Genomic DNA, 72,089 nt, shown 5'->3' on the forward strand with positions numbered 1-72,089 from the left:
TGGCCGTGGCCCTAAGCACTTTGTTTTCCAGTATTACCACCGGATACATAAATGCCACAGACACATAATTGGGTGAACCTTTTCAGATTGTGGCTCAGCTTTGCTAAAGCCCCCAATTAGAGGTGTCCAGGGTTCTTAAGCACACTCTTCTTTTTGCTTTGGACCTTGACTTTAACCGCTCAGTCTCAAGTTCTCACTTGACACCTACACGCCACAAGCACATGGTTAGGGACAACTTGGTTTAGCCGCTTAGACCAGGATTTTATTCCTTTAGGCCCTCCTATCCACTGATGCTCAAAGCCTTGGGATCCTTTTTATTTGCCCTTGCCTTTTGGTTTTAAGGGTTATTGGCTTTTTTTTTCTTGCCTCTTGGTTTTAAGAGCTTTTGGATTTTTCTGCTTGCTTTTTCTTTTTCTTTCTTTTTTTTCGCCTATTTTATTATATATTTTTTTTTCTGCAAGCTTTGTTCTTTGCTGCTTTTTCTTGCTTCAAGAATCATTTTTATGATTTTTTAGATTATCAATAACATGTCTCATGTTCATCATTCTTTCAAGAGCCAACATATTTAACAGTCTTAAACAACAAATTCAAAAGACATATGCACTGTTCAAGCATTCATTTAGAAGACATAAAGCATTGCCACCACATGTTACTAATTAGAATTTTTCTTATTAAAAACTCGAAATTTTATTGCCTCTTATTCAAAAGATCTACTATTTTATTCATGTTTGCTGATGATGAGAAAAATAGACTATAACTTAATTGGGGATAAAATCAAAATAGACACTAATTACTACTAATGATCATGTAATGAAGACACAAACATAGATAAGCACTTAACATAGAGAAAACGAAAAACAGAGAAAGTAAGAACAAGGAACGAGTCAACCTTAGTGATGATGGCATTTCCTTCTTGAGGAACCAATGATGTTCTTGAGCTCTTTTATGTCTCTTCCTTGCCTTTGTGGCTTGATTCCTAGTGATTTTTGGTATTTCTATCCTCAGTTGCTTCCAATAATTATGTGGAGGGAAGTGCATCCCCTGAGGTATCTCAGGGATCTCTTAATTTGCAGCCACATGTTCTACCACTGAGCTATAGATCCTTCACATAATTGTTTTACCACACCAAACTTAGAATGTTGCTCGCCCTCGAGCAAAAGAAGAAGGAATAGATGAAGAAGAAGATGTGGAAAAAAAAACTAGGATTATGAGGAGGGAAGGTGAGGATCCTGTGGGGTCCACAGATCTTGAAATGATCCTGTGAGGTCCACAGATCTTGAGGTGTCAAGGCATTTATATTCCTGCACCAATTTAGGCATGCAAAATGTCCTTGCACACAACTCTGGGCGTTCAGCGCCAGGTTGGTGCCCATTTTGGGCGTTCAACGCCCATTTACTAGCCATTTCTGGCGTTGAACGCCAGAACCATGCTTGTTCTGGGCGTTCAGCGCCAGGATGTTGCCCATTTTGGGCGTTCAGCGCCAGAACCATGCTCTGTTCTGGCGTTGAACGCCAGACAGGTGCTTCCTCCAGGGTGTGATTTTTCTTCTGCTGTTTTTGATTCCGTTTTCAATTTTTAATATTTATTTTGTGACTCCACATGATCATGAACCTAATAAAACATGAAAAACCATGAAAGTAAATAAAAGTTAGGTTGCCTCCCAACAAGCGCTTCTTTAATGTCCTTACCTGGACCTTGCTGAGCTTTTAATCTAGCTTCAACCTTGAGCACTCTTGCTCAATATTGCCTTCAAGATAGTGCTTGATTCTCTGTCCATTAACAATGAACTTCTTGTCAGAGTCAATATCTTGAAGCTCTACATAACCATATGGTGATACGCTTGTAATCACGTATGGTCCCCTCCACCGGGATTTCAATTTCCCGGGGAATAGCCTGAGTCTAGAGTTGAACAGCAGAATCTTCTGTCATGGTTCAAAGATTCTAGATGACAGCTTTCTGTCATGCCACTTTTTTTATTTCTCTTTATAAAGCTTGGCATTTTCGAAAGCTGTGAATCTGAACTCCTCTAGCTCATTTAGTTGGAGCAATCTTTTTTCTCCTGCTAATTTGGCATCAAAGTTTAGGAATCTGGTTGCCCAGTAGGCCTTATGTTCCAGTTCCACGGGCAGGTGACATGCCTTACCATACACGAGTTGGTACGGAGAGGTCCCTATAGGGGTCTTGAATGTTGTTCTGTAAGCCCACAGAGCATCATCCAAGCTCCGTGCCCAATCCTTTCTACGGGTATTTACTGTCCGTTCCAGGATTCTCTTTAATTCTCTGTTAGAGACTTCAGCTTGCCTATTAGTTTGTGGATGATATGGAGTAGCCACCTTGTGGCGAATCCCATACCGAACCATGGCAGAGTAAAGCTGTTTATTGCAGAAGTGAGTGCCCCCATCACTGATTAGTATTCTAGGGACACCGAACCTGCTGAAGATATGTTTCTGGAGGAACTTCAGCACCGTTTTAGTATCATTGGTGGGTGTGGCAATGGCCTCAACCCATTTTGATACATAATCAACTGCCACCAGAATATAAGTGTTTGAGTATGATGGTGGGAAAGGTCCCATGAAGTCAATTCCCCATACGTCAAACAACTCAATCTCCAAGATTCCTTGTTGAGGCATGGCGTAACCATGAGGTAGATTTCCAGCTCTTTGGCAACTGTCACAGTTACGTACAAACTCTCGGGAATCTTTATAGAGTGTGGGCCAATAGAAGCCACATTGGAGGACCTTGGTGGCTGTTCGCTCACCTCCGAAATGGCCTCCGTATTGTGATCCATGGCAATGCCATAGGATCCTCTGTGCTTCTTCTCTAGGCACACACCTACGGATTATTCCGTCTGCACATCTCTTAAAGAGATAGGGTTCATCCCACAAGTAGTACTTTGCATCAGTAATTAATTTCTTCTTTTGTATATTGTTGTACTCCTTGGGTATGAACCTTGCAGCTTTATAGTTTGCAATATCGGCAAACCATGGTGCTTCCTGGATGGCAAATAAATGCTCATCAGGAAACGTCTCAGAGATCTCAAGAAAGGGGAGGGACGTCCCTTCCACTAGCTCTATCCGGGACAGATGATCAGCCACTTGGTTCTCTGTCCCTTTTCTGTCTCTTATTTCTATATCAAACTCTTGCAGAAGCAATACCCATCTGATGAGCCTGGGTTTTGAATCCTGCTTTGTGAGTAGATATTTAAGAGCAGCATGGTCAGTATACACAATCACTTTTGATCCTACTAAGTATGATCTGAACTTGTCAATGGCGTAAACCACTGCAAGTAATTCTTTTTCTGTGGTTGTGTAATTTTTCTGGGCATCATTTAGAACGCGACTGGCATAATAAATGACATGCAGAAGCTTGTCATGCCTCTGTCCCAATACTGCACCAATGGCATGATCACTGGCATCACACATTAGCTCAAATGGTAACGTCCAGTTTGGTGCAAAAATGACTGGTGCTGTGACCAGCTTAGCTTTCAGCGTTTCAAACGCCTGCAGGCACTCTGTGTCAAACACAAATGGCGTGTCAGTAGCTAGCAGATTGCTTAGAGGTTTTGCGATTTTTGAAAAATCCTTTATAAACCTCCTATAGAATCCTGCATGCCCCAGAAAGCTTCTGATTGCTTTAACATTGGCAGGTGGTGGTAATTTTTCAATTACCTCTATTTTTGCTTAATCCACCTCTATTCCCTTGTTTGAGATTTTATGCCCAAGAACAATTCCTTCAGTCACCATGAAGTGACACTTTTCCCAGTTTAAAACTAGGTTGGTCTCTTGGCATCTTTTCAGAACAAGTTTCAGGTGATCAAGACAGGAGCTGAATGAGTCTCCATATACTGAGAAGTCATCCATGAAGACTTCCAGAAATTTTTCCACCATATCAGAGAAAATAGAGAGCATGCATCTCTGGAAGGTTGCAGGCGCATTACATAGCCCAAATGGCATCCTTCTATAAGCAAACACTCCAGATGGACATGTGAATGCTGTTTTCTCTTGATCCTGGGGATCTACTGCAATCTAGTTATAGCCTGAGTAGCCATCCAAAAAGCAGTAATAATCATGACCTGCTAGTCTTTCTAGCATCTGGTCTATGAATGGTAAAGGAAAATGATCCTTTCTAGTAGCTGTATTGAGCCTTCTATAGTCAATACACATGCGCCACCCTGTAACTGTTCTTGTAGGAACCAGTTCATTTTTTTCATTATGAATCACTGTCATGCCTCCCTTTTTTGGGACGACTTGGACAGGGCTCACCCAGGGGCTATCAGAAATAGGATAAATAATCCCAACCTCTAGTAGTTTGGTGACCTCTTTCTGCACTACTTCTTTCATGGCTGGATTTAGCCGCCTCTGTGGTTGAACCACTGGTTTGGCATTATCCTCCAATAAGATTTTGTGCATACATCTAGCTGGGCTTATGCCCTTAAGGTCACCTATGGACCACCCAAGAGCTGTCTTGTGTGTCCTTAGCACTTGAATAAGTGCCTCCTCTTCCTGTGAATTTAAAGCAGAGCTTATGATCACTGGAAAAGTGTCACCTTCTCCCAGAAACGCATATTTCAAGGATGGTGGTAATGGCTTGAGCTCGGGTTTAGGAGGTTTTTCCTCTTTCAGAAGAAATTTTAGAGGCTCTTTCATGTCCTCTGAATCCTCTAAATCAGGCTGAACATCTTTAAAGATGTTCTCCAACTCTGATTCAAGACTTTCAGCCATGTTGATCTCTTCTACCAAAGAGTCAATAAGATCAACTTTCATGCAGTCTTTTGATGTGTCTGGATGCTGCATGGCTTTGACAGCGTTCAACTTGAATTCATCATCATTGACTCTCAGGGTTATTTCCCCCTGTTGGACGTCAATGAGGGATCTTCCAGTTGCTAGGAAGGGTCTTCCTAGAATGAGAGTAGCACTCTTGTGCTCCTCCATTTCCAGCACAACAAAGTCAGTGGGAAAGGCGAATGGCCCAACTCTGACAATCATGTCTTCAATCACGCCTGATGGGTATTTAGTGGAACCATCAGCAAGTTGGAGACATATCCGGGTTGGTTTAACTTCTTCAGTTAAGCCAAGCTTTCTGATAGTGGATGCAGGTATTAGGTTGATGCTTGCCCCAAGATCGCATAAAGCTATCTTGGTGCAATTACCTTCTAATATGCATGGTATCAGAAAACTCCCAGGGTCTTTAAGCTTTTCAGGAAAGCTCTTCAGAATGACTGCACTGCATTCTTCAGTGAGGAGAACTCTTTCTGTTTCTCTCCAATCCTTTTTATGACTCAAGATCTCTTTCATGAACTTGGCATAAGAAGGTATTTGCTCAAGTGCTTCTGCAAATGGAATCCTTATTTCAAGAGTCCTGAGATAATCTGCAAAGCGAGCAAATTGCTTATCCTGCTCCTCTTTCTGGAGTTTTTTAGGATAAGGTATCTTGGCTTTATATTCTTCAACCTTAGTTGCTGCAGGTTTATTGCCTACAGAAGTGGTTGAAGAAGCCTTTTTACAGGGGTTGTTATCAGCATTTGTGTGTGTCTGATCCCTCACTGGCAATTGAGTGCCAGAGTTAGAAGCTGGAGTGAAACTGGACGCCAGCTCCTTGTCTGCTCCTGGCGTCTGAATGCCAGAACTGTGCCCATTTTGGGCGTTCAGCGCCAGATCTTGCCCATTTTGGGCGTTCAACGCCAGATCCTTGCCCATTTCTGGCGTTGAACGCCAGTCCTGAGCATGGTCTGGGCGTTCAGCGCTAGCCTTCCACCAATTTTCTGGCGTTTTAGTTCCAGAATTACTTTTCCCTGGGCTCTTACTGTCCTCAGGTGAATTTTGGGTGGTTTGCTCATTTCTTAGCTTTTTGCTGCCTTGAGGTGGAGTATTTAATGTTTTCCCACTTCTTAGTTGAACTGCTTGGCATTCTTCTGCTATTTGCCTTGACAACTGCTGCTTTGTTTGCTTAAACTGTTCGTCCATATGTATATTAGCCATCCTTGTCTCTTGTAACCTGTCTTTAAATTCGGCTAGCTGCTTTGTTAGAAAGTTCAATTGCTGATTGAATTCAGCAGCTTGTTTTACAGGACTGAGTTCAGCAGTTACTGTTTTAACCTCTTCATTCATGGAAGGGTTGCTGCTTAGGTACAGATGCTGATTCCTGGCAACTGTATCAATGAGCTCTTGAGCCTCTTCAATTGTCTTTCTCATGTGGATAGATCCACCAGCTGAGTAATCTAGAGACATCTGAGCTCCTTCTGCAAGCCCATAGTAGAAGATGTCTAACTGAACCCACTCTGAAAACATTTCAGAGGGGCATTTTCGTAGCATCTCTCTGTATCTCTCCCAGGAATCATAAAGAGATTCATTATCTCCTTGTTTAAAGCCTTGGATGTCCAGCCTTAGCTGTGTCATCCTTTTTGGAGGGAAATATTGATTCAGGAATTTTTCTGTCAGCTATTTCCATGTCCTTATGCTGGCCTTAGGTTGGTTATTCAACCACCTCTTAGCTTGATCTTTTACAGCAAATGGAAACAGTAATAGTCTGTAGACATCCTGATCTATTTCTTTATCATGTACTGTGTCAGCAATTTGTAAAAACTGTGCCAGAAACTCTGTAGGTTCTTCCTGTGGAAGACCGGAATACTGGCAACTTTGCTGCACCATGATAATGAGCTGAGGATTCAACTCAAAGCTACTGACTCCAATGGAGGGTATGCAGATACTACTCCCATATGAAGCAGTAGAGGGGTTAGAATATGACCCCAGAGTCCTCTTGGACTGTTCATTTCCGCTTAGGTCCATGATGGAGAAAGGGAGATGATGTAAAATAGGAAAATTATTTTTATTTATTTATTTATTTATTTATTTCGAAAACAAAATAAATCAAAACAAAATAAATAAAAATGAGTGAAAGATTTTCGAAAAAATTTGAGGAGAGAGAAAGTGGTTAGAAGATTTTGAAAAGGATATGATGATTTTTGAAAAAGGTTTTAAATTTTGAAATAAAAATCTGAATTTTAGAAATAGATTTCGAAAATTTGCTTTTAAAATAGAGAGAAAATATATTTTTGATTTTTAAGAGGAAAGAGAAAAACAATAAGATAGCACAAGATTTAAAATTTTTAGATCTAATGCTCCTTATTTTCGAAAATTTTGGAGGGAAAACACCAAGGAACACCAAACTAAAAAATTTTAAGATCAAGACACAAGGAAAACTTAAGAACACTTTGAAGACTCACAAGAACACAAGAACATGAAGGAAGAACACCAAACTTAAAATTTTTAGAAAACCAAAATAAATTTTCGAAAATTTTAAGAAAAATCAACAAGAAAACACCAAACTTAAAGTTTGGCACATGATTTAATAGAAAAATTATTTTTGAAAAAGTTTTAATAAGAAAATAAGGATTCTAAAATTTTAACACGACAATAATACGAGACTCTAAGCAAAAAGAGAAATTTTTCCTAATCTAAGCAACAAAATAAACCGTTAGTTGTCCAAACACGAACAATCCCCGGCAACGGCGCCAAAAACTTGGTGCACGAATTGTGAATCACACTTTTCACAACTCGTACCACTGACCAGCAAGTGCACTGGGTCGTCCAAGAAATACCTCACGTGAGTAAGGGTCGAATCCCACGGAGATTGTTGATTTGAAGCAATCTATGGTTATCTTGTAAATCTTAGTCAGGAAGTCAATTATGCTTATCAGTTGAATTGCAAATAAACAAGAGAGCATAAATTAAAGGTTACTTGTTATGCATTAATGGAGAATGTGTTGGAGTTTTGGAGATGCTTTGTCTTCTGAATCTCTGCTTTCCTCTGTCTTCTGATTCACGCACGCACGTCCCCCTATGGCAAGCTGTGTGTAGGTGGATCACCGTTGTCAATGGCTACCATCCATCCTTCCAGTGAAAAGATTCCCAATGCGCTGTCACCGCACGACTAATCATTTGCAGGTTCTCAATCATGCCGGAATAGGATCTGCTATCCTTTTGCGTCTGTCACTACGCCCAGCACTCATGAGTTTGAGGTTCGTCACAGTCACTCAATCATTGAATCCTACTCGGAATACCACAGACAAGGTTTAGACTTTCCGGATTCTCATGAATGCCGCCATCAGTTCTAGCTTATACCACGAAGATTCTGATTAAGAGATCTAAGAGATACTCATTCAATCGGATATAGAACGGAGGTGGTTATCAGGCACACGTTCATGGTTTGAGGAAGGTGATGAGTGTCACAGATCATCACCTTCATCACAATTAAGCGCGAATGAACATCTTAGATAGGAACAAGCGTGTTTGAATAGAAAACAGAAATACTTGCATTAATTCATCGAGACATAGCAGAGCTCCTTACCCCCAACAATGGAGTTTAGAGACTCATGCCGTCAAAGAGTACAAAGTTTAGATCTAAAATTTCATGAGATACAAAATAAGTCTCTAAAAGTTGTTTAAATACTAAACTAGTAGCCTAGGTTTACAGAAAATGAGTAAACTATAGCAGATGGTATAGAGATCCACTTCTGGGGCCCACTTGGTGTGTGCTGGGGCTGAGATTTAAGCAATTCACGTGCATAAGGCCATTTTGGGCGTTCAACGCCAGGTTTGGATCCATTTCTGGCGTTGAACTCCAACTTTTAATCCTTTTCTGGCGCTGGACGCCAGAATTGGGCAGAGAACTGGCGTTGAACGCCAGTTTACGTCATCTATCCTTGAGCAAAGTATGGACTATTATATATTGCTGGAAAGCCCTGGATGTCTACTTTCCAACGCAATTGGAAGCACACCATTTCGAGTTCTGTAGCTCCAGAAAATCCACTTTGAGTGCAGGGAGGTCAGAATCCAACAACATCAGCAGTCCTTTTTCAGCCTGAATCAGATTTTTGCTCAGCTCCCTTAATTTCAGCCAGAAAAATACCTGAAATTACAGAAAAACACACAACTCATAGTAAAGTCTAGAAATATGAATTTTTCCTAAAAACTAATGAAAATAAACTAAAAACTAACTAAAACATACTAAAAGCTATATGAAATTAACCCCAAAAAGCGTATAAAATATCCGCTCATCAGTTACTCTCTGGAAGGATGTTTGTTGTTTAACTTTTCTTTTAGACTGCAAAGTGATTTTTCGCAAATTTTTTATTCTTTAATGAACAGAGTATTCGGAAGTATTTTTAATCATACTCTTGAGTTCTGTGAGCTTTGCCTTGGGTTTGAGGTATTCTCTTCTGTAAACCTCATACTTCTTCGACTCAGTTTGAATTCGTTTCAAACTAATGCGCTGATTTTCTGCTTATTGGTCCTATTGAATTTCTATGATCCAAGGGTTATCTTTGGAGTTGTCAATCGATTTATTTCTAGCAAACTTCTTTGCTTGAGCATCCTTGTTTATCTGGAATTTGGGTCAACGTTTAAATTGTTTGTCACAAGTACAAATCCCAATAAAAATAAATCGAAGTATTCAAATCTCGGGTCGTCTCTCAAGGAATTGCAGGGAAGTGTGTTTATTATTGGTTATGATGTACTTCTTTTTGGGGTTTTGAAATAAGGAACAAGAAAATATAAATTGCAAGAAAAATAAACTAACAACTAAGAAAGGTCCTAGCAAGGATTGAGCATTGGAATTCCTATCCTCATTATCATCATCAATTGTGATGGTAAATGCAAATTGCTTTCACTTAGTTACCCTCTAACAAATGAAGGAAAGTCAAGCGAGCAAAATCGACTTAAGTTCACAAGTCCTAATCAAAGACTAGATTTAGTGAAGCTCAAGCCAACTAGCAGCTTTCAATCACCAATCAACAAAAGAATTTTGATAACTCAAGAGTCTCTAATTAATCAATCCAAGTCAAGAACATAACAATCTATTTTAAAATCCAATCAACCATTTTATCAAACACTTGGAAGGTACAAAATAAGAGCATAGAAAAGTAACGAGAAATAGTAAAATCTAAGATTAACAAATGCAAGGAATCAATAACCAACAATTAAAGAAAGAAGTAATAAACATGAAATACCTCAAATTGCATTAAAAAGAAAATTGAATCTAACAAGAAGAGTTCATAAACTGAATTGGGAAAATAAAGAAATCAACAAGAGAAGATAAACTAAGATACTAGAACAATAAAAGGTAGAAGAAAACTAAATTAAAACATGATAAAATTCTGAAGCTAAGAAAAAATAAGACTAAAAACCCTAAAACCTAGAGAGGGGAGAGAGCCTCTCTCTCTAGAATTCTACATCTAAACCTAAAGTGTGAATGAATGAAAAGTAAATTGAATGATTCTTCCAACTTCACTCTGCAGCCTCTTGTCCTCATTTTCGCACCTGAAATTTGGTCAAAAGCAGCCCAGAAATCACCCCCAACGTTTTCTCGTAACTGAGGCACGTGATGCTTGTCACGCGTACGCGTCAGCAACGCGTATGCGTCGCTGGATATTGAACTGGCCATGCGTAGGCGTCAGCCACGCATGCACATCGTTTATCTGCTGCACCAGTCATGCGTACGCGTCGTCCATGCGTGCGCGTCGGCTCCAGCTTCTCAAATCCCCAATTTCTTGTGTTCCTTCCACTTTGGCATGCTTCCTTTCCATCCTCTAAGCCATTCCTGCCCTATAAAACCTGAAAACACTTAACACACATATCACGGCATCAAATGGAAATAAGAGAAGATTACAAATTAGCAATTTTAAGGAATTGGGTTGGGCCTTGGGTCCAATATGGGCCCGGTTCACCCGGTTCGGCCTGTTCAGCCCAATCTTGGGCCAAATTCTTTAAAATTTGTGTCAAATTCATATTTTAATTAATTCTACCACATTAAACTATAAAATTTTATTTTCTAATTTTCCTTATTAATAACTAATTTATTCGCTAATTTTTTACTCATCTCTCAGGTTTTACAGCAACAATAATCTCAAGATATTCTTAATACAATGCATATTATTTTTACATCGAAATTACTTCTTCAACAATTAAGAGATGGTGGATGGTGCAATTTTTTTTTTTTTGCAAATTAAATGTTAAAGATTTTTGTGAAAAGCATGAAAGTGAAGTCTCTGATATGAGTGCACAATATGTTTTTGGAAGAGGTCGATCTCGTCAACCAAGTGTGATAGTTGAGCATCATTACCAAATAGATGTATTCTTGACAACAATTGACTCTCAAATACAAGAATTTAATAATAGATTTAATAAGCAAACAATAGAGCTTTTAGCTTTGAGTTGTGCTTTAGATCCTAAGGACAATTTCAAATAATTTAATATTAAAAAAAATTAGTAAGTTAACAGAGAAATTTTATTCCCTTGATTTTTCTTCTAATAAGCTAAATATTTTAAAATCTAAATTGCGACATTATCAACATGATATACTAAATCATTTGAAAGGCGTTGGTACACTTTTTGAATTGTGCAACAAGTTACAAGAAACGAAAAAATCAAGAACTTATCACATAATTAATAGATTAATACGTCTTATTTTGACTCTATCAGTGTTTACAGCAATAACAGAAAGAACTTTTTCAACAACAAAAATTATTAAGATAAGACTTCAAAATAAAATGGCTGATGAATTTCTTCCAGACAATTTGATCATTTACATAGAAAAAGAATTAACAACTATTTTTTATACAAATTAAATAATAAATGATTTTAAAAATAAAAAAATGTCAAAAAATCTTTTCATGATACAAAATTGTAAGTAGTAATTTTTATATATTATTATCTTACTTTATTTATGATATGTATTTTTATTTATTTATAAAATTATTTTATTATTTTACAGAAAAAATTGTGTAATAAATAAATATTATATATACATATAAACAAAAATAAAGTTAGTAGTATATTTTTTATTTAATTGAATATTATATATATTGTATGAATATTTGATTGAGATTATATATTTATTTTTTTTTTAAATTTTATCATTAAAAATATAATAATATAAAATATTTTTAATAAATTATTAAACACGATCCTCCCTGAATAATTAGTCTAGGTCCGCCGTGGCTTCAAACACATTACCCAAAATTATATCAAATGGCAAATACTACCAAACGAGAAATGACCAGCCACTATGCGTGAACTTCAAACATGGTTGGTAGCTGGTTGTTGTTTGATAAGAATGTTTGGTTGGAAAAGTACAATCTTACCTGTTACATGCTTATTTTATCTTTTAGTCCACGCTTTTAAGTTTTAACCAGCAACTCCTTTTCTTTTTTCTTTTTTGGTGAGGAGCAACTTCTTTGATTCAAAGTTACTATCTAATTACTGTTAAATAGCAAATATTCCAACCTATAATTTATATTTTCACGGTATTATTCGTGAAAAACAAAATTTATATGTAATTCTCTAAATTATAACAATATTTTTTTATTTTTTATACCAAACAATATCTAAAATACATTTACATTATTCATGTTATTGTAGTCTTCATTTATTTTATCCGTGAAGCACAAATATCTTATTAATTTAATTTTAAATTTAAAAACTATGTAGAATAACGTTTAGTAGTGTATATATGTTAACCTATTTAAATACTAATTTTGACAACAAATAGTTTCGCACTTAACAGCAGCACTTCTCTTATACAATGATATAATGTAATTTATAAATAATAATTATGTCTAAGTTAACACCTATTTGAAATTTTGGATATAAGAATAATGTTCACAAATCATAATGAAAGGTTTAATTTCTTAACCACCAACTTATAAAATTAAAGTCAATTAATTTGGTGTGAACTAAGATAATAGATATTATTATAAAAAGATATTAAAGAGGACTATCAAAATTTACTTTTTTAGTCATTATTTTTAGTTGTTAACTTAATTTTTATAATTTAATAATTTAATAATATATTTTAATTTATATTTTTAAATATTAATAACTAACTACTAATAAAACATAATAAATTCTGATAACTTCTAATTTTTTTTATTATTATAATGTATCTAAATCGGATAATATAATGCATGGTCTATTTCTTTTCCTCCACTATTTGTCGTGACTATACGTGTAGATTGACAATGATACTTTTAAATTGATCAAGTAGGAACAGATAGTAGAGAACTATAATTGTCATTATTTTTAAATATTTTTGTATGTCTAAAATAGTGTTACCTCAAAAAACAAATCCAGACTCCACGTCTCCAAGAATGACAAAAGCAATCAACAGTTAATCGACGTGCTAAAGAAATCCGTGGATGGTTTCAACTTTCATGTTTCAACAAAACTAATCTATTATTAATAGGTTACAAAAAACTGAAATATAATTGAGGTAACCGCGTTGTCAAAAGGGTATTTCTTTTTTTAGATCAAATTCATTTCAATCAAGGGAATTGGTAAAATAAAAAGGTAAAAGTCTAATTATCTTTGACTCAAAATAATCAAACATAAATGAGATAAAAAATAAATTTAATAATAATTCAGCTCCTATATATTTTATTACCTTACCAATTTACTCAAAAAAAAATTTACCGTTTGTCTTAACCTCAGAGTTTCACACATTACCATGTTAGAATATAACAGGCAAAATAACACATTATCATGAAGCATATCATTTAAGTAAAGTTCTACTAGCATCTTCCGGTGGGAAAAGCTGTCCAAATTAGGAGAGAAAAGGGGGGAAAAGAAAAAGAAAAAATAGAAATTAAGGAAGTATAGTCCTTTTCATTTACAATTTTTTTGCATCTATTTACCTCTTCCCTCTTAGTACACTAAGGTTACCTTTAAAATAGAGATAGAAATTGGGAAAAAAAATAAATTATGTCTTAATATTATATTTTATTTAAGATAAATATAAAAATTATAAAATAAATTTAAAATTTAAAAATTAAATGATAATAATTTTAAAAAAATATTAATTTTTTAAAAATATTTAAAAAATTAAAATTTTATAATTAAATTTTACTTTTAATCTTTAATTACTAACTTCAATATTAATATTCAGTTCCAATCCTCGGGTTTTTCCCCAATCTCAAAAAACAAACGCAGCCAAATATTCTACCCCACAATCAAGAGAGCATTGATTCTGTTTAAATGATCAAGTAGTTCTTCATAATCTGACTTTGATCATTATTGCACGTGGTTTTCTACCAACCGCTCCACATTTATAGATCCGATTGAAAAAATAAAATAAAATAAAAATAATGCTACATATAGCTGAACCAATGCTACATATAGTTATTTTAGATCAGTATTTAGGTATAATTTAGATAAATAATTTAATTAAATTCTTTTAAAAAATTAGTTTAAACAATAAATTGTTATATTAAAAATAATTTATAAATAAATTATTTTGTGTTTGAATTTTTAATTTTAAAAATGTTTATTTTAAAAAAAATATCATAAAAATTTTTTTATTATAATTTTTTTTAATTTTTCTATAAATTTTTAAATAATCTCTTAAAAAATCATAATTTAATTTTAAATTATACTAGATATTAATATTACTACTCTTTATAAGTAAAAAACTAAAAAATTACTTTTAAAACTTTTTAAACGAATTCTTAATCTATAACAATTTACATTTATAATTAAAAATTTATATATAAAAAATATATAATTTATATTTATTAAAATTTACACATATAAATTAATAAAATTTATTTATTAAAGATAATTTGATATTTATATTCATTAATATTAATTAAAATTATTAAAAATGACTGATCTTCAAGATTTTTTAATAGTTGTAATTATAAATGAACATCAATTCAATCGTAACGGGTTGAGATTTATGCCGAATCAGATGTTAAAATAGAGCATGCAAAATTTATATAGTTTTTTTTTTTTTTTTAGTGATTGCTTGATTAACAAAATTCTAAAAATTGAATCAATTATTGAATCATTTTAGTTATTAATTTATTAATTTATTAATCTAATTGATTCAAGGGTGACTCAATGAGAATAACTGTTTTATAATAAAATAATAAATAAAATATAAATAAACATACTATTTGATTAAAGTGTTGATTATTGAATAGTTCATTGATGTGTTATTGTTGAGATGGATACATCTAAGTGGTGCCCACATACACCTCATTGCAGTTTATGTGTGGCATAATAACAAAAGCTTATCTCTCTTTTCCATTTCGAAAATCTATTAGGTGTTAAACTCATGCCTAATCTGATAACTCCACTTTTGCTTTGATTTCTAAATTCTAATTACTATTTGGGAGGGGAGACGACCTTAGCTTATAGGAGGCCAGAAAGTCTTAAACTATTCCCCAATGAAGAGGGTATGATGATCTCAGTTATTATTTGTTATTATTACTTCAAGAAAATTATTGAAATAATTCCGTAAACAAAAAGAAATTATCAAACAAAATCAATCATTAAGCATTTAATTGGATACGACTATAATAATTGGCACAATTTGAGAATAGACAATTTTTACAAATAACATTTTAGACTAATTTAATTTTTACGCGTTATTTGTGTATTATTATATTAATAAAAATAATAAATTTTTAATTTATTATGTAATAATAATTTAAACACATAGATATGATAGAATAACGGTATAATATAAAGCTCTTTACACACATTAAAATTGAACCCTATTTATAATATAGCTAATAATCTTTGTTAATATTGGGGTTTAATATAGAGATTTTTTCCCATCTAAAAATTTTGAAGGTCAACACTTTTAATAATTTTTATTAATATTTAGTCAATATAATATTAATAAATATAAATATAAATTATATATTTTATTTGTATAAATTATAAAATACAAATTTTTATAAATATAAATATAAATTATTACGGGTTGAATATTAATTTAAAATAATAATATTATTGCTATTTCTACAAAAACAATAAAAATGTCTGCGCAACTGGGAACAAGCTGCTGAACGACGATGACTAAATCAAAATTGAAAATTCAATTCCATTTTTCTTTCATTCTTCCTTTCTGATTCTAAGTCTGAGATGGTAGGTCATCAAAGCCAGCCAGCCAAATATGCGTGTGGTAACAGCCATGTTGATAAGTGTAAACATGCTCCTTCCATTTTCTCTCTAGCTTCCTTCTTTTCATTTCATCGCATCCATTGCACACCACGTGATGAACCGAGCAATTAACAGGGGAAGAAGAAGGAGAAGCGCATCATCATCACCAAAAAACCAAACTACCAGTAGTAGTAACCGTGATAACCGTACCTAAAACCAAATCAGTTAGTTAGAGAGAACCCATAACCGAAAAAGAAAGAGAAAAAGATGCTGCGGAGCCCGAGGAAAATTTCCATGCCCTTTACGAAACTGGGTTGGAATCTTGATTGGCGTTTCCTTGTGTTAATAATGGCACTACCCCTTTCTTTATTTTTCATGTTCGTTTCTTTTCCCAACCCAACCACTTTAACAAACTTTTCCGCCTTTTACCCGGTCCGCCACTTTATGAGTATCAGGTTCCCTTTGGGAACCACCACCACCGCCATAATGGACGACGATTCTCCTCCTTCGCCTTCGAAGGAGGAGTTGTTGCGATCAAGAATGGCGGTGTGTTTGGTTGGAGGTGCTAGAAGGTTCGAACTCACAGGACCGTCCATAATAGAGATGATTCTGAAGGAGTACCCGAATTCCGATCTGTTCTTGCATAGTCCGTTGGATTCAGACACGTACAAGTTCTCGCTGTTGAATTCCGCGCCTAAAATCGCCGCCGTTAGAATCTTCCAGCCTCGGCCATTGCCCGAGAACGATTCCTACGTCCGAGTCCTCTCCTCCATGAACTCGCCTAACGGTGTCCAGGTTTCATGCCTATTCTTTTTCTCTCATTTTTTCTTTTCAATAATAATAATAATAATAATAATGATAATAATAATAATAATAATTCAGCAGCTTCGTAATTTTGGAGTATTAGTATTATATTTCTGAATTAATATACTACAATAATACGTACACTTCTTCCATGTATGCGTTTGATTATCCTTTCTTTTGATTTAGCACTTTTCTTTAGGGAGAGTTTTTTTTGGTTTTCCACCTCAGTGGATTTTCTTTTTTGCAGTGTCGATTGAATTCTTTTCTTTCCAGATACCCTTTCTCATCATCACCTAACCAAATAGAAAAATGCAAATTTCTTATTTTTATTATTAAAATTTGTTTTGTTTGAAAAATTAATTCATTCTTTTCTTCTTCCTATCATCTTCCAAAGTCTATTACTACGGATGCTAAAAAGCAGCTTTCGACTTCAATCGTCATTCTTGAGGGGGACAGAATATTTTTCAATAATAGAGAGAAGAGAAAAATATTACGGAAAGTGGTGGTAGGAAAGTTTGGAATCACTATTATTATTTTGATAAACCACTTTTAATAGGAATTTAATTTCTATCCATTGTTAGCCAATAATAGTCAATGCAAATCTCTTCTAAAGCTAATATCTAATTAAGTACATGAAAATTAAACTTTTTATTAGACCATCTCGAGTAGAGAACTCATCCCAATTTCTGTTTATAACCCACCTGTCATAAAAAGTAACTCCACATCAGCTTTTACGTCATAAACAATAAATATGAACTCAAAGCATCTTTCTCTTCTCCATTAGGAAGAACTAACTTTAGTCTTTATTGTGGTCCTACTTAATTAATTAATTAAAATACTTAAAATTAATATAATTAATTTTTTCAATAATATTATTTAAATTTATAAATTTAAAAATAATTCATTATTAAAAGATATTAATATTAAATAAATTCATATATAATAATAATAATACACAATATATAATTCGAGATTATACTAATTTATAGTTTTGTGTTTACAACTGCTAATTTTAATAATATCATTAGCATTTTAAATTTTAAAAATAAAAATAACCAACTCAACTAAACATTATTTTATAAGGTATAAAAATTAAATTTATTTTTTAATGTAAGTAAATTTAATTAATTATAATTTAATATAATAATATAAATAATATTCAATATTAATTATAATATAAATAATTAATATAAATTATTAATTAAATAAAAACTTAATTATTTAATCTAATTAATTATTTAATATAATTTTTATTATAATTATTACTAATTTAATTATTATTTAATTATTTAATTATTTTAGATTTTATATTATTATTTTTTTATAATAACTTGCCATTTAGCAAGTTATTATTGGTTAATTTGAGTCCCCGCTTAGAGGGACTCCTTTACCTTGATCCTTGTACGGGAATTCACTCCTTCTCTCCTCCAATGGTTAGAGTTCCTATATGTCAGAAAAAAATCAAAAGAAGAACTCATCATTGGAGGTGCTCTTAAACTCTCTATTTATCCAATTAAGTACGTGAAAGGCGGCTAACAATATTTTATAAATGGAATGGTATTTTTTTTTTTTTTTGTCTAAATTGGATGGCATATGGCAAACCGTCCCGGGTGTTAACAAATTTCTTTTTAGTTAGGAAAAAAATGCACTCCTTATTTAACATTACTTCACTTTTATTTTAATTTTGTTTTCCTTAATCGCTGTAGTCAATATTTGTATTAATATGACCATGATATAAAATTGGTAATATATCTATATATATAAACCTTTTCCCTTTGACTAATAAATACAAATTAATTCTTTCAAATGATCTCTTACCTAAATAATATACTATTTAAGTATTCATTTTTCTCTCTCATATTGGTTACAACTTTTTTAGATAGATATTTTCTTTAATTTCTCTTCCATTTTTGTTTTCTAATTCTGTCTAGATTAGATTATTCTTCACATTTTCTGTTGAATAATTTGTTCCAGCATTATTTTGTTGAGTTTGCCCGGCAGTGAAATTTGCCTCTCATTTAATTTACTTGGTCTCTTGAAGTTACAATAAGCCATAAAATGAACGTTCATCTATTCCAAAAAAAAAAAAGGGAAAAAAAATAAAAAGAACGTTCCTTGTAGTGCTTATTAGGTCATCACCAAACAACCATAGCTTGTTTCCACTTGCAATTCAACAATTCTACGTCTAAAGTCCCAACGAATTAAAAGATTTTTATTTCATAACGTCATCAATAATGGCTCCTAGTGTCTTAGCCTGCGTTAACCTCCTCCGTGATCGAATAGCAGATATTCTTTTTATTCTTTCTTATTTTGTGGGAAGCGGTCCATTTCAAACGTTGCAGTACTATTTTATTTTATTCGTTACACAAACATAACTCTAGCTGTTAGAAAAGCTTCATATTGCTTATTTTATTTTAAGTTATAACTATTAAAACATTCATCTTTTTTTATTATTTCAAACTGTCCAATAAGGCAATAAGAGCCTTCTATTTATTTCTAATGACCTGTATACCTGGACTTATTATTTAGGAGTTGAAACAAGCTATGAGCCTACGAGAGAGTGTGTGTGTGTAGGGACAGCAAGCTGAATTATTGGCAAGTGTACCATAGCTTTCTTATGCCGGAGTTGTATTATTATCTCGTCCTATGATGTTGATATAATTTTGAGAAAAATTATCTACATCTCATTCAGCAGCTTGGGGTTCCATATTGAGCTTCCCCTATATTTTCCTTCTCTTCCGAATATCACCGGTTCCTACTCTAATTTTATATAATATAATATCATAAGTTTAAAATAAATATCTAATCAGGAATATATTTTCTTTAATCATTATTAGGTGAATTTCTTAATGCTGGATCAGTAAATAAAGTTAGAATGCTAAACCATACTTCGCTTACTAAGAACAGAAACAGATCATGGCTTAAAATATGTTCTCTTGGGCTTTAATCTAGTATAGATGTTAGGATTAATCATATGACATGATTAAATTACTTTTGAAAAGGCCGTTTGTGGATCTAATGGTACTGGCATCTTTTCTTAGTTAATTAGTCGACACAAAAAATAAAATAATGTGAATTTTTGTTCCACTACTTGTCAATACTTTAGGGCTAACGTGCAAATAATTGGTGTTTTCAATATGTTTCGGCAGGGGCTTCTTCAATATTTCAACTTGGTGGAAGGATGCTTAAAGATGATAAAATCATATCAAGAGAAGAACAATTTCACCTACGATTGGGTAGTTCGAACAAGAGTTGATGGGTACTGGAACAAACCCCTTGGCCCTGAAAACTTTGTAAGAGGCAAGTACCTCGTTCCAGTTGGATCCTCGTACGGCGGCCTCAACGACCGTTTCGGCGCCGGCGATATTAAAACCTCAACCGTCGCATTGTCTAGGCTTTCCCTCATTCCAAAACTCGACTCTGCCGGATTCAACAACCTCAACTCAGAGTCGGCCTTCAAAGCCCAACTAACTACCCAAAAGGTGGCCCATCTCACCAAGCTTCTCCCCTTTTGCATTGTTTCGGACCGTAGGTACGATTTTCCTCCGGCCCGATACGGCGTGCCAGTGGCTGCGCTTTTCAGCCCAGGCCCGTTGAGTGGGGCAAAATGCAGGCCGTGTAGTCCCGTGTGCCAGGGGAAGTGCGTGGAGAGTGTGATGGAGTCACTGGACAAGCAGTGGAGTTGGACCCATTGGGCCCATGGGGCCCTTGAGCTGTGCGATGCCCATGATAGATGGGAGGCTGGTTGGGAAAAGATATTTGATCGTGTTGTTGGAAAGAAACTTGCTGGTGAACGAAAGAGAGTTCGATCTATGGATTTGGAAGAGTGCGTCGAAAGTTTCTTAAAATTTAAAAAACGAACTGCCATTTGGGATGCCCCTTCGGTTATACAGATTTGTAAATTGGGTTTGGATTAGAACTTAAAACAGCTATTTTTCCTTTTTTTTTTTCTACTTTCATAGTTATAGCTCCATTCACAATTTAGTAGAATTATTACTTTTATCAATTTTTTAGAATCGGATACACTATCAAGGAATAGACAATGTGGTATATAGTCACCAAAAAAAAGACAATGTGGTATATACAGTGAATTTCTATACTGTTATTGTAGATGCATGTTTTAATGATCCATTGTAAATAGATAAGCGGTCGTATGTTTTTTATTTGAATTTCGCAAGGGTATTTATACAATGTATATAATAAACTGTTTATTTAGTCCAATTGAAGTTAAAATAAAAAATAAATTCACTTTTTTATTCTACTATAGTAAAATTTTTCGGTTTCACTTTAATTTTAACCATCTAATCCTTGTATTAAATTTTATCTAATTCCTTCTTTGTGAACCACGGCACACCTCTCATCCTCTTCCTCGCGAGCTCCGATAATCATCCCACCACAGTGTTGCCAACTGACATTGCATCTCCCTCATCACCTTTCAGCTCCCGATCCATCCATTCTCAACCGAACATCCAGTCCCCATTGGAGTGTAGATTTTGCCGCAGTCAACCGGCTTCTCTTACATGCGCGTTTCAGCTTGTGGAACACGCCTCTCCTCCCTCACGCCGGCCTTTTCCCATCGCGGATCTCCATCTCATCCGTTGGTGTCGCAGTTCAAGCCCTGCCGTTGTCGTTTTGGTTACGTGTTCTGGTGAGTGGCTCGACCTTCTCTCTCGCGGCAGCAACCATCCTTGTGGTCCAGTTCTGCCTCCACCTCATTTTTGAGGTTAATGGCAAACTGCTCGACCCTGTTTACTACAATGGCACTATCTTCCACTGCGGATAAAATTGGATAATAAATATGCTTACATGATGAATTTTATTTTGCTTGTAAAAAAATTCTGCTTGTAACTCGATGTTTGTGTGTAGAATTTGTAGTTAGGTTTGATTAGGTTATTTTTCTAAATTACAACATTATGGTAAGGATTTGAATTTTTCGGGAACGTATTGTTCAAGTTAATGCTCTTAATGACTGCGTTGGTGTTTTCTTTAGCGCACAAAATTTTGTTCATGCCCGAATTAGTAAAGATAGTGATCCTGATTTTCAAATAATTGATTTGTGTTTATTTTGATTTTTCTTGGCTTGTTTGAATCATAATAACGGTAAGCATTCTATTACTTCTTCTTCCATTTTATTTTGTCAAGTATTAAGTACGATTGTACAAAGGTGCGTACTCATATTAGTATCATCGGATAAAAGGAAAAATAGGATAAAAAGAAGAGATAATTTATATCATACATGAAACTTCTTATAATTATCTATATGTACATGACTACATGTGTTACGCTGATATTGTTGGCTATTGCACTAGGCAGAAAAGGGAAATAAGGGAGGGAGATGTATTAATTGTAATACTGGTACTAGTATGATAATTATGATTTTACATGAGTAAGTTATTGGATATAAGATTGGCCAGTAATGTCTATATCTCGATCTCCAGTAGAAGGAGGATGGTGCTTGAATTTTATGACATTTTTATCAACGGGACCATCAGCACTTTGGCTCTCGCTTGCCGGTGCCTTTGTTTGTTGCTGATTATCTTTTTCTTCTTCTTCTTGTTGGTCCTTTTCTGTTCCGTACATTCCACCACCATAGGCACCATGTGTAACCGGCTCCATCCTTGAAATTTGGGGTCCATCTGCGAGTTTTTTCTTTGACTCCTGTTTTTCCATATTAATATTCAACGTTGCTATTCACCTGCCTTCTTCTTCTTCTTCTTGTATTCCGGCTCTTTTATGTTGTATTTGTATATTTATACGTCTTTGTCTCACCTTGTGAATCAAACGAGTGTCTCTTCTTGTTTCCGTGGCAAAATAGGTTCATGCCACGCAAAACGTTATGTTAATTATATTAGTTCTTCCATTATTGTATATATCCATTTCTATAGATATATTATGAGACTTCTAAATTTTATATGTGAATTAATATTTAACGCTGTTATATATTGACTTGTCTCTTTCTTTGAAATTTGGGTTCTTGTCACGATTTTTTTCTGACTCCTCTTTTTCTATTAAGATTCAATGCTGTTATTGAATTATCTCCTTATGCTGCTGCTTTATTTCACACAATCAGTTTTGCTATTGTTTCTTTTATGTTGTACACATATGCATTCATCTCACCTTGTGATTTAGACAGGTATCTCTTCTTATTTAGGTGGCAAAATATATTCATACCACGCAGCAACTCGTTTCTTTCCAATACTGTTATCCATATTCATTTCTATAATATTTAAATTGTACTACTAAATTTTATAGGTGAATTAAATTATTTTAAAATTTTAAAAAATAATTAAGTTAATTATCAACTTTTTTTTTTACATGTAACTGTATATCATGTTTAATTTATTTTTGGTAATGTTCACCGTAAACTTCAATAATTAAACAAGATAGGAGATTCGAAGAAAAATCAGTTCGGTCAAATTAAAATTTGAGAGATCTATATGATGGATTTGTATATATACTTTAATTTCATTATATTCTAAAGTATTTATACATTAAATTTCTTTCAACTTGTGTTATATATATAATAGATAATAAATTTTATTTTTATTTAAAAAAAATATTTTATTTTATGTTATTTTTTGAATAATTTTTTTAATAAATAAATTAAATATTTTATTTAATAATATATATAAGGCACGATTTTTAGGTTATATATATATGCAGTTTAGAAATCAAAACATATTAAGTTTATATGAAAAATATATGCATTATTATCTCATTTACATTCACAACGAAGTAAATATATATTTTTTAGATCAAATTAAAATTAGTATAATTTTTTATTATTTTTAAATCATATCAATTTAATTTTTAATTTAATATAATTTTATTTAAAAAAATTAATTTAAAATTATTTTTTAATTCAGTTCAATTTCAATTACTATGATTAGATTCATTCTAAATTTAAAATTAAAAGGAATTGCAGTTATTTTTTTAAACACTAAGTCTCGTGAATTGTAACCAAAGTTGCGATAATTGGACCGGTTATCGAACCGGTTGAGTAACTGATTCAATAGTTTAATGGTTCAATTGGGGTTGAATTGGTTTAATTAAATATAGAAAAATTATAAAAAATTCAATACATAATTTTAAAAATTTAAATTCAATAATTTCTAAACTAGCCAACGAGTAATAGCTCAAATGGCATAGTCTTCCCATACTCAATTAAGAGGTTGCGGGTTCGAGTCTCCTATCTTTGGTAAAAAAAATAATAATTCTAAACTAATAAAATTTAAAATTTAACAATTTTACAAAATAAATTATCTATAATTTATCATTAAAAGGTCATAAACAACTTCAAATATCAAATTTTATAACTAAAGAAGATCAAAACACACATAAATGACAAACACAATATATTTTGCAACCAAAAGAAACATTGAACAAACATTATGCTGTGATTGTTGATTATTTTGTGGCTGTTCCATCTAAATTCAAAATGACAGAAATCCAAAATCTAAAATCCAGACAAATATATCAATTCATACGACATTCAACATAATTAAATTCAGCAATTCATCCAGTTAATTCACCAAAACTCAATATAGCCGAATTCAACAGAGCAGAATTAAATTTATATAGCAAAATTCAAAATACCAAAATTCAAATAAAAATTCAACAGAGTAGAATTTTAATTTATATAGCAAAATTCTAAAATTGAACTTAGAAGAACTCAGAAGAACTCAATAGAATAAGAATTCAGAAGAACTCTGCATCTGAATTTGTGAACTCGAATCTGGCCTATATTCTTCATTGAATAAAGACTTAATTGAAAAAATAAAAACCCATGAACTCAAATCTGTCCAATTTATACAGTTTTGTCACCAACACCAAATACACAAAATTAATTGAAAAAAAAAAAAAACAGTGAAGCACTCACCGCGAGAGAGGCGGAGAACACAAAAGGTCTGAGCCAGACGATGACCAACGCTTCAGTGACGACGACAAGCAGACAATGACCACGACGACGCTAAGCTGACGACCAGACGACGCCAACGCTTCGGTGATGGTGCCACTTCGACCCTCGAGAGCTGCCTCGATCCGCGACGGTGAGCTTCACTCTGGCGTTTGGTGGAGGTGATGGTGGCATTTGTGTGGAAGAAGGTTGAAGAGAAATTTAGGGTTGGGGTGAATACTCCTCTTCGAAGAGGAAACCCAAGAAAGTGGCTCCAGCAACGTTCTTTTTACCTCAGCCCATTTTTTCCCTTCTTTTTTTTTACCCAGCGCCAAAACGACGCCGTTTTGTGGCTTGGGGGAAAACCGGGACTCGCTGAAACCCTGCCGGTTCAGTCGATTCACCGATTAACTGTCGGTTTGATCGGTTTTTTTCCGATTTTTTGTAGGGTGGTTTTATAGGTGAACCGGATTGGCTATCTGACCGGTTTCCAGTTAACCCAGTTGAACCAGCCGGTCCGGTCTAATTTTCAGAACCTTGATTGTAACCGTTACGAGGGTTATCCGAAACGTTGATTTGGGCTTGAACGTGAGGTCCAGATCCCTTTGTGTGGCTGTGTCTGAGTTGATATGCCGAGGTGCCACCTATTCAAGTTTCTCTTGAGGAGCACTACAAGAAATTACTGGAATAGCGAACGATTTGGCGACCAATTTGGCGACCGATTTAGCGACTAATTCTGGTGGTCGCTAAAACCTTGGTCGCTAATCAGAAAATAGCGACTAACTTCGGTCTCTAACCATTAGCGACCGATTTTAGCGACCGATTTTTGAGCAAGGCCACCAAGCCCTCACCAAAGAGTATCGGTCGCTAAATGGTGACCAAATTTTCCGTCGCTAAATCGGTCGCCAATAGCTGATTTGAAAATCTAAAATAGGTCACTAAATTGGTCGCTAACTCTTGAACTAAAAATCTAAATCGGTCACTAAATCGGTCGTTGTTCTTGATTTTAATTATAATTTTTTACTAATTTCACATTTACCACCATTAAAACTTAATTTTCAGATTTGTTTATGTGCATAATAACATAATAAAGTAAGTTTCTAATTAGGAGTAGGACCATCTTGAAATGCAGGGGTAACTCAATCTGTCACTCCAATAAAAATAATATATCAACAAAAAATTGAAAATACAAAAATTAATTTATCCAAACAAAATAGTACTAAATTGGTATCCCCATCAAGTTCGAAGCTTAAAACTCATGTTTGTGAAATGTACGATTAGAATACAAGTATAATACTATAATGTAACTTTGTTCATAATGCCGATGTCTTTGATTCGCTTAGGATGTAGGTATGATGTCCTTGTGAGCATGGCAATCTACTTGATCAAATTCATACTGAAATCCCAGAGTTTCTTAGCCAAATTAGCATCAGTTCCGTGGGAGATGATTTTGGACATATTGCTATCAGAGAAGTATTTGCCACTAACTCCCTACATAGCAGGCGAAATCTCATATTCAACATGATGAATGTTTCAACTATCTTGTATGCTAAATAACCATATATATGATGTCATGTGTCATACCTGCTGGACAATTTTAAGCACAAGTCTCCCAATTGCATTAACTATACCTGCATGAACCAAAAAATTGGATGGAAAATGAACCAACAACATACTTTATGAGTTTATGAAATAGTAGAATGTGGTAGTAGTTACCATTGGCCACACCCATATGACGAAAAAGGTTGGTGGCAATGGTTCCCGAATGAAGAGAATTCGCAGTAATATCAGCCCTATCTTCCTAATCATGATTCAGGAAGCAAGAATTAACATTATAGAGTGATAGCATAAGAGAGTAAAAAAGTAACTAACTTTCCATTCATTTAAGTTTTAATGGTGGTAAATGAATCCACTATGATAAAATATTCAGAATCACTTTTCTAATAAATAGCCAAAATTATATGTGGATAGAAGAAACATGGAAATCCTGAAATTACTACTTGATACTTTTTCAATTGGTTATCTAGTGAATCCTTATGTCCAATATCAATCGTTATACTAAATCCACTCACTACACTAACCAAGTAAACTCACATAACCACATAAGAGGGAAATCTGATTTGCAATGTAATCTCATCAAATCAAGATCTACTGGTTGGTGTTTGTAACATCATCGAATCCATCTTTGGATGGAAGAGCTTATAATCCTTTATGACTTGGAATAAGGGATGAAAAATTAGAAACTTAATTAAAAAAAAAGCAGCACTGATGTATAATTAAATTATTTTTTTAACTTTGACAAACCAAAATAACAAACTTTTTTTTGAAAGATCAATACTACTACTCTGTTCTATTATTGAAAGGTGAATTATACAATTCAGATCCAATTTTATAGATATTTCCAAACAATCACAAGTTGAGCAACAGAATTTGAAAAGCTAAGTACTATATTAAAATAAACAGAATTTGAAAACAATGTTCTATAGCACACAAACTTAAGCCTGAAAACAGTAAGAGCATACCCCATATACAGATTGTTCGACATAACCAGCTGCAATGAGATTCCAGGCAAACCAAATCGTCCTGCAAAATGAATGCAACAGCAAAATAACTTCATAGAGTTAAAAAATTTAAAATAAATAAATCGGATGCAGGCTATGTATAGCCCTTGTATGAAAACTAGAAGCAAGCTCTCGTTCCCAACAGATTAGGTTCTTCAAGAAGTTATAATTTTCTATCATAAAATAGGTATTTTAGAAACATGAACAAACTAAAGCTACTAACAAACAAACAAGGGAGAAAGCTGAGTCATCTTAAGCTTTAATGCAAATCTAATTTTGCCATTACTCTTCCAACAAACACTTTGACAAGTAATTTGATGGCAAAGAACAGCCCTTGTAGCAATAACATGTTATCAATTATATGCATGTAACTGTAGTGGTAAAAACAAGAACTTGTGCAAAAAAGTCTAAGAATTTCCAGTGTTCTCGATAAATCTTCCTTGGACTAAAGCTCTCACCGATTCACCTAAAGCTTTTCAGTGGAAGAAATATAGCTAGTGTTGTAAATAGGACAATAAATGTCCTCCCAGTTCACCAGTGTGCACTAAACCATCCTTCTAGGATACCAGAATGATGTTCTCCACTTGCAGATGTTCCAGAAAGCACATCACCTGCAATATCACCAATTCAAAATTGAATTAGTTAGAAAGCCTTATATCTGTTGCCTCCAAAAACTCATACGTGAAACCTAAGCCTATAACAGAAACTAACATCAAAACAACAATGACAGAAAAATAATTAACCATAGCCAGTTCCACTAGGTGCAATCAACTATATACATCTGAAAACATCATACCATCCTATGTATCAACAACAAAAAAGCCTTATCTCACTAACCACTAGGTGAGGTCAGCTAAATAGATCAAACGACACCATAATTCTTGGTCATAGAACACATACGTATTTAGCTCCTTTATACTTGAATCCTTTTAGTAACACAATCATATATTTTAATGAACCCAAATAACAAAATCAATTAAGGAAAGGGCATAGCATACCAATTATGATCATGTAAACAATGAGCACACCAATGTTATTGATTATGACACATAGCTGCACAAGTGCTTTCCCATATTTCCCAAATGAATCCCCCATGAGGCCACCATAGGAAACAACTTTTCCTGCCCTGGTGAACCTGATCAAGAACTCAATTGACTTCTCAATCAACAAAGCCATGAAGACTATGAAGGCGAGGCCAGGCAACATCCCCAACTCCCTTAAGGTTGCAAGCAAGGCCATGATCCCAGCACCAATGATTGTTGTTGACAAGTTGAAAAACTGCTCCCGAGAATGAAGCTCCATTGAAATCATCAAACCAGCATCACTCTCTTGAGTCTTAGGCAATAAGGGAGCATTCTCACTAACTGTTGCCTTGTTCTTCCTTGACTTCTTTCTCTCAGTCTTAGGTGTGGTGCTCACAATCATCATTTTCAGGTTCAAATTATTAAAGGTTTTGGAAAGTTTAAATCCAAAGAAGCTTCAGCTTTGTAACTCTGTAAAGAATAAAAAAAGGTTAAACAAATAAGAGTTTTACAACTTGATCTGTTAGGAACGAGAGCGAGGTAGGTAAGAGAAGAAGGGAAGAGGTAAACGAGAATGTGAGGGCGCGGTAGTATTAGCATCACTTAATTAACTCTACTGTTAGTGTGTATGAATGAGTCAGCAGTTATTTCAGCAACCCTTTAATCCCTTCTCCATGAGTGGACTGAAAGAAGCTCCTTCACTCTCTTTCCCTCCGTTTCATCATCTGCTCATAGCTTCCAAGTGATATATTCTCCATGAGTGCAAACAGATTTTGAGATGAATTAAATTAAAACTTTGAAAAAAGTTTTGCAATTTTTTTGAAAAGAAAACAAAAGACTTAAAGAAAATTAAAAAGTATCTAATCTAAGCAACAAGATAATCCGGTAGTTTGTCAAATCTGAACAATTCCCGGCAACGGCGCCAAAAACTTGGTGCACGAAATTAGCTCCGTAGAATTTGCACAGATAGACTGGCAAGTATACCGGATCGTCCAAGTAATACATCAGGTGAGTGAGGATCGATCCCACGGAGATTGTTGGTTTGAGCAAGCAATGGTTACCTTGCAGATCTTAGTCAGGCGGATAGAAATTATAGTTGTCACAGAAAATGCATAAAACATAATAAATAAATAAAAAGTTACTAGATAGACGAGAAACCAATGGTATGAGAATGGTTGAGGCTTCGGAGATGCTTTGTCTTTCTGGATTAACTTTTCTTGCTGTTTACTTCAATAACTTTCTAATTCCTTCAATGGCAGCCGTAAGTGATTAACTCATGTCCTCTCATCAAATTAATCTCCTCCACTACAGCAATCCACCACATTGAGATGACTCATGTCCTCTCATCAAGCCACCTCTAGGTTTCTCACTGTAGCAAAAATGAAGCTCTAAGCAATCCACTCCTCTTCACAGTCCTACTCAAGGTGCCACAGATAAGGCAGATCTTCCGGATCAGAAAGTGTTGCTTCTTTGACTCTAGTCTTACGCCACAGAGACTTCACTTACCCACGGTCAACGGGATTTCATGTCACGTATCCAAAGTTGCCCAGGTACTCTATTGGAATCCGCAATACAATCTCTAGCTTTGGTTCAACGCTATCCGGGTCAGGACTCACACGGAACCTATGTAGAACAAGGGTGATTGTCATGGGTCACCCTTAATTCATGAGATGAAGAACGAGAATGCATAAGAGAATAAAATTAGACATATCAAACTAGAACAGTAATATTATTAATCCATAAAACTCAGCAGAGCTCCTAACCTTAACCTTAGGAGGTTAGTGACTCATAATATTTGAAAATACAAAATGGGGGAGGAAGAAGATTGGTGGAACCCCTAAACAAGGGTGATCTTCTCCTATATATACTAATCTGCTAACTAAGAATTACAAAATTAAGATAAACTAGTCTTGTAGTGCGAAATCTACTTCTGGGGCCCACTTGGTGAGTATTTGGGCTGAGCTTTAAGTGTCTCTACGAGCTAGTACCCCTTAGGGGCGTTGAACGCTGGCTAGGGACTCCCTTTTGGGCGTTGGACGCCGGCTGCTCCCCTGTGGGCACTGGACGCCAGGAATGAGACTGGTGGTTGGCGTTGAACGCCAGTTTTGGGCCTTCATTTCCAAAGCAAAGTATGAACTATTATATAATTTTGGAAAGCTCTGAATATTAGCTTTCCATAGCTATTGAGAGCACGCCATTTGGACTTCTGCAGCTCCAGAAAAGCTCCTTTGAGTGCACGGAGGTCAGATCCTGATAGCATCTGCAATCCTTTCTTTTTCTCTGAATCAGACTTTTGCTCAAGCTTCTCAATTTCAGCCAAAAAATACCTGAAATCAACATAAAATACGCAAACTCAAAGTAGAATCCAAAAATGTGAATTTTGCACTAAAACCTATGAAAACTTAATAAAACTTAAACAAAACATAACGAAAACTATATGAAAATGATGCCAAAAAGCGTATAAAATATCCGCTCATCACTGTTTCTTTAAGCTTTCCTCCATGTTTGCCCCTATACTCATTGTTTTGTTGGGGGTGGTCTTCGATTTGTATCTCCTCCGTTTTGCCTTCTGGTTGGGGTCGTAGTTCTTCTTGAGTTCGAACTCCTCCTAACTCGATTGTGTTAACTTCTTTGCCTTCCGAGTTGCCTTTCAAACTAAGGCTCTCGTTATAGCATTTTCTTGCTAGCCTTTGATCTCTTTTAATGGTGGCAATTCCTTAAGCTGTGAGAAATTTCATGCAAAGATGTGGAGTGAAAACGACAACTGCAAGTCGATTCAAGGTTGTCCGACTGATGCCTAGGCATCTTAGGCTAGTTTCACAAGCCTTTTTCATTAGTTTTCATTTGGTTTCATGCACTTTCTTAGGCAATAAGTAAGCTTTGGATGAGAATTGTATGCATATCTTGATTCAATCAAACATGGTTAATTATGTGAATTTTCATGAGATTTATGCAAGATTTACTTGAATGCTATGAATGATGCAAAATCTTGTGATTATGGCAAGGCTTTAATGCATTTGTTTGGTTGATGAAAGGTAAAGAGAAGTAGAGGAAGAACAAGGAAGAAGTAGAGAAAACAACATTGGTGGCAAAGTTGGTGGCACCAATGTTACTTCAAACGTTGCCTGTAGGAAAAAGGAAGCAACATTGGTGGGAAAGTTGGTGCTACTAACGTTGCCTCAAACATTGCTTGTAGGAGAAAGAACCAACGTTGGTGGAAAAGTTGGTGCCACCAACGTTGCCTCAAACGTTGCTTAAGGAGGAGGTTGAGCAACGTTGGTGGCCTAGTTTGGCTCACCAATGTTGCCACAAATGTTCTAAGCATGAGAAGCAACGTTGGTGGCCCAAAATGGCTCACCAACGTTGCTAGCAATGTTGCCACAAGAAGAGGTGCAACATTGGTGGCCTAGTTTGGCTCACCAATGTTGTCACCAACACTCCAAAGCCTAGCATGCAACGTTGGTGGCCCAGGGGTGGCTCACCAACGTTGCTAGCAATGTTGCAACAAAAAATGGTGCCCAACATTGGTAGGAACATTGGCAAAACAACATTACCACCAATATGTTCGACAAAATTTTAAATTGAGGTTGGAAAATTTTGATGCGACGTGTACGCGTGAAAGTGGAAAAATGGCAAGTCTCACGCACGCGTGGGCGACGCACACGCGCAAAATGGCAAAAAACCAGCTTTGACGCGTATGTGTGGGTGATGCGCACGCGTGACCAAGCGAACGTTGGTGCCATCAACGTTGAGCCCAACGTTAGTGGCAATGTTCAAAAGGGCTTTTCATGCAACGTTTATGGTACCGTTTGTATAACAAACGTTGCCCACCAACGCTAGTACCAACTTCAATTCAATGGCACCCATGCAAGCTTGTGAACGTTAGTTAACTAACGCCCATGCCAACGTCACTAAAAGCCACTCCTAACTAGCTTCAACAAAGGCAAAAGCCCACATCCAAAGACTGAAGATTGATTGGAAAAGTGTATCTATCCAATCTAGATCAGAAGGTATTTTAGATGACATGTTGAGTATTACTGAACAAGACATAAAGCTATCCCTATAATACAACAAAAGGAAATTTTCAACAAGTCAAAAATACGGACACAACAACACAAACATTCAAACAAGTCCGCAAGAGGTTGGATTATCCCCAACAAGGTAAAAGAACTTCATGATTTTTAAGCCCTCTTGTAAACTAAGTAGGCAAACCACGTTGCAAAAGATGAAAATGGTACTATTTTCGTAGAGCAAAACGATATTATTTGGGGACAACATAGAACAAAACCCCACATTTAAACACACAAATTTACAGCAAGAAGGAACAAATTTTCAAAACATAAGAGAAAGAATGCAGAATCACCAAACAACTATGAAGGAATATCAACAAAAAATCATTGCCATTTTTTCACACAACCATCGACACAGATGGTGCCAGAAACACATTATCCAATAAACATACAAGGATGCAGAAAATAGAGTAAAGTACCATTTCTACCCATGGAAGTTGAAAACGCTGACAAATCTACCCACTAAAGAAATAAACTACCAAATGTAACCATCAATCTTGACATCCGTGGGACAAAACTAACCAAACCTTATTCCGGCGTTGACTCCGTTAGTAACGCTACGTACGTGGCATTTCACGGCGTGACATAGCTTGGGAGGCTTCACATGTGGAAATTATAATTACAATTATCTAAAAATATAATTGGATTTCAAAATTTTAATTTTTTTTAAAAAAGGGAAATTAGAATTGAACAGTTATCAAAGGTACACCTCTTCGCGCGTTTCACAGAACAGAGAGTAGAGCCCTAAGAATAAACTGTTCATCTTCTCCACTCACAGAAAATCTTCGTTGCTGACGATAATCTCCGTGTTGAAGAGAGGGTGCTTGTTTGTGTGGATCGTGTCAGCTGTTGGAGTTGCATGGTGTCATCCATAGATAAGTACTAACCTTTGATCTCTCTGTCATGTTTTTCTGGATTTTCGGTTCATGGTTGTGGATTTAAGTTTTTTATTAGGGTGTCTTTGTAGTGGCTATGATGTGGTTGTGAATTGGTTTTGTTTTCTATATATGTGTGTTTGCAGATGGTAACTATCCACATTACGTTAGTCATTAGTCACAGAGGAAAATTTGAAAAGGGTGATGATGGGAAACTGGCATATGTTGGGGTGAGAAAATAGAGATTGAACGAGTGAATGTAGATACACCTTAACAGATTCTTCATGAATGACTTAGTAAAGGACATAGGGTACACCGATGTGAGCGAGCTTTATTGGCTTGAATCTGGGAAGGAGTTGGATGGTGGGTTGAGGTTGCTTAGACTAGACATGGATGTGGTGACTATGTACGAAGCAGCCATTGCTAATGGGAGGAGAGTTGAGGTGTTCAATGAGCATCCAGTTAACCTTCCTGAGTTCGTAGAAGAAAATAATGAACCTGTTCACACCCTGGGTCGAGATGTCCAACCCGGGATGATTAACGACAAAGCGACCGACCTGTCCAAGTCCGGAATCCCTGATCTCTTCTTAAAGAGGTCGGCCAAATCGACAATAGAGGCCCAAAGAAGGCCCAAATAAAGGAACTCGACCCAAATCCAAAGGCTACCCAGGCCTAGAAGGATAAGGGCGGTTCCCTTAAAGATAAAGATGACTTCACTCAAAGATAAGATAAGATAACTATCTTATCTCCAGAAAGGTCATTCCACACTATTATAAATATACTGGAGCACCCAGGTATAACTCATACTCTGATTCTACTAAAAACCTGCTCAATACCCTTGCTAACTTAAGCATCAGAGTCCCTTGCAGGTACCACCACCCTCCGGTGACGAAGGATCAGCACCACCCACAAGTCGGACACATCAGCGCCGACCAGCACAAAAGATCTCGTCCGAGATCGATCTACAATTTCAGGTAACCCTCGGAATATTGGCGCCGTTGCTGGGGAACCTGGAAGTCATTCCATCATCATGGCGGACAACCTTGATAACGATCACAACTCTTATTTGGAAAACAGAACGCCACATAAAAATGCGGAGGTTACATTAGATGATACGTCTCAACCAAACAAAGAAAAAAGCTCCCCAAACACGGGAGCTATGGAGGCACTTCAGGACCGCCTGAAACAACTTGAAAAAGAGGTCGAATATCAGCGAGAAGCCGAGAGAGACCTACGAAAGGAAGCTAGGTGACGCCGCGAATTAGAGGACAAGCTCCTAAAGCTTGAAGCCAATCTCAAAGCTAAAACTACTCGATCCAGCCACGAAGATAGCTCTCACAAAGACCAAGACCCATTCACTAAAGAGATCATGAAGGCTAAAATTCCAAAAGACTTCAAACCACCCGACATGACTTTATACGATGGCATATCAGATCCCAGCCATCATCTCAGCAACTTCAGAAATAGAATGTATCTCACCGATGCCTCAGATGCAACTCGGTGTAAAGCCTTCCCGACTACCTTGACGAAAATAGCAATTAAATGGTTCGACAATCTACCTCCCAGGTCCATCTCAAGCTTTGACGACCTAGCCAAAAAGTTTCTAGCCAGATTCTCCATCCAGAAGGATAAAGCTAAACACGCCCCAAGTCTACTAGGGATCAAACAAGGAGATCGGGAAAAGTCTTCGTAGCTACATGGAAAGATTCAACAAGGCATGTTTGGACATACAAAATCTTCCAACAGAAGCAGCTATTATGGGTCTCATCAATGGCCTATAAGAGGGACCTTTTAGTCACTCCATATCGAAAAAATATCCCACATCTCTAAATGAAGTGCAAGAACGAGCAGAGAAATACATCAACATGGAGAAAAACTCTCGAATAGGAGAGACCTCAAAACCCGAATTTTCTTACTCCTCCCGAGATAAGGATAAAGAATCCAAGAAAAAAGAAGATCAACATGGATAAAAGATCAAGAAGTATCACAATTACACCCCTCTTCGGGTATCTCTTGTAGACATTTATCGAGAAGTATGTCACACTGAAAAAATACCTCCACATCGCCCACTCAAAAGCAAGAAAGGAGGAGGAAATCAGACAGAGTACTGCGAATACCATAGAATCTACGGACATCCCACCAACGAGTGCTTTGATTTAAAGAATATCATAGAAAAATTGGTAAGAGAGGGAAGACTAGATCGGTATTTAGCCAACAAATCAGATGAGCCAAGAAAAAGAAGAAGGGACGAAGAGGTCGGACGAACTGAACGACCACCTCGAACCCCGGAGAGACATGTCCAAATGATACATGGAGGATTTGCAGGAGGAGGAATCTCCAAATCATCTCGCAAAAGACATCTGAAGAAAGTATATCATGTCGAAGGAGGAGAAGGAGCACCCGAACTCCCCACTATCACCTTCACCAAAGAGGACGCAGCTGGCGTCATCTCAGGACATGACGATCCCATGGTCATCACTATCATACTAGCCAACGCCAATCTCTATCGCACGTTGGTGGACCAGGGAAGCTCGGCTGACATACTGTTTAAAACCGCCTTCGACAAACTCGGCCTAGAGGAAAAAGAGTTCAGAGCATATCCAAACAGCCTATTCGGGCTGGGAGACACTCCGATCCAACCACTTGAATACATCTCCTTGCACACCACCTTTGGAAAAGGAAATCGGTTAAGAACACTCAACATAGACTACATCGTGGTCGACGTGACTACAGCCTACAATGCCCTGATAGGTCGGACAACGCTGAATCAACTCGGTGCAGTAGTCTCGACTCCACATCTATGCATGAAGTTCCCAACCACAGAAGGGATCGCTACAATAAGAGCAGACCAGAAGACAACGCGCCGCTGTTATAACGAAAGTCTGAACCTAAGGGGCAAAGGAGAAGAAATCCACACCATTGAACTCGGGAGAGTTCGAGGATAGGAAGAACTTCGTCCACAACCTGAAGGCGAAACAGAAAAAATTCAAATCGGAGATACTCCAGATAAAACAACCAATATTGGCACAATCCTAAAAAGAGACGAAAAGGAATCCCTCATACAGTTCTTACAAGACAATGTCGACCTCTTTGCGTGCAAGGCCGCAGATATGCCGGGCATAGACCCTAAGCTAATGTGCCACAAGTTAGCATTTTACCCAGGGTCTCGGCCAGTACAGCAGAGACATCAAAAGCTCAGACCAGAATGATCCCAAGCTGTGGAAGAGCAGGTACAAGCCTTACTGGAGGCAGAATTCATAAGAGAAGTCAAGTATCCACTTTGGCTAGCTAACGTCATCTTGGTGAAAAAATTAAATGGGAAGTGGCGAATGTGCACTGACTACACTGATCTCAACAAAGCCTGCCCAAAAGACCCTTATCCTCTCCCAAGTATCGACGCTCTGGTGGATGCCTCCTTCGGATACAAATACCTCTCATTTATGAACGCCTATTCAGGATACAATCAAATCCCAATGTACCCACCTGATCAAGAAAAAACCTCATTCTTAATCCCAAAGGCAAACTACTGCTACATCATCATGCCATTCGGACTCAAAAATACGGGAGCTACTTATCAAAGATTAATGAATAAAGTCTTCGCAGACCACATCGGGAAAGTTATGGAAGTCTATGTGGACGACATGTTAATAAAGACACAAAACGAAGAGTCGTTACTGTCCGACCTCACCCAAGTATTCGACACTATAAGAAGGCATGGCATGCGACTTAACCCTGCAAAATGCACCTTCGCAGTAGAAGCCGGCAAATTCTTAGGATTTATGCTCACACAAAGAGGAATCGAGGAAAATCCAGATAAATGTCAGGCTATACTCGACATGAAGAGTCCGACCTGTGTCAAAGAGGTACAACAGCTCAATGGAAAATTGACAGCCTTGTCCAGATTTCTAGCCAGGTCGGCAATAAGATCCCTACCCTTCTATGCCACTCTAAGGAAGGGAAAGAGATTTGAATGGACAATAGAGTGCGAGCAGGCCTTCCAAGATTTCAAAAGGTTCCTGGGACAACCACCTATTCTAACTCGACCACGGGAAGGGGAACCACTCGTATTATACCTTGCAGTAGGAAGTCGGGCAGTAGCCTCAGCACTGGTCCGAGAAGACAATAGTGGACAACAACCTATATACTTCATCAGCAAAGCACTACAAGGGTCTGAACTGAACTACCAAAAAATAGAAAAATTCGCCTATGCTCTCATACTAACATCTCGACGACTTCGCTCATATTTCCAAGCCCACATCATCAGGGTTCGGACCAACCAGCCCATAAAAGGCATTCTACAGAAAACAGATTTAGCAGGAAGAATCTTGCAATGGACAGTCGAGTTATCCGAATTCGACCTTCAATATGAAGCTCGGACAGCCATTAAATCACAGTATCTGGCTGACTTCGTTGCAGAGTTTACTGACACTCTGGAAATCCCCACAGAATGGAATCTCTACGTAGACGGCTCCTCAAACAAAACCAGAAGTGGCGCAGGTGTAATAATAGAAAGCAACCAGGGAACCCAAATCGAACTTTCCCTCAAATTCGGGTTCCCTGCATCAAACAACCAGGCCAAATATGAGGCACTACTAGCTGGATTGAAGCTGGCTAAGGAGGTTGGATCCCAAAAGCTTATTATCTTCAGCGACTCACAGGTAGTCACCTCACAAATAGCAGGGAGCTACCAAGCCAAAGATCCCATAATGAAAAAATACTTGGACAAAATCAAGGAACAGCTCGGACAACTCGGGGAATATGAGGTCAGCCATATACCTCGGAAACAGAATGCTCGAGCTGATGCACTCTCAAAACTAGCCAGCACCAAATAAGGGGCAACAATAGAAGCCTCATCCAGGAAATGCTACAGAACCTGTCAATCTCGGAAGAAGAAAAAGTCCTAGCCATAACAGGTCTGGATCAAGGATGGATGACTCCCATAATTAACTACCTCAAAACAGAAACACTCGCTACAAATAAGAAGGAGGCAAAGAGGTTAAAACGGGAGGCACAATACTACACCATCATAAACAATACTCTATACAAGAGAGGGATTTTAACACCATTATTAAAATGTGTGCCGACTTCCAACACAAAGGAAGTTTTAGAAGAAGTACACAGTGGAATTTGCGGCAATCATCTCGGAGCACAGACTCTTACCAAAAAAGTACTCCGGGCCGGATTCTATTGGATGACTCTACAAAAAGAAGCAACAGAATTCGTAAAGACATTTCCACCATGTCAAAAACACGCCAACTTTCACATCGCCCCACCAGAGGAGCTCATCAGCATAAACTCACCCTGGCCATTCGCAAAATGGGGACTTGATCTTCTCGGTCTCTTCCCTCAAGGATCGGGACAAGTCAAATTCCTCATCGTGGGGGTAGACTATTTCACAAAATGGATTGAGGCGGAACCCCTAGCTAACGCCACTGCTCAAAGAAGTCGAAAATCCCTATATAGAAACATTGTCACAAGGTTTGGGGTTCTATACTCCATCACCACAGACAATGGCACTCAATTTACAGATGCAGGCTTCAGAAAATTGGTGGCCGATCTGAACATAAAACACCAATTCACATCCGTAGAACACCCCCAGGCCAACGGACAAGCAGAAGCTGCTAACAAAGTCATATTAGCCAGGTTAAAACGGAGATTACAGGATGTAAAGGGAGCCTGGGCTGAAGAGCTCCCACAAGTCCTATGGTCATATCAGACAACTCCACACTCCACCACAAGGGAATCACCTTTCCGATTAGCTTACGGAATGGAGGCAATGATCCCAGTGGAGGTCGAAGAAGGATCGCCCAGAGTGATCCACTACAGTGAAGAAGTGATGAGCGGATATTTTATACGCTTTTTGGGGATAATTTCATATAGTTTAGAGTATGTTTTAGTTAGTTTTTAGTCTATTTTTTATTAGTTTTTAGGAAAAATTCATATTTCTGGACTTTACTATGAGTTGTGTGTTTTTCTGTAATTTCAGGTATTTTTCTGGCTGAAATTGAAGGAGCTGAGCAAAAATCTGATTCAGGCTGAAAAAGGACTGCTGATGCTGTTGGATTCTGACCTCCCTGCACTCAAAGTGGATTTTTTGGAGCTACATAACTCAAAATGGCGTAATTCCAATTGCGTTGGAAAGTAGACATCCAGGGCTTTCCAGAAATATATAATAGTTCATACCTTGCACAAGGATAGATGACGTAAACTGGCGTTCAACGCCAGTCCTCTGCCCAATTCTGGCGTCCAGCGCCAGAAAAGGATCAAAAGCTGGAGTTGAACGCCCAAACTGGCATAAAAACTGGCGTTCAACTCCACAAATGGCCTCTGCACGTGAATTGCTTAAGTCTCAGCCCCAGCACACACCAAGTGGGCCCCAGAAGTGGATATCTGCATCATCCATCATAATTTATCCAATTTTTGTAAACCTAGGCTACTAGTTTAGTATTTAAACAACTTTTAGAGATTTATTCTGGATCTCAGGACATTTCAGATAAAAACTTTGTATTCTCTGACGGCATGAGTCTCTAAACCCCATTGTTGGGGGTGAGGAGCTCTGCTGTGTCTCGATGAATTAATGCAAGTATTTCTGTTTTCCATTCAAACACGCTTGTTCCTATCTAAGATGTTTATTCGCGCTTAACTGTGATGAAGGTGATGATCTGTGACATTCATCACCTTCCTCAAACCACGAACGTGTGATTGACAACCACCTCCGTTCTATATCCGATTGAATGAGCATCTCTTAGATTCTTAAATCAGAATCTCCGTGGTATAAGCTAGAACTGATGGCGGCATTGATGAGAATCCGGAAGGTCTAAACCTTGTCTGTGGTATTCCGAGTAGGATTCTAGGATTGAATGACTGTGACGAGCTTCAAACTCCTGAAGGCTGGGCGTTAGTGACAGACGCAAAAGGATAGTAAATCCTATTCCAACCGGATCGAGAACCAACCGGTGATTAGCCGTGCTGTGACAGAGCGCGTGAGCATAGTTTTCACTGGAAGGATGGAAGGTAGCCATTGACAACGGTGATCCACCAACACACAGCTTGCCATAGGAGGACGTGCGTGCGTGAATCAGAAGACAGAGGAAAGCAGAGATTCAGAAGACAAAGCATCTCCAAAACTCCAACATATTCTCCATTACTGCACAACAAGTAACCTTTAATTTATGATCTCTTGGTTATTCGCAATTCAACTGATAAACATAATTGACTTCCTGACTAAGATTTACAAGATAACCATAGATTGCTTCAAACCAACAATCTCCGTGGGATTCGACCCTTACTCACGTGAGGTATTACTTGGACGACCCAGTGCACTTGCTGGTCAGTGGTACGCGTTGTGAAAAGTGTGACTCACAATTCATGCACCAAGTTTTTGGCGCCGTTGCCGGGGATTGTTCGTGTTTGAACAACTGACGAATTATTTTGTTGCTTAGATTAGGAAAAATCTTTCTTTTTTGGTTTAGAGTCTTTTATTACTTTAAATTTATAACTCAGTTAGTTAGAACGTGGTGTTTATGTTCATGGTAATTGGCTATCACATTTTTTTTTAAAAAACCTTTTTTAAAAATAATTTTTCTATTAGATCCTGTGCCAAACTTTAAGTTTGGTGTTTTCTTGATTGATTTTCCTTAAAATTTTCGAAAATTTTGGTTTGGTTTTCTAAAAATTTTAAGTTTGGTGTTCTTTCTTCGTGTTCTTGAGTTTTCCTTGTGACTTGATCTTAAAATTTTTAAGTTTGGTGTTCCTTGGTGTTTTCCCTCCAAATTTTTCGAAAACAAGGAGCACTAGATCTAAAAATTTTAAATCTTGTGCTATCTTATTGTTTTTCTCTCTCCTCTTTAAATTCAAAAATATCTTTTCTCTCTATTTTAAACAAATTTTCGAAAATTATATAAAAAAAAATAATTTTTTTTAAAAATCTTTTCCAAATCATATCTTTTTCAAAACCTTCTAACCACTTTTTCTCTCCTCAATTTTTTTCGAAAATCATAATTTTTGTTATTTTTATTTTTGGTTAAGTTGTCCTCTTTCCATAAAATAAAACAATTAAAAAGGTAAATCAATCCAAGTTATATCCCTTTGTCCATCATGGACATAAGTGGAAATGAACAGTCCAGGAGGACTCTGGGGTCATATTCTAACACTTCTACTGCTTCATATGGGAGTAGTATCTGCATACCCTCCATTGGATTCAGTAGCTTTGAGTTGAATCCTCAGCTCATTATCATGGTGCAGCAAAGTTGCCAGTATTCCGGTCTTCCACAGGAAGAACCTACAGAGTTTCTGGCACAGTTTTTACAAATTGCTGACACAGTACATGATAAAAAAATAGATCAGGATGTCTACAGAATATTACTGTTTCCATTTGCTGTAAAAGATCAAGCTAAGAGGTGGTTGAATAACCAACCTAAGGCCAGCATAAGGACGTGGAAACAGCTGACAGAAAAATTCCTGAATCAATATTTCCCTCCAAAAAGGATGACACAACTAAGACTGGACATCCAAGGCTTTAAGCAAGGAGATAATGAATCTCTTTATGATGCCTGGGAGAGATACAGAGAGATGCTACGAAAATGCCCCTCTGAAATGTTTTCAGAGTGGGTTCAGTTAGACATCTTCTACTATGGGCTTGCAGAAGGAGCTCAGATGTCTCTAGATTACTCAGCTGGTGGATCTATCCATATGAGAAAGACAATTGAAGAGGCTCAAGAGCTCATTGATACAGTTGCCAGGAATCAGCATCTGTATCTAAGCAGCAACCCTTCCATGAATGAAGAGGTTAAAACAGTAACTACTGAATTCAGTACTGTAAAACAAGCTGCTGAATTCAATCAGCAATTGGATTTTCTAACAAAGCAGCTAGCTGAATTCAAAGACAGGCTACAGGAGACAAGGATAGCTAATATACATATGGACGAACAGTTTAAGCAAACAAAGCAGCAGCTATCAAGGCAAATAGCAGAAGAATGCCAAGCAGTTCAATTAAGAAGTGGGAAAACATTAAATACCCCACCTCAAGGCATAAAAAATTCAAGAAATGAGCAACCCACCAAAGATTCACCTGAGGACAGTAAGAGCCCAGGGAAAAATAATTCTGGCACTAAAATGCCAGAAAATGGGTGGAAAGCTGGCGCTGAACGCCCAGACCATGCCCAAAACTGGCGTTCAGCGCCAGAAACAAGGCAGGATTGGCGTTCAACGCCAGAAATGGGCAAGAATCTGGCGTTAAATGCCCAAATGGGGCAGAATCCAGCGTTGAACGCCCAAAATGGGCACATTTCTGGCGTTCAGGCGCCAGGAACAGACAGTGAGCTGGCGTCTAACGTCACTCCAGCCTCTGACTCTGGCACTCAATTGCCAGTGAGGAATCAGACACACACAAGTGCTGATAACAACCCCTCTAAAAAGGCTTCTTTAACCACTAAGGTTGAGGAATATAAAGCCAAGATACCTTATCCTCAAAAACTCCGGAAAGAGGAGCAGGATAAGCAATTTGCTCGCTTTGCAGATTATCTAAGGACTCTTGAAATAAAGATTCCATTTGCAAAGGCACTTGAGCAAATACCTTCTTATGCCAAGTTCATGAAAGAGATCTTGAGTCATAAAAAGGAGTGGAGAGAAACAGAAAGAGTTCTCCTCACTGAAGAATGCAGTGCAGTCATTCTAAAAAGCTTTCCTGAAAAGCTTAAAGACCCTGGGAGTTTTCTGATACCATGCATATTAGAAGGTGATTGCACCAAGACAGCTTTATGCGATCTTGGGGCAAGCATCAACCTGATACCTGCATCCACTATCAGGAAGCTTGGCTTAACTGAAGAAGTTAAACCAACCCGGATATGTCTCCAACTTGCTGATGGTTCCACTAAATACCCATCAGGCGTGATTGAGGACATGATTGTCAGAGTTGGGCCATTCGCCTTTCTCACTGACTTTGTTGTGCTGGAAATGGAGGAGCACAAGAGTGCTACTCTCATTCTAGGAAGACCCTTCCTAGCAACTGGACGATCCCTCATTGACGTCCAACAGGGGGAAATAACCCTGAGAGTCAATGATGATGAGTTTAAGTTGAACGCTGTCAAAGCCATGCAGCATCCAGACACATCAACAGACTGCATGAAAGTTGATCTCATTGACTCTTTGGTAGAAGAGATCAACATGGCTAAGAGTCTCGAATCAGAGTTGGAAGACATCTTTAAAGATGTTCAGCCTGATTTGGAGGATTCAGAGGACATGAAAGAGCCTCTGAACTTTCTTCTGAAAGAGGAAAAACCTCCTAAACCCGAGCTCAAGCCACTTCCACCATCCTTGAAATATGCATTTCTGGGAGAAGGTGACACTTTTCCAGTGATCATAAGCTCTGCTTTAAATTCACAGGAAGAGGAAGCACTTATTCAAGTGCTAAGGACACACAAGACAGCTCTTGGGTGGTCCATAGGTGACCTTAAGGGCATAAGCCCAGCTAGATGCATGCACAAAATCCTATTAGAGGACAATGCCAAACCAGTGGTTCAACCACAGAGGCGGCTAAATCCAGCCATGAAGGAAGTGGTGCAGAAAGAGGTCACCAAATTACTAGAGGCTGGGATTATTTATCCTATTTCTGATAGCCCCTGGGTGAGCCCTGTTCAAGTCGTCCCAAAAAAGGGAGGCATGACAGTGATTCATAATGAAAAAAATGAACTGGTCCCTACAAGAACAGTTACAGGGTGGCGCATGTGTATTGACTACAGAAGGCTCAATACAGCCACCAGAAAGGATCATTTTCCTTTACCATTCATAGACCAGATGCTAGAGAGACTAGCAGGTCATGATTATTACTGCTTTTTGGATGGCTATTCAGGCTACAACTAGATTGCAGTGGATCCCCAGGATCAAGAGAAAACAGCATTCACATGTCCATCTGGAGTGTTTGCTTATAGAAGGATGCCATTTGGGCTATGTAATGCGCCTGCAACCTTCCAGAGATGCATGCTCTCTATTTTCTCTGACATGGTGGAAAAATTTCTGGAAGTCTTCATGGATGACTTCTCAGTATATGGAGACTCATTCAGCTCCTGTCTTGATCACCTGAAACTTGTTCTGAAAAGATGCCAAGAAACTAACCTAGTTTTAAACTGGGAAAAGTGTCACTTCATGGTGACTGAAGGAATTGTTCTTGGGCATAAAATCTCAAACAAGGGAATAGAGGTGGATCAAGCAAAAATAGAGGTAATTGAGAAATTACCACCACCTGCCAATGTTAAGGCAATCAGAAGCTTTCTGGGGCATGCAGGATTCTATAGGAGGTTTATAAAGGATTTTTCAAAAATCGCAAAACCTCTAAGCAATCTGCTAGCTGCTGACACGCCATTTGTGTTTGACACAGCATGCCTGCAGGCGTTTGAAACACTGAAAGCTAAGCTGGTCACAGCACCAGTTATTTCTGCACCAGACTGGACATTACCATTCGAGCTAATGTGTGATGCCAGTGATCATGCCATTGGTGCAGTATTGGGACAGAGGCATGACAAGCTTCTGCATGTCATTTATTATGCTAGTCGCGTTTTAAATGATGCCCAGAAAAATTACACAACCACAGAAAAGGAATTACTTGCAGTGGTTTACGCCATTGACAAGTTCAGATCCTACTTAGTAGGATCAAAGGTGATTGTGTACACTGACCATGCTGCTCTTAAGTATCTACTCACAAAGCAGGATTCAAAACCCAGGCTCATCAGATGGGTATTGCTTCTGCAAGAGTTTGATATAGAAATAAGAGATAGAAAAGGGACAGAAAACCAAGTAGCTGATCATCTGTCCCGGATAGAGCCAGTGGAAGGGACGTCCCTCCCCTTTCTTGAGATCTCTGAGACGTTCCCTGATGAGCATCTATTTGCCATTCAGGAAGCACCATGGTTTGCCGATATTGCAAACTATAAAGCTGCAAGGTTCATACCCAAGGAGTACAATAGAATACAAAAGAAGAAATTAGTTACTGATGCAAAGTACTACTTGTGGGATGAACCCTATCTCTTTAAGAGATGTGCAGACGGAATTATCCGTAGGTGTGTCCCCAGAGAGGAAGCACAGAGAATCCTATGGCATTGCCACGGATCTCAATATGGAGGCCATTTCGGAGGTGAGCGAACAGCCACCAAGGTCTTCCAATGTGGCTTCTATTGGCCCACACTCTATAAAGATTCCCGAGAGTTTGTACGTAATTGTGACAGTTGCCAAAGAGCTGGCAATCTGCCTCATGGTTACGCCATGCCTCAATAAGGAATCTTGGAAATTGAGTTGTTTGACGTATGGGGAATTGACTTCATGGGACCTTTTCCACCATCATATTCAAACACTTATATTCTGGTGGCAGTTGACTATGTATCAAAATGGGTTGAGGCTATTGCCACACCCACTAATGATACTAAAACAGTGCTGAAGTTCCTCCAGAAACATATCTTTAGCAGATTTGGTGTCCCTAGAGTGTTAATCAGTGATGGGGGGCACTCACTTCTGCAATAAACAGCTTTACTCTGCCATGGTTCGGTATGGAATTCGCCATAAAGTGGCCACTCCATATCATCCACAAACCAATGGGCAAGCTGAAGTCTCTAATAGAGAATTAAAGAGAATCCTGGAACGGACAGTAAATACCCGTAGAAAGGATTGGGCAAGGAGCTTGGATGATGCTCTGTGGGCTTACAGAACAGCATTCAAGACCCCCATAGGGACCTCTCCATACCAACTCGTGTATGGTAAGGCATGCCACTTGCCCGTGGAACTGGAACATAAGGCCTACTGGGCAACCAGATTCCTAAACTTAGATGCCAAATTAGCAGGAGAAAAACGATTGCTCCAGCTAAATGAGCTAGAGGAATTCAGATTCACAGCTTTCGAAAATGCCAAGCTTTATAAAGAAAAATAAAAAAAATGGCATGACAGAAAGCTGTCATCTAGAATCTTTGAACCAGGACAGAAGGTCCTGTTGTTTAACTCTAGACTCAGGCTATTCCCCGGGAAACTGAAATCCCGGTGGAGGGGACCATACGTGATTACAAGTGTGTCACCATATGGTTACGTGGAGCTTCAAGATATTGATTCTGATAAGAAGTTCATTGTCAATGGATAAAGAATCAAGCATTATCTTGAAGGCAACATTGAGCAAGAATGCTCAAGGCTGAAGCTAGATTAAAAGCTCAGCAAGGTCCAGCTAAAGACAATAAAGAAGCGCTTTCTGGGAGGCAACCCAGCCATGGGGCATTAATCCTCTAAGCATTTTGCCCTATTTTTCTTTTTTATTTGTTTATATAAAGTTTACTGACACTAAGGTAAAGGATCAATTGCATAAGTTTACAGGGTTACAGAAGGAATTTGCACACAAAACAGAGATAGGGAGCTCAATGGCAAGAAAACGCCAGTAAAGGGGCATTTTGGGCGTTCAGCGCCCAAAATGGGCATCCACTGGGCGCTGAACGCCAGTAATGGCAGCAATTTGGGCGTTCAACGCCAGAAATGGCCACCCACTGGGCGTTGAATGCCAGGAATGGCAGCAAATGGGCGCTGAACGCCCAGGAGATCAGCATTTGGGCGCTGAACGCCCAAAACAAGCAGTGTTTGGGCGTTCAAACGCCAGGAAGACAGGGAGGAGCCAAATCCATTTATCCCACACGTATTTCCATTTTAATTTCAAATTTATGCTTCAAGGCATGATTTTTACATGAACATGTCAAGAACCCTGATTTCTAAAAACCTTAATTTCTAAAAATCCATCTTTCCAAATTCAATCCAACTCTTTTCAAAATCTTTTCTGAAAACAAATCTATCTTTTTCATTCAAAAATCTTTTCAACTAATCCATATCTTTTTTTTTAATCTTCATATTATCTTTTTCAAAATCCAAATTTATCTTTTTCAAAAATCTATCCTATCTTTTCAAAATTACACTATATCTTCTATCTTATCTTTTTCAACTCAATCTTTTTATCTTATCTTTTCCAATCTTTCGAAAAACCACCCCCCACCCCTTTAAAATTGGGTTCGGCCTCCCCCCTCCTCCATCACCAAGTGCACCTCGATCTCCTTCTATCCCTCTCCTTTCTTTTCTTTTGCTTGAGGACAAGCAAACCTCTAAGTTTGGTGTGTTTATCCGGTATCACTAAGATCATGGCTCCCAAAGGAAAACAATCCACTCCAAGAGGCAAGAAAGAGAGCATTCCAAAACCACTTTAGAATCAAGGGAAGTTCTTATCTAAAGAACATTCAGACCATTATCTTAAAGTAATGGGTCTGAGATCAGTGATCCCGAAAGTTAGATTCGATCTAAAAGAAGATGAATATCCGGAGATCCAGGAGCAAATTCGAATCAGGAACTGGAAAGTCCTAGCTAATCCTGAAACGAAAGTAGGAAGGAACATGGTCCAGGAGTTCTATGCTAATATGTGGCAGACTGACAAGCAAAGACTATCTGGAACTGCCTGCTACGAATTTCGGACCATGGTCAGGGGAAAGATTGTTCATACCACCCCTGACAAGATCAGAGAGATATTAAAGCTACCTCAGCTAAAGGATGATCCAGACTCCTTCAACAGGAGGATGATGAGAGCAGACATTGACCTGGATAAGATTCTAGAGGACATATGTATCCCTGGAGCCAGGTGGACCACCAACACAAAGGGCGTCCCAAATCAACTCAAGAGAGAGGATCTCAAACCAGTTGCCAGAGGATGGCTGGACTTCATTGGACGTTCTTTGTTGCCCACTAGCAACCGTTCTGAAGTCACAGTTAAAAGAGCAGTGATGATTCATTGCATCATGACGGGGAAGGAAGTGGAGGTTCATCAGCTAATTTCCACTGAACTCTATAAGATTGCTAACAAAAATTCAAAAGAGGCCAGGTTGGCTTATCCAAGCGTGATTTCTCTGCTCTGCAAGGACGCTGGAGTCAAGATGGGAATAACTGAATATATCCTAATTGAAAAGTCAATCACCAAAGCATCAATGGAGAGACAACAAGCACAGGAGGATCTTATCAAGAAGAGAGCACAGGAATTCCTCCCAGAGATTCCTCAAGCGGAATATTGGGAATATCTTGAGACGTCTGTCACCAAGATACAGGAAGCTATGGAGCAGATAATAAAACAATGTTGGAACACAGTCAAATGCTGACCCATATGTTTAAAGAACAAGAGGAGCAGGGACGTGACTTAAGGGAACTGAAGCGCCAAAAGTCTTCTGTAATACCAAGCCTCCCAAGGATCAGAGGAACCCCCATACCCCTAGAATAAAGGTTGTTAATTTCCAATTTCTGCCTTAACTCTGTGACAGTGTCCTTATAAAAAGTTTGCCTTAGAAGTCATATAATAGTAATTAGTATCTATTTGATTTTATCTCCAATTAAGCTATAGTTTATTTTTCTCATCATCATTAAACATGAATAAAATAGTAGATCTTTTGAATAAGAGGCAATAAAATTTCGAGTTTAATAAAAGAAATTCTAATTGGTTAAATGTGGTGGCAATGCTTTCTGTCTTCTGAATGAATGCTTAAACAGTGCATATGTCTTTTGAATTTGTTGTTTAAGACTGTTAAATATGTTGGCTCTTGAAAGAATGACGAACATGAGACATGTTATTGATAATCTGAAAATCATAAAAATGATTCTTGAAGCAAGAAAAAGCAGCAAAGAACAAAGCTTGCAGAAAAAAAAAAAAAGCAAGCAGAAAAAGCCAAAAGCTCTTAAAACCAAAAGGCAAGGGCAAATAAAAAGGATCCCAAGGCTTTGAGAATCAGTGGATAGGAGGGCCTAAAGGACTAAAATCCTGGTCTAAGCGGCTAAACCAAGCTGTCCCTAACCATGTGCTTGTGGCGTGCAGGTGTCAAGTGAAAACTTGAGACTGAGCGGTTAAAGTCAAGGTCCAAAGCAAAAAGAAGAGTGTACTTAAGAACTCTGGACACCTCTAATTGGGGACTTTAGCAAAGCTGAGTCACAATCTGAAAAGGTTCACCCAGTTATGTGTCTGTGGCATTTATGTATCCGGTAGTAATACTGGAAAACAAAGTGCTTAGGGCCACGGCCAAGACTCATAAAGAAGCTGTGTTCAAGAATCATCACACTGAACTAAGAGAATCAATAACACTATCTGAATTCTGAGTTCCTATAGATGCCAATCACTCTGAGCTTCAATGGATAAAGTGAGATGCCAAAACTGTTCAGAAGCAAAAAGCTACTAGTCCCGCTCATCTAATTAGGATCTGAGCTTCAATCAAAAACTCTGAGATATTATCGCTTCTCAACCTATTAGTCTTCTATTTTATTTGTCTAGTTGCTTGAGGACAAGCAACAGTTTAAGTTTGGTGTTGTGATGAGCGGATATTTTATACGCTTTTTGGGGATAATTTCATATAGTTTAGAGTATGTTTTAGTTAGTTTTTAGTCTATTTTTTATTAGTTTTTAGGAAAAATTCATATTTCTGGACTTTACTATGAGTTGTGTATTTTTCTGTAATTTCAGGTATTTTTCTGGCTGAAATTGAAGGAGCTTAGCAAAAATCTGATTCAGGCTGAAAAAGGACTGCTGATGCTGTTGGATTCTGACCTCCCTGCACTCAAAGTGGATTTTCTAGAGCTACAGAACTCGAAATGGCGTGCTTTCAATTGCGTTGGAAAGTAGACTTCCAGGGCTTTCCAGCAATATATAATAGTCCATACTTTGCACAAGGATAGACGACGTAAACTGGCGTTCAACGCCAGTCCTCTGCCCAATTCTGGCGTCCAGCGCCAGAAAAGGATCAAAAGCTGGAGTTGAACGCTCAAACTGGCATAAAAACTGGCGTTCAACTCCACAAATGGCCTCTGCACGTGAATTGCTTAAGTCTCAGCCCTAGCACACACCAAGTGGGCCCCAGCACACACCAAGTGGGCCCCAGAAGTGGATCTCTGCATCATCCATCATAGTTTATCCAATTTTTGTAAACCTAGGCTACTAGTTTAGTATTTAAACAACTTTTAGAGATTTATTCTGGATCTCAGGACATTTCAAATAAAAACTTTGTATTCTCTGACGGCATGAGTCTCTAAACCCCATTGTTGGGGGTGAGGAGCTCTGCTGTGTCTCGATGAATTAATGCAAGTATTTCTGTTTTCCATTCAAACATGCTTGTTCCTATCTAAGATGTTTATTCGCGCTTAACTGTGATGAAGGTGATGATCTGTGACATTCATCACCTTCCTCAAACCACGAACGTGTGATTGACAACCACCTCCGTTCTATATCCGATTGAATGAGCATCTCTTAGATTCTTAAATCAGAATCTCCGTGGTATAAGCTAGAACTGATGGCGGCATTCATGAGAATCCGGAAGGTCTAAACCTTGTCTGTGGTATTCCGAGTAGGATTCTAAGATTGAATGACTGTGACGAGCTTCAAACTCCTGAAGGCTGGGCGTTAGTGACAGACGCAAAAGGATAGTAAATCCTATTCCAACCGGATCGAGAACCAACCGGTGATTAGCCGTGCTGTGACAGAGCGCGTGAGCGTAGTTTTCACTGGAAGGATGGAAGGTAGCCATTGACAACGGTGATCCACCAACACACAGCTTGGCATAGGAGGACGTGCGTGCGTGAATCAGAAGACAGAGGAAAGCAGAGATTCAGAAGACAAAGCATCTCCAAAACTCCAACATATTCTCCATTACTGCACAACAAGTAACCTTTAATTTATGATCTCTTGGTTATTCGCAATTCAACTGATAAACATAATTGACTTCCTAACTAAGATTTACAAGATAACCATAGATTGCTTCAAACCAACAATCTCCGTGGGATTCGACCCTTACTCACGTGAGGTATTACTTGGACGACCCAGTGCACTTGCTGGTCAGTGGTACGCGTTGTGAAAAGTGTGACTCACAATTCGTGCACCAAGAAGCCAACTCCCAACTTCAAAGGAAAGAACTCAACCTACTTCCAGAAATTCGAGAAAGAGCTCGGATTAGGGAAGAGGCATTAAAACACTGAATGGCTTCAAGATACAATCAAAAGGTAGTGCCATGAGGTTTTGCCGAGAACGACCTCGTCCTAATCCGAAATGACATCGGAACAACTCGACCTGGAGAAGGAAAGCTGGCAGCAAACTGGAAAGGACCCTACCGAGTCATAGAAGTACTTGGAAAGGGCTACTACAGGCTGTCCGAACTCGAAGGGCGAGAGCTGCCAAGGTCATGGCACGCCTGCAACCTAAGAAGGTATTATAGTTAAAGGTAATAAAGATCTTAGGACAAGGTGCACTCTTTTTCCTGAAAAGGTTTTTTAATGAGGCACCAAGCCAAGATCTACAAATTGCCCGACTTAGAAGGAAAAACACCCACATGTACATATTTTCACATTTTCTATCTTGAATAAAGTTTTTTCAGATTTCCACAATTCCTTTTTAGCAAGGCGCATTAATCTAAAACGCAAAATTTCATCGCCCGATTATAAAGCTACAGATCGGCAAAAGTGAAAATCAAATTCACTGCCCGATCACGACAAAGACCAATAAAAGATGAAAACCGAATTTATCAAAGGTCGACCAAGCGAGGACCAAACTCAATTTCTACAAAATCGACAAAGATGAAAAGTGACAAAATAGATTAAATGCAAGAAGTTATCAAAAGTGATCCATAAGAAAGGACCTGACGAGGTCTTAATAAAAATGAATTGCTAGAAATAACTTAAAGACGGACCGACATAAAGAAGTCGGACCAGTCGACTATGACAAAAGTTATAAAAAGTAAATCCCTAAGAAAGAGGCCTGGCCAGCCCTAAAAAAGAGAATTACTAAAAATAACTTAAAGAAGGGACCGACATGATAAAGTCGGCCCAAAAAAACTTACAAAAGTTATAAAAGGTAATCCATAAGAGAGATCCGACAAAGATCCAAGCAAAGTGGATTACTAAAAATTACTTAAGATGGGATCGGCATGATGAAGTCGGCCCAATAAAGCTACAAAAAGTTATAAACAAAGTAATCCATATAGAGAGACCTGACAAGGCCCAAATGGATTACTAGAAATAACTTCGAGCAGACCGAGACGAAGAAGTCAGCCAACAGAAGGCATGCGCTATAAGGGACTTCAAGTCGGACCCAGAAAGCCATGACCTCAAAAGAATTAAGCTACAAGTATGAAAGTACCAAGGCAATCAAAAGAAGTCGGAAAACAAGATTCCAACATCCTGAAGATGCCTGAAAAATATTAAGCAAGCAATCAACAAGCAGGAACAAAGTTGCTACAATAAACAAAACCCAAGAGGCCACCTGAAGTCGACCTCAAGAGGCTTGTAAAACTACCTTTGATTTTTCAAAAAAAAAAAGTTGCTAAAAAAGCAACTAAAAGTATCCAGAAGTCAGAACCATAAACTACAAAATAAAAAGAGTTCAAAGCCCACAAGCCGGGCTATATACAAAACATCAGAAATAATTATAGAGGACCCAAAGACTTCCCAATAGCAGCATCCTGGGGTGAAGGAGGACGAGTCTGAAGGGGTACCGCATCTACCGTCCCATCATCCCAGTTTAGGATCTGGACGTCAGGATTAGACTCAGGTTGACCGGCTTCAGCTGCCGGAGTTGAGGAAGGCGAGGCAACAGAGACTTTGGCAGAAGCTGTAGGAGGAGGGTCGACATCATCATCATCATCATCAGGGTCATCAGGGACAATCTTACCATCTTTCACAATGTTGTCCAAGCTAAAAAGAGTAAGGTCAAGCTCGGGTGCAAGAACTCGAACTTGATCCTTCAAATTCTCATAAGCAGTATTTACACTGCCCACAAGATGACCTTGAAGCTCGGCATAGTCAGCTCGGACAGCCTCCAAACTCTCCCTGAGACCCATCATCTCCCTATAAGTTGTGACATAGCTTTCCTTATGCTTCAATGCCATATCCTCAGACAACATAGCAGAAGCCGCCAAGGCAATAGCCCGAGTCTTCTCACCCTCCAACTCTTTTTCCAACTTGGCCACTTTCACCTCGAGCTCCTCCTTCAAACCCTTGATCCGGTCGAACTCCAACTTGGCCTCCTCCATAAAGGCCTTTGTTGCATGGATAGAAAGATCTTGGGCAGTCCGATATAAAGCTGCTCCCACATGCGCCATCTTAATACTACTCCGAGTAATAAAATCCAAATGATGAAGAAGAGAAACATCGTCAGTAGGAATGATACCATAGGGACCAATTTGTTGATCAACAAACCCGACAGCATCGAAGTAAGGGGCATCCAGGTTGAAGGGCTCAACTGTCCTCTGTCTTTTTGGAGGAGGAGCGGCAGTAGGAGAAGAGGTAGCAGCAGAAGTCTGGGGAGGATCGATCACATGAACCCGTGGGGTAGGAATCATTCTCCTCGGTCTAGGAGAGCTCCGTATTGGCTGCTTTGGCAGAGCATGAGAGGATCCTTCCCCAGCCGCCTTGGCCGAGATATTCTGGGCAGCTGTAGCCTTCTTCGCCTTTTTAAAGGCTTTCATCGAATCATTATTCTTAGTCATCTCTGAAAAAAAAAAAATCAGCCAAAGAAGCAAGTTACAAACTGGAAAGAAAGGAAGCAAAGTAAAACAAAGCAAAATAAGTTGATCTATACCCAACACAGTTTGGATAAGGGAGGGGTCCCCCAAAAATCTCTTGGTATCGAGATGGGGAGGTTCCCCAAATATCTTCCAAAACAGTCACAAAAGCCTGCTCAACCTCATCAAGCATCTTCCACGAGTATCGAGACACCACAACATTCTTTTGCCAACACAAGGGGAAGGCAGGTTCATTATTCGATTCCAAGAAAAATGGTCGAGCTCCCTCAACAGCTCGGACCTTAAAAAAGTAATTCTTAAAGTCCCTAAAGGACTCATCATACATAGCAAACACTTTATGTCCTTGGGCAGATCGAAAAGAAATCCAAGAAGCTTTCTTTTTTGAAGAAACCCCGGGCTTAGTCAAAACAAAAAAGATAAAGAAAGAGAGTTTGAGAAGGGATGACGTCTAACTCTTGGCAAAGCAACTGAAAAATCTTGATAAAACCCCAAGAGTTCGGATGAAGCTGGGATGGAGCTACGTTGCAAGACCACAACAAATCAGTTTCAAAGCAAGTAAAAGGCAAAGTAATGTTCAGCTGGCTGAAAAAATAGTCATAAGCATAAAAGAAGGGAAGTTCCCCTTGGGTCAAAGCAGGAAAGCAAACCCTTTCATCGGAATCAGGCACTACCAATTCATAGTTCTTTTCCTGATCTCTATTTCTACAGATTCGGTGATGTTTTCTAAGCTCCGCACAGAACACAGCATTAACCACAGAGACACACATCAATACAAGGGAGTCCAGCCAGTCGGACATACCCTCAGGAACCTTAGAAGACGTCTCAACAATATTTTTGCGAGAAGACATGGCCAACTAGTCCTACAGCAAGAAAAAGAAAATGAATTACTAACGAAAGCAGCTCGGGCAAAATAAAAACAGCTCGGACAAACATGACTCAGAGCAATACAAACAGTAAAAGGAAAACCCCAAGACATATACCGAGGTCCAGGGGCATCCTTTGGAGGTAGGGATAGAGTAAGGACTCAGGAAAGAGTCTACAAGGCTACACCCCAACAAAACTCTCAGCAAAGAAAAATAATCCCCCTCCAAATAAGCGACGACACGAGAAGGAAATCAAAACAAGCCACCAGAAAATCGTTATCTTCTACAAAGTTTATCAGCAAAGAAAACTACCAACATGGCAAAAATCATCAAAGGAGTAATCTTTTTGAGGAAGCAAACAGATTTGTAAGCCTCAGTAACAACATGCAGTTCATATCAAAGAACACAAACTAGAAAGCAATAAACGGCACGCAGAAACCGTAAATGCAGAAGGACCATTTCAAAATAAAAAAGATACTCCCAGAGCAGTAACAAGCAGATGCACGACGATACAAAAGGTTCAAAATTTCCAACACAAATTCAAGCAAGATCAAAACTTTACCAAGAATATAACAATGCAAGCACAAAAGAAGAACGACAAAAGAAGTAAAAGAAAGAAGAACCAACCTGAAAGAGGAGGAAGCGCCGAAAAAGTTGAAGGCGAAGAGGCCGAAATCCAGAAAATGCCTTTCGAGCAAAGGAAGCTCCAGTAACCACCAATGATGCCACGAAAAGAAGCGTGAAAAATGGCTTAGGCAAAGAAAAATAAAGAAGGATGGAGTTACAGTGAGCAAAAGAGAAGAAGAAACGGAAGCCAAATCTTTAAGAAAAACTAAATTCAAAATGGAGAAAGGGGGAAAAACAGCAAAGAGAAGAATTAATGGGTTATTAAACCCTCGTACGTTCCCAAGGCAAAGAGACTCGCGTTTCAAAAGAATAAAGGAACGCTTGTTTCAAAAAAAAATTAAAAGAAAGAAAAAACGCTCCATATTCAAAGGGAAACTTTACAAAGAAGAAAGTCGACAAGTGCTCGAGCTCGGCTTCACCAGAGAAGGATTGAAGTCCTAAAACTAAGGACTCAACCTCAAAAGGAAGACCGTACTCGAGTAGGGGCACTGTTCACACCCTAGGTCGAGATGTCCGACCCAGGATGATCAACAACAAAGCGACCGACCTGTCCAAGTCCGGAATCCCCGATCTCTTCTTAAAGAGGTCAGCCAAATCGACAATAGAGGCCCAAAGAAGGCCCAAATAAAGGAACTCGACCCAAATCCAAAGGCTACCCAGGCCTAGAAGGATAAGGGCGGTTCCCTTAAAGATAAAGATGACTTCACTCAAAGATAAGATAAGATAACTATCTTATCTCCAGAAAGGTCATTCCACACTATTATAAATACACTGGAGCACCCAGGTATAACTCATACTCTGATTCTACTAAAAATCTGCTCAATATCCTTGCTAACTTAAGCATCGGAGTTCATTGCAGGTACCACCACCCTCCGGTGACGAAGGATCAGCACCACCCACAAGTCGGACACATTAGCGCCAACCATCACAGAAGATCTTGTCCGAGATCGACCTACAGTTTCAGGTAACCCTCGGAATAGAACCTAAAGCAGAGGTTGAGATATTAACTGTTAATAGGACCCCAGTCAAGCATAGAACCAAATAGTGTGTTAGGAGAACCCCAATACTAAAGAAGAAGAGAAAGAGACCAGTGAAATTGAGTGAGACTGTAGGAGGTGTGCCTGGACCAGATGCTCAAACAGAGGATGATGTGGTAGACAAAGATTTCCATCCTACGACAAGAAACACACAACAACCAGATTTACCCACCCATTCACCAAAGGTAACCTTCGATGAGGCACCAAGGATCATTCAGCTCCCAAAAGCACCCACTGAACCCAACTTACCGCCGTATCAACAGCTGGAGAAGTCTCCTCCATACCCTGAACCACCAAATCTGTCAGCTGCAAGTGAAGAAATTGGACAACAAATTCCAGTTTCTGCGGAGTCAGTGGCTCCCATTATTGATAAAGGGCCTACAGAATCTATTGAGGTTTTCACACAGTACATCCCACAGCCTTTCCAAGAACCAGAGTCTCAGGAACAGTCCATTCAAAATGAAAAGGAAGCACCCGGTAGTGGTAGTCAACCCAGCAGTTCACAGCCTGAAACAGATAGAAATCCAGATGTGGGTGGTGGTAGTCAAAAGAAGAGGAAGAGACGATCAACAGTCAGGCCTCCACCGTCAAGGGAAACATTCATACCTAACCCGGATCCAAACAAGCATCTTTCATTTTTTATACCTGTCGAGGGTGAAGATATGTCGGAGGCAAGTGCAGGGATGCATTGTTACGAGTCGGAGGAGCTGGATTCTGTTGCAAGTGAGGATGAGGATAGTCAGCAGGCAGCATTTTCTCAAGCGAATCCAGATGCTCCAGTAAAGGAAGTAAGGTTGGAGCTTGGCATGGAGTTTGAAAATTTGGACCATTTCAAGAAGGTAGTTAGGAAGTTCAACATCAACATAGGGCGAAGCATATTCTTTCCAAGAGTGGATTCAACTAGGTGCAAGGCCATATGTTATGAGGAGAGTTGTCCGTGGCAGATATACTGTGCAAAACGGTCGTTTCGATTAAGCTTTCAGGTGAAGACGTTTGTGAATGAACACAAGTTCTGATTATTTTACAACTGCATTTTACAAGTTCTGTTTAATCAAATCACTCATTTATGTCTACTATTGTAGGAGACCACCCCAGTTTCTCAATCCGTTCCTAATCCAGTGAGGTCTCCTTCAACTAGGCCACCAACTGCAAAAAAGCCACCAAGGAAGAAGAAGAATCTGTGAAGAACACCATCAACTACTCAGCAACCACAATCTGTTCCAGCAACACCAAGTACTACTAGTCCATCAACCCCGGCCTCTGATGTACCACCCACTGTGACACCTCAAATCATGCAAGCTGCCTCCCAGGGCACTACTTCCAGGTTATAGAGTTCATGCCAACTCCCACAGTGAGAAGATCAAGCTCAAGTAGGTGGTCGCAGCCTACCTTCCGTCCACCACGAAAAAAGGGGTCAACAACTGCACATTTGAAGGAAGGGTCAAGCGGAAGCAGCAACTCCACTCCAATTCCATGAATCAAGAGTCTTTATGTTATGTTTTTTTTTGTACTTTTCATGCCAGTTTATCTTACAATTGTTGGATATGTCACATAATATACCTTGAATTGCTTATGTTTTGATTTTCGGTATGGGTGCATACTCGTAGTTGATAACTCATACCGATAACTTGAACAATTTAGTAACTCAATTTCTACGTACTTATGACGTTATTTTGCCTGTATTTCATGTTATTTTGGAGCAGAAAGTAAACAAGACTTGCAACTAGTAATACATAACTTCAGCAAGTTATATATCTTATAAGACTTTATTTGACATTTTTTGGACTCCAGATGTCTACAAATGATAGATTCAGAATTGATCATGGGTATTTTTGTCAATAACTAACACTAACAACTACTAAGGCTCAAAACCTCATGCGAATCAGATACAAAGTGCAGACAACATTACATACCACCACCATTGACATAATCACAAGCCAAAACCTAAGTTTACTAACTTCAACTTCAAACCTCCCTAACATCATGAGCATCTTCACTTCAGCCTCAGCCTCATTAATGTTTTCCTGCATCTTTCTTTCTGACATTGCTCTCCTCAAACCCTCCCACTACCCTTCGATTTCGTCTACCCATGCAAAGAAGTTGCAGTCCGAGTTCTATCCATGGCAGAAAAACTAAAATTAGATACACATTCAACTCACACAGAACAGGGTGTACAACGGGTTACCTTCCAATTGGGACAACGGACGAACCACCTCCCAGGATTCATCGCCGTCCCTGACTGTAACAGCGTCACCCCCAACCCACAGAAACATCTGCCATTGAACTTCCTATCATGCACCCGCTTTGATATTGAGCTTCTAGAAACACTACCAGTGCCATTCGAAGGTGGAGTAAAGAGTCTTCGCCTCGACATTGGTATAATTTCGAAGATTTTTGTGAATCTAGGGTTAGGGTTCGTGTTTCGGATGGAACTAGGTTTGAATTTGGAAAATTTTGGGGTTGAGGATACATTATAACGATCACACAGCTCAGCAATCCACGTGTGAAGCCTCTCAAGCCATGTCACGCCGTGAAATGCCACGTACGTAGCGTTACTAACGGAGTCAATGCCGGAATAAGGCTTGGTTAGTTTCGTCCCACGGATGCCACGATTGATGGTTACATTTGGTAGTTTATTTCTTTAGTGGGTAGATTTGTCAGCGTTTTCAACTTCTATGGGTAGAAATGGTACTTTACTCCAGAAAATATAACGAAAGATGGAATACCAACCTTGACTAAACGAGAAAACAACAGCACACATGCACAACAAAACACACGAACGTTCCAAGAACCTTCAAAGCACGAACGAAAAATCCCAAGTAGAAATTTAGGATAGAAAAAATTTTAAAAGAAAATTTATGACATGCACGGTTATCAAAGTAACAGTAGAGAAACGTGCAAATGATTGTGAAAAGACGCAACACTTCAAGTTCATAAAAACACGTCGAGTATCCGACTTAACCCCTAGAAAGGTGGTATGCCCGACGTAATGAACCCACACCGTGAAAGGTCATGTCTGACCTACAAATGCTTGAGTCTGACCTAATGAATGAAGCTCAGTCTCAAGTAGGAACAATGTTCATACCTTGACCCAAAAACACAGCCAGGCCTAAAATGAATAAAGCTCAATTAAGAGATACGTACTCGACTTCATAGATGTTGGACACGTCATCATGGGTCTAGCCTTACTTATCTAAATAAGTAACTGACTCCTAAGATATCTCCTAATAATCTAATCTAGAAGGGAGATTTCACTAACTTTCCTAACAAAAGGGAATGGATATCCCCCATCAAAAGGTGGAACTACTCTAAAAGGTAGTTATCAATTCTACTATAAATGTACTGACACTCTCAGGTATATTCAGGATCCAATCTGCTAAAAAATTGGTTAAAATTCTTGCTATCTTAAACATCGGAGTCCCTTACAGGTACCACTTCTATCTCCTCACGAGAAACTCGAATAGTGACATCTCGGACAATAAAAAAAAAAGTACAATTTTTTTTTAATATATTAAAAATATAGTTAATTAAAAGCTTAACTTTAATTTTTTAACTAATCATATTATACAAATAATAATAAGACCAATTCATATTTAGTTAATATCCATTGAATTTGGTTCGATAAACTTCAAAATATTGAGAACTAATATTCGATTACAGTACTCAAAAATTAATGTTCGTTATTAAAATAATGTTCATTCCTAAAATATTTAGGCTAAAAATATCAAAATTATCCTATGAAATGATACTCCACTCCGTGGTTTCATAATAATAGAGATGGATCAAATAAATTTTTTTTCTCACGTGAAGTAGTTTGCCTATTATAAAAATATCAAAATAAGTACTGTTTTTGTGTTTAAAATTTAAAGTTAAAATTAAAATTGTCTCTAATTTTTTTTTATTTAAAATAGTTCTAACTTTAACACTATATTTTAAATTAAAATCATTTTTTTTATTTTTTGAACAAAAATACTTTTATATTTATATTTGATTTAATTTTAACTCCACTCTCACTGCTGCCATCTTTTCCTTCTTATTCCCATCAACTAGCAACTATTTTTTTTTATAATTATTTATTTTATTTATTATCAACAATAACACATTATTCAAATTCAAAAATTCATCATCAACAACAATACAATATTTAAATTTAAGAATAATATCACTAATAATATTATTCATTGCAATTCAATCATTAAACTCAATAACATCATAGTAATTTATATTGTTTTTTAAAATTAAGAGAAAAAGAAGAAAATAGGACAGAGAGAGATAAGAGAGATACAGTAAACTCAAAGGGAGAGAGAATAAGAAGAAAAAAGATGAAGAAAAAGAAGAAAGAGATTGAAAAGAGTTCGAGCTCGTCGGAAAGGAAAAGAAGAAGAGATCTAAGATTTATTTCTCCTCCACTTCTTTCGCTACTATCACCGTTGTTGCTGCTTTTTGAAACTGCCGCTGAGAAAGAAAATCTAAAACCGTCATTGTTATTGTTCCTACTTCTTCTCTCTGTTTCCTGCGTTGACGGTGACAATAGCACTTAATCCTGCTGGTGCCGTTTCTTCTTCTCCTCTTCTCTTATTCTCGACGATGGCAACGGTGGCACTCTTTGTGTTGATCCTACTCCCTTCTCTCTATTTACTTCTCCTTTTTTTTCATCTGAATATGTGTGTGAGAGTGAGAAGAAGAGTATAAAGATTAATTTGATTAGGTTGATAAAAATGAAGATAGGATTAGAGATAAAAAAATGAAAAAGATAGAATTAGTGAGATAAGGATAAAATAGTTAAAATGATGATTTTAAAAATAATTTTAATGTCAAAAAATATTTTAAATAAAAAAAACGTTAAAAATAATTTTAATTTTAACTCCAAATTTTAAAGAACAAAATAATACTTACCACTAAAAATATCAACAAAATAGCTTAATTTTAATTTAGCTTACTACTCAATCCACTCTAAAGAGCTACATTGTGTCAATTTTTACCTACAAGGCTACAACTTCTGAATGGTAAAAAAAAAAAAAAAAGAGTAAACTACCATTTCTACCCACGAAAGTTGAAAACGCTGACACATCTACCCATAGAAGAAGAAAATTACCATTTGTACCCATAAAACATGAATTTCGCATAACAAAAATATTCAAACACTAAAAAATTATCTAAAAACCCCAAAATACCCTTATCATTACCACTGCTACCATCATCCCCCATCTCTCTCTTTGCATCACATGAACATTCTCCGATCTAACCTCCATTTTTCTGCCACAAACCACCTCTGCCACAAACCACCTCATTGCCACTCCTTCATCACCATAACCTTCACCTTTGGAGGAATCAAAATCAACCCAGAGAGAAATTTGAAATGGATGACGATGGGTGAGAGTCAAAATTGGATCTTGGTTTCAGCTGAATCTGAAGTTGTTTGAGGGAACAAAACATTGAAAAGGGTGTCATGGAGAAAGCTAATAAAAATAGGGCGAAAAAGAACACAGATCCAAGGTGAGAAGAGAGTGAGGAGAGATGATCAAATCTGAACAATCAAACACAGAAGCCTCATGTATTTGGATTCACTTTTTCTGGGAGAAAAGAAAAATGGTGAAAGAGATAGAAAGAGAGAGAGAGAGAGCTCACCGCGATTTTGGTTCGCAAAGGGGACCGCGGTGGTGGCAGCTGGCGCGGTGGCCCGTCAGGGGCACTAGTTCAGTGATGAGGAGAAGGTAGCCCTGGTAGGTGAGGGTGGTCGGCGGTGAAAAGAGGAGAAGGGGGCACTGCGGCTCTAGGGTTGCTAGCGGCGGCGAAGCAGGGGCGGGGTGGGTGCGAAGGTCCTCTGGTCGGCAAGAGCGAGACAGGGAAGGAGAGAAGGAGGGGTGGTCACTGACACTGACACGGAGGTCCTCGACGTTGCTAGCGGAGAAGGGTGAACAATGATGAGGAGGGTGAGACGGTGGTTTGTGGTTGATGTTGGGATTGGGTGGCTGAGAACATTGAGAGAGAGAGGAGGGAGGAAGGAGATGATAGTGTGGAGAGAAGAGTAATTTAGGGATTTTAGATAATTTTTTAGGATTTGGATAATTTTGCCTGTAAAAAACATTTTTTTATGGATACAAATGGTAATTTTTTTTTCTATAGGTAGATATGTTAGCGTTTTCAACTTTCGTGGGTACAAATGGTAGTTTACTCACAAAAAAAAAATACAAGAAGACATTTATTACTTATAAATTCAAACCATGTTAGATCCTCAGCTATAGAAGCATTTTGACTTTCACATCCTAGCATTGGCCTGCCTTCTAATATTTCAATGAGATACCTAATTTAGTTTAATTTAATTCACTAATATATACAAGGTTAATGGGTGAATGCTAGCCTACTCCTGCCAAGTTGAGAACTAACAGTCCTTGTATTTGATGTTGATGGTTTGCTGTATCACCTAGCTCACTGACGCGTGGCTTGTCCGTGTCATATGTGGCATCTTCACATAATGATGGTACTGGCCACTTTTGAGGTAATTAATTTTGTGACACATGAGTAGGGGTGTAATCGGTTCGGTTTGGTTCGGTTTTGGACCGAAAACCAACCGAACCGACCTGATCGGTTGAACGTTAATATCAACCATTCGGTTGGCTGCTTTCTGGATAACCGAACCGAACCGAACCGAACCAACAGCGGTTTGGTTCGGTCGGTTTTTTCGGTTTTTTTATACCTAATAAACAGAATTTAAAATATCATAAAATAAAGTTTAAAACCTTCAATAAACCAGAATTACAAGAGTATATCACATTCAAATCCAATACAAATTCAACTTAATTAAATATAAAACAAAGGCAATTAAAAATGTCTAGCAAAACAACAAAAATAAACACACTTTAAACCACAACAGTCACTTTAAAACAAATAAAAACCAAACAGCCAATCAACCACCATGCTTAATTTGAATCCACACCAGACTCATCCTCATCTTCTCCGGTTGGTGCAATTTCTACAAAAATAAAACAAGAAAATCAATATAGATTATAAATATAATATAGATTATAGATTATAAACATAAACCATGAAAGGAATTACAAATTTCTTTTTTGCATACCTAATTCAAGTTTCTCAAACTCTTCAATAAGCTCCTCAAAATCAGTTGTCATTGGAGAAGCACGAAGCCAATTTTGTGTGCATATCAATGCCTCAACTGTCTTTGGAGTTAAAGAACTCCTATAGTTGTTAAGCACTCTTCCACCAGTGCTAAAAGCTGATTCTGAAGCAACAGTTGAGACCGGCATTGCTAGGACATCTCTAGCTATTTGGGATAAGATAGGATACTTGCTAGAATTTACCTTCCACCAATTCAATATGTCAAAAGTATTTTGATCACCAGGCTTCTCTAAACCATCCATCAAATACAAATCCACCTCATTCTTGTTGATGATCTCATGAAAATGCACCTCCTTAAAAAAATCACCAGCCATATCGCCATCAGGTACTCCCACATCTGATGCACCATCCATTGTTGTTGAAGTAAAAGATCTTCCCCCATTATTTGCATTCATATAGCATTCAAACATCTTGGAGAAGGTTTCTTTCACTTTTGCACCCAAAAAATCAGCATCATCCTTATCATATAGCTTTTCAAAGCTAAAGTTAACAAACTTCAACTTGTATCTAGGATCAAGAATCACAGCAACAAAAATCATCATGTTGATATTTTTAATGTTACCCCAGTACTTGTCATACTTAAGCTTCATCCTCTCAGCCATACTCCCAAGTAATGGATCTCGACTACCACAAGAAGCTTTGAACACACGCAAAATCTTACAAAACTCATGAAAATATTGAGAAGAAGTCACAAGCAAACTACCAGACACACTCTTTGTAACATCATGAAAAATTTTCAGGAATTCCATAAAGTGTTTTGCATTATCCCAATCAATATTCCTCGGAATACCACCTTGCATTAGAGCATATTCTGTATCTCTCTCCCCTAGCCTCTTGAACGCCTTTTGAAACTTCAAACCACTTTCAAGCATGGTGTATGTAGAGTTCCATCTAGTGGGAACATCGAGTTGGACAGTACACTTGTCTTGTATCCTAGCTTCCTTAATGAAATTTTTGAACCTATTCATACGACTAGGGGAAGCACGCACATATCTAATAGCATTTCTTATCTTGCTAATAGATTCATGCATCTCTTTCAATCCATCATTAACAACAAGATTAAGAATATGTGCACAACACCTAACATGCAAATGCTCTCCTTTCAAAGGATGTAAATTCCAATCCTCCATTCTAGTTCTTAGGTAAGATATTGCAGTGTCATTAGAACTAGCGTTATCAACAGTAATTGTGAACACTCTAGATATCCCCCACCCCAAAAGACATCTCTCAATCTTTCTACCAATTGTTTCTCCCTTGTGGTTTTTAATAAGACAAAAATTAATAATCCTCTTTTGCAATTTCCAATCATGATCAATGTAATGAGCAGTGAGACACATATAATTCAGATTTTGCACAGAAGTCCAACAATCAGTAGTTAAACAAACAGATTGATTCGGTTGCTTGAACACAGTTTTCAACCTATTCTTCTCACTAATATAGAGATTCCAACAGTCCTTAGCAACAGTAATCCTTCCCGGAAGTGAAAATCTAGGCTGCACAATACTCATATAGAATCTAAATCCCTCCCCCTCAACAAACTTGAATGGTAGCTCATCAACAATTATCATCCTAGCAAGGGCTTTTCTACACATTTCAGCATCAAAAGTAACTGCAGTAAATACCCCTTCACCCTCTTTTTTTTGTTGGAAGGTAAGGATTGTTTGACTAGGGTCACCCGACTCCCTAGGAAATTTTTTACATTGGTTCAACAAATGATAACGCATATTAGTTGTACCATTTCTATGAGAGTCACATGCATATGATGCACCACACCAATTACATTTAGCCCTAGGATGTGATGGCTTGGACTTAGGATCCCTTGTAAAGTGTTCCCAAGTCCAAGATCTAGGTCTAGAAGGTTTTCTGTTACCTTCATTAGTTTCATCCTTGCTATCCTCTTCATCAGTTTCCACAGTACTTGGAGATGGATTTGTTGGAGTTGCTCCCGGAGTTGCACCCACATTAGTTGAATGAACCTTCCTCTTCTTTGATCTAGGATGGGGCGGGGGTTCGGTAAGCACGCCGCTGTCCGTTGAAGAATGTACCGCGGACTCAACAATTTCACCCCCAACTTCAGGCGTCCGCTCACTGGGCACCTCATTGCTTGTTGACTGCATATATATATAAACAGAACAATGAAAAATTAAGGTTTTTAATTCATGAACAGCACCAAAAGTATTGTTTCCAGCAACAAAACAAGCATCATTAACAGCTCTAACAGTCCACCAAAATAAGCATAATTAACAGCTCAAACAGTCCACCAAACTACACATTCAAGATGCATTATACTCAACATAACAAAGGAAGAATTTCACATATAAGTATAACCATCATTTATTATTTATTTTTCTATTTATTTCATAAGAAATATAATGAATTAACAGTAGCTCTCCTAGTAGGCTGCATCAGCATCATCGTAATTATTATTCAAACGCGTCCTAAAAGAACCCAAATTTTTCTGACATGGATCATAGGTGGAAGCACATACATAAAGTAGTTTAGTTAGCTGTATGAGGAGGCAATTTGTCAAGCCATTATTTAATGTTACACTTACACTTAAACATAAGTGGGATGATGACAAAGCAAGGGGTTTATGTATGTCATGCCATTAATTTTAAGCAAATGGATCATTTTAATTTAGCTAAACTACAGCTTGTGGTCTCAAATGGAACATAATAATGGAAACGTTCAAAATTAATTGGGGCATGTGCTATGTAGACAAGCCAGGAAATTCTAGATTAGTACTGCTTCAGGACACTACTGCATTCCTCAGATACCAAAAGTCCAAGATTAAGGTTAATCATAACATGTACTAGATTCTCTTGATTAATTAATCATAAATTGTTACAAGTTACAATTTTTTTCTATCAATTGGAAGTGTAATAAATAAATCTTTTTTTTCCCTATAGTTTATGAAATATATATTTAGAATCAATTATAGGCTTCAATAATAAAATTAAAGAAACATGTACCTTGACATCAAATACATCATCACATTTGGAGTCAAACATGATCTTAGTTAACGGCATTGAATGGCACAGGGGAATTAAAGAATCAATTTCCTTTTTCTTGAAGTAACCTTGCTTCAGGTTATTATTGACACTAATTAGAATAAGGTCTCCTATGCACCCAAAAACCAAAAAGAAATACTATCATGTGCCAAAGAACATAAGATTCTATGCAGTTTGTCCCAAACAAGATATATAATAGACCTTCTATCAAAATTGGGAATGAGTGAAGCTAGTCTAATGCCTATTTCAATGATTTCATCCCTAAAATTACTATCAAGTATCAACTGCCACTTTTAGCCAGTTCATGCACTCACCACTAAAGCTGAATTCTAAAGCTTGACAGCTGGTGAAGCAGCGATCACATGGGTTTAGAATCTACTTCAAAAATTAAACATCAAACTTCATATTACCTCACAAGCAATGTATTCAATGAATGTCTCTATTTTTCATCCAGGAAAAAAATTAAAATAAAAAAATAAAGCGATGCATTATCCTGTGAGTTCTTGATGCAGCCAATACAAACAGAATTTCTAGCTACAGAATTTCTAAAAAACATAACCACAAAAGCACAAACAGAATTTCTAAAAAACATAACCACAAACAGAATTTGTAAAAACAATTGTTCAGGTTAAATCAAGCACAGTATCACTAAACAGAATCTCTAAAAATAATTGTTCAGAATTTCTAACCTCCGAAGAAGACATTGTGGAGTTGCTTTCTGCAGGAGATGGCTTGGTGATAGGAGTGCTGCTCGGCGGTCGAGTTGGACTGCGACGGCCACTGGAATCTTGCTTGGCGACTGGACTGCGACGGCCACTGGAGTCTTGCTTGGCGACTAGACTGCTGCTTGGCGCTCGAGTTGGACTGCGACGGCCACTGGAGTCTTGCTTGGCGACTGGACTGCTGCTCGGTGACAGGACTGCTTCTCGGTGAATGGATTGCTCCTCGGCGACGGTGACCCAGCGAGGCAGCGACGGCGACCCAGCGACGGCGATGACTGAAGAGAAGAAGAGAGGAAGAGAAGCTAGGGTTCTCCTTCAGGGTCTCCTTCTCTCGAGCATGGTGGAATCGAAGGTGGAAGTGTGGAACCGTGGTCGTGGAAGAGAAGAACAGAGGAAGAAAGCTAGGGCTCCGGATTCGCCGTTCGCGTAAAAGAGAGGAAGAAGGCTAGGGCTGTGTGTGAAGTTGCCCTTTTATACCTAGGTTAAAGGGCAACTTAGTAAAAACACACCATTGAACCCTCATTATTCGGTTCGGTCCGGTTCGGTTCGGTTTTTGCCGAGTCAACCGAAAACCGAACCGAACCGATCGGTTTATTTCGAAAAAACCAAAAAAAACCAATTTTTTCGGTTTTCTAATCGGTTGTTGTAAAATTCGGCTCGGTTCTGCGGTAATTTTCGGTCCGGTTCAGTAATTTACATCCCTACACATGAGATCCAAAGTATTTTTTTTAGTTCAAATAGATTGAATAATTTCCAATTTTAGGTACTATAATATATCTGCATATTCTCCACACATTTACTCACACGTTACACCAGCAGTTAGAAGTTTTTTTAATTGGTTATAATAGGTGAAACTCGAACCGAAACTTTAAAAAAAAAAATTATACTACCTGAATTATAGTTCGTTAACAGATTTCAAATATATACAATGGAGACTAGAGAATGGTATGGCATACGTGTCTTTTCTTTTTTTTTTTTTTTTCCGACGTGATGGTATGACATATGGAGGTTTTTAGTTTTCATTCCGCAAATTAGATGCGGGCCTTCTATTTTTTGGTTTTAAAAATGATTCCAGTACAAACGTTATCAGGCGCAGCCCATATGTGTTAAATAGTTTGTGTGAATATGTAATTTGTTTAAGGCAAAGTACAGCCCATTGAAAAAAAATATAGGTAAAATATAGCCAGTAAATCATCTTTTCTATTAACCAAGTTATCGGTTTAGTGATTAATTTACTAATTCAATTGAGTAAATGTTGAGGATTTGAATCTTACCTTAAATATGTAATAATTTATTAGACAAATGACAAACAGAATTTAAATATACAGAGAATTTATCCTTAACTTAACTTATATATTTAGTACTTTACATTAACATGCCTAAATTATTAAGTTGGACACTAATTAATCCTGACTTTTGTAAATTCGAAAAAAGTACAAGTAAAATTAGAGATATATTAGTTTAAGGTCTAATAATCGTAGGTTAGTTATATTTTAGACAAAAAGAATTAAATTAAGGAGATTACTTTAATAAAGACACTAAAAATGTTTCTTTTTAAAGACGTTCACATATGTCATGTTATTATTGGACATCTTTATTAAATTGGTTAATAATTTATTTTTTATTATAAACCAGAACAAAATCGGTTTATTATAACAACAATAATAAACCCAATTGTCTGCATTATAATTATTAAACCCGATTTGATCTGATTGAATTATACTATGTAAACTGAATATCTTTAAATTTTTTGATAAAAAGACAATTATATCCCAACTTTTTGTTTTTTGGACATTTAAATCCCTAAAATTTTTAAAATACAATTAAATCCCTACAAAAAATTGGATTTATTGTTATTATTATAAAAAAATTTGGTTTTATTCTAATTTGTTAATAAATTTAAAAATAATCGATTCATTAATACGTCGAATAATAATACGACACGTAAATGTCTTTACAAAAAGAACTTTTACGCATCTTTATGGAAGTATCCCTTAAATTAAAACAGATGTTTGTTTGTTTTGGGGAATAGGGGGAAAGAAATTAAATATAAAAAAGACACGATATGCATTTGTAAGAAGCATGCATAAATACTTCAAAAAAATATTTTACACGAAAATAAAATTATATTAAATGCAGAAGATATGTACCCTGTAACAAATAAACGTATAAAATGTTCATGCATCCGGCTACATATGCTATATGGGTAACATAGATTTAAAATTTTTGTTCGGGTTTACGGTTGTCTTCAAGAACTGAATAAAAATGATTATTGATTAATGTCATCCAATAAATTGTTGGAAATATCATAAAATCTCACTATAGAAGGTAACCTTGAAAAATATTTTGAAAATTCTTTTTAAATTAACCAAAGGATGAAATTATATATTCATTACATCATGATGCAAGGACAAATGTTGAAATGAGTTAAAGTTGAATCAAATTCGATCGAAAGAGAAATATTATTTCATAATGATGATAAAGCACAAGGAATTTAGGAAACTACTAAATTTTTGATGATGATGCACAGAGAAATATTGGATGATGATCGAAACAATACTAAAAAGAAATTTAGGTACTACATTCGTATCTTCAGATAAAACGGAAAATTAAATAGGATAGAAAGAAGAGATATTTTAGTTAGAAGATCTACAGTAGAATTTATTATTTTTAGTTATTATTTAATTATTAATGTTTAAAAATATAAACTAAAAATATATTAGTGAATTATTAGATAAAAGACATTAGACTGTAGTTAAAAATATTGATAAAAAATAATAAATTAAAAAAAAAAAAAACAAATAGGTCTCTGAACTTTTCATTCGAAGATATTTTAGTCTTTTAGGATTCGAAAATACAAAACTATTCTTGACCATTCAAAACACTTGACATATGGGTCCTTCCATTCAAATTAAGTGGCACTTATGTGACGTGGAGTGTGTGTACGTGTCGCTAAGGTGTTGTTAACGGGGCCGACATGGTCCGTTATAGAAAGTTATGGGACAGAAGGGTCCTTATGCTCTAAAATGACGACATTTCAAAAAATGTAGTTGTCGTCTTTGTACTTATATGTAATATCAAGGATGCCCATATCAAACTAATGAGCGAAAAGTGAGGCTCACGGATACCAGTAAGTGCACTGGATCGTTCAAGTATGGTGAGTGGATATCATTTCCATGAGGATTAAAGGGTTAAGAACACAAATATTGAATTAAACTACTAATGAGATCAATAGAACCTAGAATTGAGAATTGTTGTGACGTGCTGAAAACTTAAAAGACTTGAATTTAGGGTTGCTTGAGTGCTGAGTGCTTCGGGGCAGTGAAGTAAATTTTGAGAAATCAATGAGAGTGAATGTCTAGGGTTTTAGAGATATTCATGTTCTCAGGAGAATCAAACCTTGTTAACCTAATTCTAAAGTTTGCAAATCTCTGTTTACGACGAATCTAAAGTAACCGATTTCCGATGTCTTGGCTCTTCAGTTTCTTTTTAATTAACCAACCGCCAATGTCTTGGTCGATTGATTAATCAAAGAGGTTAAGTTCAAAAATCCAATTCAAATCCTTAATGAGAAACATAATTTTTGAGAATTTTCCTAATCCGAATTATATGTCATGTATTCAAAACTAGGATAATAAAAAATCATGTATTGCCGCACGCTTACAAAATCCCCTACGTCTAGTTGGTTTAAAAAGCTATGTGAAAGAGTTTTCAAGCATTATTTGAAAAACTATTCTGTCAAATCAGTTAACAAACCCAAAACGGGATTAGCACACCTGTCGATCACTACAAAAGAGGCAGAAGACAGCCGGCGGCAGTTAGCGAAACCGCGACTATCTATCGTTCTTGCGGCAGTTGTAGCGGCGAATTCTATGACTGTTGCTAATATGTTTTAACCCCCTCCCCCCTTCGCCCCTTTCTCTCCCTCGATCTCATTATCTTTTTGTTCTCGCGACAAACCAAACTTGAACCCTAGCCCTCAGTTGTTCTCTCATCCTCAAACCTTCAGAGCCTACTGATGCGAGGATTTATACCGGTTCGGAATTTCACAAAATAATTCCGTTGTTAGTATAGTCCAAACCAACAGTCAATCCTTGAATAAAATTAAATTTGGTTTTGTCACAAGTACAAACCCCAATGAAAATTAACTGAAGTATTTAAACTCCGGGTCATCTCACAAGGAATTGCAATGAAGTGCTCAATTATTGGCTATGAAAATGCAAGGGGGGGTTTGATTTTGATAAGAGGACAATAAAATAAATGTGCAAGAAAAGTAAAGAGAGCAATTAAAGAAAGCAATTAATAAAGAGAGACATTCATGACAAGAATTGAGATCATAGGCTTTCTATCCTAGTCATGCAATGATTAATTCATCTTATTTAGTTAACTCCAACAAATAGGGAGAAAGTCAAACAAGACTAGTTAATCATGTCACAATTATAAACAAGAATTTATCTCATTACATCATCTCCAACATTAGAAGAAGGTATCATATTATCTTCCATGAGAGAAAGTCTAATAAGACTAGATAATCTCAATCCAAAAGTCCTAATCAACTTACTAATTAAATTAGCAAAAGATTAGCGTCAATGGAAACAATATTAGCTAACAACTCTAGATTACCAACATGAGTTGGGTTTTCATGACTCAAGATTGCCTAATTATTCTTTCCAAGCCAAGAATACTCAAAATCTACTCTAACATCCAACCAAGCATTTTGTCAAACACTTGGAAGGCATAAAAAGAAAGCATAATAAATGAGCAAGAAATGGTAAAATCTACCAACTACCAATTGCAAGAAAAGTAAATTCACAACTCAATTCAACAATTAAAAGAACATCAAACATTAAATTTCATTAAAAGAGATCTAAATCCAACATAAGCATCCATGAACATAAAAGAGAGCAAAAAGGGAAATTAACATTACAAATCAAGAGAATGAAAGAGTAGAAGCAAGAATTCATAAAAGAAACAAGATGAAA

The 72,089-nt window shown here is 37.4% G+C and overlaps 5 protein-coding genes across 5 annotated transcripts; 1 reads left to right on the forward strand and 4 right to left on the reverse strand.

The window, feature by feature from the left end:
- The first annotated feature begins 15,759 nt into the window (after positions 1 to 15,759).
- Positions 15,760 to 20,855, forward strand: LOC107609708 (uncharacterized). The gene is made up of 2 exons (XM_016311724.3): positions 15,760 to 16,736; positions 19,895 to 20,855. The coding sequence occupies exons 1-2, from the start codon at positions 16,209 to 16,211 to the stop codon at positions 20,660 to 20,662; spliced, it is 1,296 nt and encodes a 431-aa protein (XP_016167210.1). The 5' UTR covers positions 15,760 to 16,208; the 3' UTR covers positions 20,663 to 20,855.
- Positions 20,856 to 21,969: 1,114 nt separating this feature from the next.
- Positions 21,970 to 22,470, reverse strand: LOC107608280 (transcription activator-like protein). The gene has a single exon (XM_016310117.3). It carries the CDS (start codon positions 22,413 to 22,415, stop codon positions 22,137 to 22,139), a length of 279 nt encoding a protein of 92 aa, XP_016165603.1. The 5' UTR covers positions 22,416 to 22,470; the 3' UTR covers positions 21,970 to 22,136.
- A 5,261-nt stretch (positions 22,471 to 27,731) lies between these two features.
- Positions 27,732 to 28,628, reverse strand: LOC107607490 (amino acid transporter AVT6A-like). The gene is made up of 2 exons (XM_021106758.2): positions 28,199 to 28,628; positions 27,732 to 27,811 (listed from the first exon to the last, which is right to left on the reverse strand). The coding sequence occupies exons 1-2, from the start codon at positions 28,626 to 28,628 to the stop codon at positions 27,732 to 27,734; spliced, it is 510 nt and encodes a 169-aa protein (XP_020962417.1).
- Positions 28,629 to 52,612: 23,984 nt separating this feature from the next.
- LOC148553774 (uncharacterized) lies at positions 52,613 to 53,674 on the reverse strand. The gene is made up of 2 exons (XM_088494883.1): positions 53,128 to 53,674; positions 52,613 to 52,797 (listed from the first exon to the last, which is right to left on the reverse strand). Exons 1-2 carry the CDS (start codon positions 53,672 to 53,674, stop codon positions 52,613 to 52,615), a joined length of 732 nt encoding a protein of 243 aa, XP_088351009.1.
- A 9,483-nt stretch (positions 53,675 to 63,157) lies between these two features.
- Positions 63,158 to 67,187, reverse strand: LOC110265112 (zinc finger BED domain-containing protein RICESLEEPER 2-like). The gene is made up of 3 exons (XM_021107892.2): positions 67,075 to 67,187; positions 63,316 to 65,485; positions 63,158 to 63,210 (listed from the first exon to the last, which is right to left on the reverse strand). The coding sequence occupies exons 1-3, from the start codon at positions 67,087 to 67,089 to the stop codon at positions 63,158 to 63,160; spliced, it is 2,238 nt and encodes a 745-aa protein (XP_020963551.2). The 5' UTR covers positions 67,090 to 67,187.
- Between the last annotated feature and the right edge of the window lie 4,902 nt (positions 67,188 to 72,089).

The sequence above is a fragment of the Arachis ipaensis genome, chromosome B7 (genome assembly GCF_059453495.1).
Source record: "Arachis ipaensis isolate K30076 ecotype BB chromosome B7, ASM5945349v1, whole genome shotgun sequence".
Classification (NCBI taxonomy): domain Eukaryota; kingdom Viridiplantae; phylum Streptophyta; class Magnoliopsida; order Fabales; family Fabaceae; genus Arachis; species Arachis ipaensis.

Bases quoted from the DNA above. Each gene is read 5' to 3' on its own strand.
- LOC148553774 (XM_088494883.1), bottom strand. From the start codon at position 53,674: ATGACTAAGAATAATGATTCGATGAAAGCCTTTAAAAAGGCGAAGAAG. The intron at 52,798-53,127 runs GTGAGAAGACTC...CTCCTCCTACAG, and splicing joins GTTGGAAAAAGAGTTGGAGG to CTTCTGCCAAAGTCTCTGTT.
- LOC107609708 (XM_016311724.3), top strand. From the start codon at position 16,209: ATGCTGCGGAGCCCGAGGAAAATTTCCATGCCCTTTACGAAACTGGGT. The intron at 16,737-19,894 runs GTTTCATGCCTA...ATGTTTCGGCAG, and splicing joins ACTCGCCTAACGGTGTCCAG to GGGCTTCTTCAATATTTCAA.
- LOC107608280 (XM_016310117.3), bottom strand. From the start codon at position 22,415: ATGGAAAAACAGGAGTCAAAGAAAAAACTCGCAGATGGACCCCAAATT.
- LOC107607490 (XM_021106758.2), bottom strand. From the start codon at position 28,628: ATGATGATTGTGAGCACCACACCTAAGACTGAGAGAAAGAAGTCAAGG. The intron at 27,812-28,198 runs GTATGCTATGCC...GTGATATTGCAG, and splicing joins TGTTTACATGATCATAATTG to GTGATGTGCTTTCTGGAACA.
- LOC110265112 (XM_021107892.2), bottom strand. The intron at 63,211-63,315 runs GTATGCAAAAAA...TTATTTTTGTAG, and splicing joins GTTTGAGAAACTTGAATTAG to AAATTGCACCAACCGGAGAA.